We start from the raw sequence: 65,000 nt of genomic DNA, 5'->3' as shown, positions 1-65,000 counted from the left end.
GATAGATAGATAGATAGATAGATAGATAAAGATTAGATTAGATTAGGTAGGTACGTAGGTATAGAGATAGATAGATAGATGATAGATAGATATAGATAGATAGATAGATAGATAGATAGATAGATAGATAGATGATAGAGTAAATAGACACAGCAGATATAGATACAAATAATAGATATAGAAACTAGACAGACAGATGAATAGATTCGATAGATTAGATAGGTCTGCATGTTTCTATGCCACCTAGAATAGCGTCCATGCAGTGTGAGATTGAGCGCAGTTAACGTCCTTGTTGCGTTAGAAATTGGAAGAGATTTGCCGCTTTATTCATCTTCCCCCGTGTTGTGTGTTCATTTCCCACAGCAATTATACCAGACGTTAACGGACTATGACATTCGGTTCTACATGTATGAAATCTTGAAGGTGAGTTGCCTTTGGTGAAGCCTTAGCAGACGTTCTGGAAGCAGCGTTTGAGGAATCAGAGGCCGGCCATTTTGGAGTGGATAATGTCTTTTTCCCCCCCTTTCTTTCGCTGAGGACTTGAGCAAGTTTACTCCCAAGTCGACCCCTGTTCTTTAGCTCTTCCCTTCATCTGGCAACTCTGTGCATGCACACACTGGGAACAGGCTCCAGCTGCTCATCTGACTCACTGATGTCTGACTCCAAAGGCAGCTGATAACTGGCATATGGCTCTGGCCCCCTCTCTGCCTCCGACGCAGAGCCCTCCTCAGAGCCTTCCCCAGACTCCAGGACTGGCCCATCTTCCTCCCCAACCTCCTCACTCTCCGAAACTGCTGCCAGCTCTGCTGGACGGCCACAACACCACACTCTTGCTGGGTGGCCTGTGGTGACTTCTAAAGCAGCCGCCATTTTCTGAGCATCTGCCCTGAATTGTGGCCCTTCCGAAAATGGGCTCCCTATATTGATTTGTTCCGCTTTGGACGTGGCGCAACTTTCATATCCGAAGCCTCCTTTCTGATGTTGGGGCGTCTCTTTTCTCTCTCTCTCTTCTCCAGGCCCTGGATTACTGCCACAGTATGGGGATCATGCACAGAGACGTCAAACCTCACAACGTCATGATTGATCACGAGCATCGAAAGGTGAGGAGGGGTGGGCCATGAGGGTCCCTTCCCTCTCTGTCCTTCAGCGAGCGCCAGCCTTGAGCCATGAGCTTTTTCTTTCCTCTTTCTTTTTCTTTCTCCCCTCCTCTCCTTTCCTTTCCCCTCCCTTTCCCCCCCGCTCTTCCTCTTGGTGGCTTTTGCGTGTGCATAGGCGCCAGGAACCAGTTCCCCAAATGCCCGAAGCACATGTGTAGCCCTGGAAACAAAAAGATCATTTTCCGAGCATGCACACCCATGGCTCTTCTGCTTTCTGGCACACCAATGCATGCGAAGGCCAGCTGGCTGCTGTGCCTGAACCGGGAAGAGGAACTGGTGATGGTGCCATTGGTTCGCCATCACGGGCCTAGACTGTGTTTGTGTGTATGTATGTATGTATGTATGTATGTATGTATGTATGTATATATTTATATGTATGTATGTATAAATATTCATATATACACTATATTCCCAAAAGTATCCGCTCACCCATCCACATAATCAGATTCAGTTGTGAGCAAATACTTTTGGCAATATAGTGTATATAGATACACACTGTATTTTATGGAGTATAAGACGCACCAAGATTTTGAAGAGGTAATTAAAAAAAAAAAAAAGTTGTTGCACTCTGACCCTCTGCACGCCTCATTTTTTGTGAATTTTTTTTTTTTTTTTCGTGAAAAATGGGACATGCAGAGAGTTTGAAAGGTCTGCAAAGTGCTCCTGGGGGCTTGGGGGAAGGCAAAAACGAGCAAAACAATGAACCGTTTTTTGTGAAAACGGGCCCATTTTTGGCCCAAAACATGGCATGCATAGCCTTTAGGAGGCTTGTAGAGTGCTCCTGGGGGCTGAGAGTGTGTGTAAAAACAAGCAAAAAACAGCTCTTTTTTCGCTTGTTTTTGCCCCAGCCCCCAGGAGCACGCTACAAGCCTCCCAAACCCTCTGCACGTCCATTTTTGTTGGGGGGGGGCAGTGCTTCAGGGGGCCAAAAATGCTAAGATGCACCCAGATTTTCAGCCTCTTTTTTTGGGGGGGGGGAGAAAGGTGCTTCTTATACTCCGAAAAATACGGTGTGTGTGTGTGTGTGTGTGTGTGTGTGTGTATGTATGTGTCCTGTATACCTTGTATATAGAAATCTTGTATATAACCCTCTGTTTGTAAGACAAACCTCTGTATCCGGTATTTTGCTCCTGGGTTGTCTCAAAATAGTAGCCACACTGTGCGTACTCTGACAGTTTCTGATTATACCCTTCTGGCAGGGGGGCTGCCAAGTGCCTGAGTGTTGCCAACCAGGGAAAAAAATATATACATACACACACACACACACATACATACACATATACACAGTGTTTTCGTAGATTTTCATGGGTGTAGCAAAACCAGCATATATATATGGGTATGCCCAAATATGGGAGGGAGATAGATAGATAAATACAATACAATAATACAATAGTAGAGTTGGAAGGGACCTTGGAGGTCTTCTAGTCCAACCCCCTGCCTAGGCAGGAAACCCTATACTGTTTCAGACAAATAGCTATCCAACATCTTCTTAAAGACTTCCAGTGTTGGGGCATTCCCGACTTCTGGAGGCAAATTCTGTTCCACTGATTCATTGTTCTAACTGTCAGGAAATTTCTCCCTTAGTTCTAAGTTGCTTCTCTCCTTGATTAGTTTCCACCCATTGCTTCTTGTTCTGTCCACAGGTGCCTTGGAGAATAGCTTGACTCCCTCTTCTTTGGGGCAACCCCTGAGATATTGGAACAATGCTATCATGTCTCCCCTAGTCCTTCTTTCTCTTAAGCTAAACATACCCAGTTCCTGCAACCGTTCTTCATATGTTTTAGACTCCAGTCCCCTAATCATCTTTGTTGCTCTTCTCTGCACTCTTTCTAGAGTCTCCGCATCTTTTTTACATTGTGGCGACCAAAACTGAATGCAGTATTCCAAGTGTGGCCTAATAGATGATAGATAGATAGATAGATAGATAGATAGATAGATAGATAGATAGATAGATAGATAGATAGATAGATGATAGGTAGGTAGGTAGGTAGGTAGGTAGGTAGGTAGGTAGGTAGATAGATAGATAGATAGATAGATAGATAGATAGATAGATGATAGATAGATAGATAGATGATAGATAGATAGATAGATAGATAGATAGATGATAGATAGATAAATAGATGATAGATAGATAGATAGATAGATAGATAGATAGATAGATAGATAGATAGATAGATAGATAGATAGATAGATGATAGATAGATAGATAGAGTTACAACCCCTGGTATGCCCAAATATGGGAGGGAGCATACTGCTTCCCTTTCTGTACAACTGCCTAATATGTAATACATAGCTTGAAATAGATCTATACTAGTCTCCCTTTATTTATTTATCAGCACAAATGCAACGTATGTATGTATGTATGTATGTATGTATGTATGTATGTATGTATGTATGTATGTATGTATGTATTTCACCTTCCACCTTAATCTCTTCTTCTTTTCCAGCTGAGGCTAATAGATTGGGGTTTGGCTGAATTCTACCATCCGGCTCAGGAATATAATGTCCGAGTGGCTTCCAGATACTTCAAAGGGCCGGAACTCCTCGTAGATTATCAGGTATTGGCGCTCTTGAATGTCTTGTGGAATGACCACAAACCTGGGAAAAAGGGATGGACGGAACCAGGAACCAATTGGGCTGCCCCGGTAGAACCTAGGAGCAAAAAGGAAACATAAAGACGATATTTAGAGCCAGTTTGGTCTAGCGGTTAAGGTACCAGGCTGGAAAGCAGAAGACAGTGAGTTCTAGTCCCGCCTTAGGTAGGAAAACCAGCTGGGTGATTTTAGATCAGTCACCAGGAAGCCGTGAATTTAGTCCCACCTTAGGGACAAAGTAGGTGTCTTTGGGAATTGGTCAAACTCACCAGGAGATTAGGAGTTCTAGTTCCACCCTAGGCACAGCAGTTGAGTTGGGTGATAGATATAGATAGAGAAATGGTAACAGATAAAAGTATGTGATAAATAGATAAGATAGAGAGAGAGAGAGAGGGGGGGGGAGAGAGAGAGAGAGAGGGAGAGAGAGGGAAAGAGAGAGAGAGAGAGAGGGAAAGAGAGAGGGAAAGAGAGAAAGAGAAATTGAGATAGAAAGAGATGATGATAGATAAATAGATAGGATGAAGGAAGGAAGGAAAGAAAAATAAAGGAAAGGAAAGAAAGAAAAGGAAAAGACAAAGTAAGAAAGGAAAAGAAAGGGAAAAAAAAGGAAAAGGGAGGAAAGAGAGAACACAGTTGCTGTGTTCACACTGTCATTGTACTGAATTATATTTCTGACTAAGCATAAGAGTCACGGAGGGGCCAACCCTTTCTTTCTGCCCAATGCAGTCTGCTCCTATTCCCCATGGGAACATCACCCCTGCTGGTTGAGCCTTTTCCACGTCGATCTGCGAGCGAGCCCTGCTAATGAGTTTCCTTCCCTTTCTCGTAGATGTACGACTACAGCCTGGACATGTGGAGTTTGGGGTGCATGCTCGCCAGCATGATCTTCCGAAAGGAGCCCTTTTTCCACGGCCACGACAATTACGATCAGGTGAGGAAGAGTGCGGGGAGCAAAACCTCGCAGCCTGCACATTCAGCAGGAGGTCAGCAGGTAGGGGCAGAGAGGGAGATGGCCAGGTAGACCCATGGAAGGTTGTTCCTTGGGTCTACCTCCCAGTAGGTTGTTTCACTCCCCACCACCACCCCCCTTGTCTGTGCAGCCTTTCAATGGGTGTCTACAAGTCACCCCAAAAATGCTCATTTCAGGGTCCCTTCAAATTCACACTTCAGCTCCTGGCAGTTGAAGTGGTGAGATTTGCTATAGCGGCCCGGCTCATTCAGGAAGGAATGTTGTAGTATCCAATCTGGATCGGTTGCCAGGACCATTTTGTCTTCCAAGCTTTCGGACTTGTGCTGGAGCCAAATCTTCTTATGGATGGATGGATAGATGGATGGATGGATAGACAAATAGACAGACAGACAGACAGACAGATGGATATACATACATAGATAGCTGATACAGATGATGGATGGATGGATGGATGGATGGATGGATGAATAGAGATGGATACATTGATAGATGAATTGATAGCTAGATGAATAGAGATGGATGGATGGATGTTAGGTATATAGATAGATAGGTGATTAATAGGATGATAGATAAATAGATAGAGAGACAGGTGATTGATAGATATACATAACTGATAGCTGATATAGATGTTAGATAGATTGATAGATTGGTGAATAGAGATAAATACATAGATAGATGAATAGATAATGAATAGAGATGGATGGTAGATACATAGATATACTTGTGATTGTTAGCTGATAGATATACATAGCTGATAGATAGATGGTTGATAGGTAGAAAGCTAGAGCGATAGATGAATAGATAGATGAATAGAGATAGATAGATGAATAGAGATGGATGGTAGATAGATGAATAGAAATGTGATTGATAGCTGGTAGATTTACCTAGCTGATAGATGGTGGTTAGGTAGGTGGGTGGGTGGGTAGGTAGGTAGGTAGATAGGTAGATAGATAGATAGATAGATAGATAGATAGATAGATAGATAGATGATAGATAGATAGATAGATAGATAGATGATAGATAGATAGATAGATAGATGATAGATAGATAGATAGATGATAGATAGATAGATGATAGATAGATAGATGATAGATAGATGATAGATAGATGGATAGATGGATAGATGGATAGATGGATGGATGGATGGATGGATGGATAGATGGATGAATAGAGATTGATGGATGCATTTACAGTAGCAGGGTCATAGGATCCAATAGCTATAACACACACACACGCTGCTAGAGAAACATTTCCAGAAGATGGGTTCCATGAGTTGCCAAGCATCTGAATTTTGATCACGTGACCCTGGGGATGCTGCAACCGTTGTAAGTGTGAAAAAGAGTCATGTCCCTTTTTTCAGTTCCTCTGGAACCTCAAAACGGACTGTGCATATTGAGTTTCTTTTTAAATCATTGCATCCACTATCTCCCTTCTGTCCGCAGTTGGTGAGAATAGCGAAAGTGTTGGGAACAGAAGACCTATACGACTATATTGACAAATACAACATTGAGCTGGACCCCCGTTTCAACGACATCCTTGGCAGGTAGGATGGAATTGATCGAGAGCCGAAGACGGAGGGCAGCCCCAACTTCCACAAATTGTGTCTCTCTGTGTGGGTGGGTGTGTTTGAGGAAGGGAGGGGAATGGAAAATCCAAGAAAGTCCAGTTGCTGTGTAGGAGATGTCCAGGCTAAGCCCAAGCAGGGGGTGTCAAATGTGTCATACGCCACGGGTCCTTGTGTGTTCACAAGAGATCTAAGACCAGCCTGCCTGGAATGCCTTCTTAGTTCCCTCAATTTCCTTGACCGTTAATAGCTCAGATTCTTGTAGAAAACTTGCAATACGTCCAGCCTGTCTGGAATGCCTTCTTAGTTCCCGCTCAATTTCCTTGACCGTTAGTAGCTCAGATTCTTGTAGAAAACTTGCAATAAGTCCAGCCTGCCTGGAATGCCTTCTTAGTTCTCACCCAATTCCCTTGACCATTAGTAGCTCAGATTCTTGTAGAAAACTTAAGCTTGCAATAAATCTTTATACTCGTTGCTGCCCACAAGAAATCTAAGACCAGCCTGCCTGGAATGCCTTCTTAGTTCCCGCTCAATTTCCTTGACCGTTAGTAGCTCAGATTCTTGTAGAAAACTTGCAATAAGTCCAGCCTGCTTAGAATGCCTTCTTAGTTCTCACCCAATTCCCTTGACCGTCAGTAGCTCAGATTCTTGTAGAAAACTCAAGCTTGAAATAGTTCTTTATACTCACTCCGGCCCACAAGAGATCTAAGACCAGGCTGTCTTGAATGCCTTCTTAGTTCCAGCTCAATTCCCTTGTTAGTAGCTCAGATTCTTATAGAAAACTTAAAGCTTGCAATAATTCTTTATACTCATTGGAACTGCCCAAATATCCTGATTGACAGTTAACTTTTGGAACATTATCTTAGGAGCCCTAGGGCAGCGATGGCGAATCTTTTCTGGCTCGCGTGCCATAAGGGGGGAGAGCGGGGGGGGGGCGTGCCACACCCATAATGCAATGCGCGACACACACACACCCCGTGCGCGTGCGCGCATGAGAGCCCCCCCCCATTTTTTGCATGCTTTTTTCGCCCTCCTCAGGCTCCAGAGGCTTTATAGGACCCTGGGGAGGGCGAAAACAGCCTCCCCTGCCCCCCCGGAGGCCCTCCAGAGGCTTTCCTGAAGCCTCCGGAGAACTAAAAACGACCATACGAGCAAACCAGAAGTCCGTTCCCAAACTTCCGGTTTGCCCATAGAGCCGTTTTTTTTGCACTCCGGAGACTTCAGGGAAGCTCCTGAAGCCTCCAGAAGGCCTCCAGAGTGGGGAGAGAGGCTCTTTTCACCTTCCCCAGGCTCCTATAAAGCCTCTGGAGCCTGGGGAGGGCGAAAAATGGCTTTAAAAAAGGCTGAACTTAGGTGGCCAGCGCGCGCATGCGCTCTGGTCACCTGACAGGGCAACACCTTGCATGCCCTGACAAGTGCCATAGGTTCGCAATCCCGGCCCTAGGAGGATACAGAGGTCATCAAGTGGATGATCTGATTGCCACCGTGTGTGTGTGTGTTTGTGTGTGTGTTGGATTTATTGGGCTTTGTAAAATGTGGGGTTTCATTTTCTTCTCTCTCTCTCTGTCCCTGCCCCTCTGTCTCTCTCTCTATTTCTCTCCCCTCCCTCTCCCTCTTTCTCCGTCTCTCTCCCTCCCTCCCTCCCTCCCTCTCTCTCTCTCTCTCACTCTCACTCTCAGGCACTCACGGAAACGATGGGAGCGTTTTGTCCACAGTGAGAACCAGCACCTGGTCAGCCCCGAAGCCTTAGATTTCTTGGACAAGTTGTTGCGATACGATCACCAGTCCCGACTGACGGCCAGAGAAGCCATGGAGCACCCTTACTTCTGTGAGTCCGGTTCTTGGGAAGCCCAGTCGAGCGTCCTTCGACGGGACAAAGACCGGGCAGGAAATATTACTTGATCTGCTTTCAGAATAACCCTGGAGAGCCAAGATGCTAGTCGCTGCCCCTCACTGGCTTAATTACCGTATTTTTCGGAGTATAAAATGCACTCCCCCCTCCCCCCACAAAAAAAGAGGGTGAGAATTTGGGTGCGTCTTATACACTGAATGTAGCCCCAGCCCCCACCCTTTGGCCTCTGCCTCCTTGCAGCAAATAGCAAACTGCCTGTTTCAGCTTCAGCACAAGCAGCTGATTGTCGATTGGCCTCCCAACCATCAGCTGTTTCAGGCTGCAGGGATTGCCGCCTCCGCGGGCCCCATTTTCGCCCACCACATCTTATTCTTGGCCTCCGCGCGCCCCATTTTCTACCCGTTCCGATACCTGCTGGGCGGAAAATGGGGCGCACGGAGACAGCAATAGGCTATGGCAATCCCTGCAGTCTGAAACAGCTGATCATCTGATTGCCTTGCAGGCAAATTGCTGGGAGGCAGAGGCAGATCCCCCCCCCCCCCCCGTTTTCCTCCCCAAAAGCTAGGTGCGTCTTATACTTCGGAGCGTCTTATACTCTGAAAAATATGGTAGTTCTTACTGTGACCAGGTTGCATGCTTTTTTTAATGACAAGTTGATGTTGGCCAAATATTGCAAAATACAAAACAAAACCTGGAGTTTGATAGCTGAGATATTTGGGGGGGGGGGGGACCCAGCGTTTCTCAAGCTTGACAACTTTAAGAGGGGTGGACTCCAACTCCCAGAATTCCCCAGCCAGCTGGGGAATTGTGGGAATTGAAGTCCTTCCCCTTAAAGTTGCCAAGCTGGCTAGGGAATTCTGGGAGATGAAGTCCACATATTTTAAAAACTGCGAAGGTTGGGCTTTCTAAATGTATTATAGGATCATTTCATGTCAGGATGTTTGTAGTCCCCAATGTTTGGAGGGTCTGGAAGGCTGCACTCATCTTAACAACAGTTCATTCGGCGACCGTTGTGAACCACGGGCTTTCTTAATGACAGCGGCATTTGCTTAACGACCACCAAGGGGAAAAAAAAAGGTCACAACAGCCGTCTTGAGCAGGCACCACGAAGGTCACGTGTTTTGCTTCCTTTGGCCCCGAGAAATTCCCGCAAGGACTCACCGTCTTCCTTTCTCGCCTTTCCAGACCCAATTGTGAAGGACCAGGCTCGGATGAACTCAGCCAGCCTGCCAGGAAGCAGCACACCTGTGAGCAGCGCTGGGATGCTGTCAGGTGAGTCCCCCTGGGATGCTGCCATGAGAAATGGGCTGGGTCTCCCATAAGCCATTTGGTTGGGCTGCTAGCGCTCCTTGACAGGGAAAGGCACCGCACATAAACAAACCCCCTTCTCTTCTAGCACTGATGAGGGTCTCTAGTTGGATGATGAAATGTTTGCAAGGGAACAGACCGAGCTCAGAGTGCATCAAGGACCCCTCAGTCCTCCTCCCCTCCTCCTCTCTGCAAACTCCACTCCCTTCTAGAACTGATGATGGTCCCTAGTTGGGTCATGAAACGTCTGCAAGGAAACAACTAAGCTCAGAGAGCCCCAAGGAGCCCACAATCCTCCTCTTCCTCCTCCCTGTAAGCCCCACTCTCTTCTAGCACTGATGATGTTCCCTAGTTGGGTCATAAAACCTCTACAAGGAAATAACCAAACTCAGAGAGCTCCGAAGACCCCACAGCCCTCCTCTTCCTCCTCCTCCTCCTCTCCTCTTCCCCCTCTTCACCCCCTCCCTTCTAGCACTGATGATGTCCCCTAGTCCTCCTCCTCCTCTCTACAAACCCCACTCCCTTTTAGCATTGATGATGTTCCAAAGTTGGGTCATGAAACGTCTACAAGAAAACCACCAAGCATCAAGGACCCCACAGTTGTCCACCTCCTCCTCTTCCTTCCTCCCTCCTCTTCAAACCCTCCCTTCTTTCTAGCACTGATGATGTTCCCTAGTTGGGTCACGAAACATCTGCAAGAAAATCATCAAGCTCAGAAGCATCAAGGATCCCACAGTCCTCCTCCTCATTTCGTTTCCATAAATCCCACTCCCTTCTAGCACTGATGATGTTACTTAGCTGGGTCACAAAACGTTTGCAAGAAAACCCTCAAGCTCAGAGAGCACCAAGGACCCCCACAGTCCTCCTCCTCTCTGCAAACCCCACTCCCTATTAGCATTGATGATGTTCCCTAGTTGGGTCATGAAACGTCTACAAGAAAACAAACAAGCTCAGAGGGCAGCAAGCACACCAGAGGCCATTCTCATTGAGGAAGGGGGGGGGGGCGACTAAATTGCCCTCTCGGGGTCACTAATTTTATCCTTTTCTCTCCCCTCCCAGGAATTTCTTCAGTGGCGACGTCTTCCCCCCTCGGACCTCTAGCCGGCTCCCCTGTGATTGCCGCTGCCAACCCGCTGGGAATGCCAGTACCTGCTGCCGCAGGGGCTCAGCAATAAAGGACGCCCCTCTCCCCGTCCCCCCACTGTCTCCCAGACGCCGGACTGGAGCCACCCTAGGGCTGAGGGTCCTCCTCCAACTCACCCCCCCCCACAGCCTCTTGTAGCCAACGTGGGGAAGGCGGGGGGAAAGGAAAGAGAGACAGGAGGAGCCACATCGGACCCGTCGCTGGTGGATCGATTCGTTCCTTCTGTCACGTCATCCATATGTATCTCTCTCTTCCCCCCCCCCCCTCAGCCTCCCCCGGATATATATATAAGATATGGATGGATCTTCTCACACCGAATCTCTTCCCCCCCCTTCCCCAGGCCTGCCTTTTTTTTTTTTTTTACTTGAACGTTTTGTAACTCAGAGGAACCCCGTGGCAAAAAAACCCAAAACCCCACCACAAAAAACATCCACCTGCGGGGCGTTTCACAGACCCTTTCTCATCTGTTCCCGCTTGGGCCCTCCCCGGAGACACTGCATCAGTCAGGACGCCGGTTCTTCCTCATCTCGGTTTCTCTCGTCCTTACGACTCGCCGATGCCTCTTCGCCTCCCCCTTTGCAGGGGAATGTCATGCCTCCATCACCAGCCTGCCCGCCCGCACCAGCCCTGTTGAGTTTCCAGCCTTGGAAAGCTAGCCAGCAAGAACGGGAGCCCCATCGTGGGGCATTTCGGGAGCCAGGTAGCCGTGGTCCTGCAGCGGCTCGGAGCCGACTCGGTTTGCAGAGGGGGAAAAAAAGGACAAAACGGTCCATTATCCGATGGGATTGTCTTCTCCTCAACTTCATCCAAAGCCTCCAGGCCTCGCCCGCCGGTCCGTACCTCCTCAAAAGATAGCACCTGCCCTCGCCGCCAAGCTCTTCCCCGTAACGTCCTCTGGAATTCTGGAAAAATCCCGATTTTTTTCACCATCTGTTTTTCCTGGGAAAAAAATCCTATTTTTTCACTTGTTTTTTTCTGGAAAAAATCCTGTTTTTTCACCTTTTTCCTTTCCTTTTCCTTTAAAAAAAAAAAAAACCACCTCAAACTTCTAACAGAACTTGGAAAGAAAGAAAGAAAGAAAGAAAGAAAGAAAGAAAGAAAGAAAGAAAGAAAGAAAGAAAGAAAGAAAGAAAGAAAGAAAGAAAGAAAGAAAGAAAGAAGAAAGAAAAAAAACCTGAAAGGATCCAGGGCTGCTTGCTTGCCCTGCCCTACCCTCCCATATATACAGTATATATATATATATTTCGCCATGTGGTTGAGAGGTGTGTGTGTGTGTGTTACTTAGAGGAAGCTGGCGGAGGGAAAATTGTCGAGGAAAATAAGGTGTGTGAAAAACTGCAAAACGCAAAAAAAAACAACAAAAAAAAAAACAGGCCAGCTTGTAAGAGAGCGTCCTGGGGAAGGACGGGACCCGCTCCCTGTGTGATTGTGTGTCTCTGTACTACACACATGCACACCCTCACCGAAACGCAGAGGCCTCTTGTAAGGTAAATGGGTCTCGCTCTTCCTTCTGCTGAAATTCCCTACGTCAGAAATTCCCGGCTGTAAATATAAAAAACTATTTTCCTTTTTTTAATTTATCAAAGGTTCGGTTTAACGTCACCCGCGCGGAGGCTCTCCTTGGGCCTGTATCAAACGTTTTACAATGACGTGTAGCCTCTCAATCCCCGGAATTGGGGCTTCGGACCAGGAGGCTGGGCTCTCTGTGTGTGTCTCCGTCCGTCCGTCCGTCCTGAAGCTGGGTCTCCCCATTCCCGTTTCGGCACCTCGGCCAGGATCTGGTGGCCACCGCGACCCCGTGCTCGGAAGCCTTACAAGCAGCGTGCTGAAAAAGCCAAAATGTCGCCGGGGTTTGGCGGCCCCTGTGTTTTCCTCTCGCTGTGCTGGGATGTCGAAGGGCAGGATGGGAGCCCTTTCCCCATCTCTTTCCGAACCACCGGGGATCTGTAGCTCGCTGCCGGAGCCTTACAAGCCCCATCAGGTCCTCTGTGAACATGTCCGTTGGGGGGCGGGAGGCGGCTGTCATTGCTATGCGTGGCCTGCTAACGTTCTCGGCGAGGCCTCGAGTTCCACAATAATATGCAACTTTTGGAAATTTGGAATTTGCGGGGCATGTCCGTGTTTCTCGGGGCGGGACCTGGGTGTTTGAGGAGGAAGCAATCGCACGAGACACCTCCCCCCCTTCTCGGCGGTTTCCTCTTCCCTCCATCTCCTTGGCGGATGAGAAAGGACTTCCGGATGCCCGCCGGCAGGAAATTTCCCACAGTGGCGCCTGCGAGAAATTGGGAAAGGCAGCGTAGGTGTGCCTAGATTTTGCACTAGGACTGCTCCCCTCCGGAGGGCTCCGGAGATGTGGATCGGCTCAACGCTTGGCTTTCTTCTTTTGATCTTTGACTTTGGCAAGCAGTCGCGTGCTTCCTAGGAATGAAGGGTGCCGGGTGCGAGGTGATGAGGATTTAAGGAGGGGGAGGGGGGTCACCTGGGGGAGCCGTATCCATCCAAGCTAACCCAAGATGGAACTATTGAGGTTGAGGAGGTGATGTAAAGCAGCCGTGTCTCGATTTTGGCCCCTTTTTAAAGATGTGTGGACTTCAACTCCCAGAATTCCCTGGGAGTTGGAAGTCCATGCCTCTTAAAGGGGCAGGAGTCAAGAAAAAAACCCGCCGGTCTCAACTTTCTTCCCGGTGCTTATTTTGGCCTTGCAGCCCAAAAAAAACCTGCAGATTGTAACAACGTCTGTGTTGTAAATTACCTCATCTGTATACGTCGTATCAGAACACTTTTTTTAAATTACTCAGCACTTCCTGGGGATATGGGTGGAGATATATCGATGATATATATATTTTCTCCTTTTTCTCGGGAAAAAGGGTGGGGGGAAGCTGGCATTGTGCAAGATGGCAGGGGGGGGGGAAGGAAAAGGAACGCCAGTATAAATAGTCCTGTTTGCAAATTTGAATTTTTTTTTAAACGAAAGATCTTGTTTGAAGTGATCTTTTTTATTATTATTTTGTTGAAATTTAGATTCGTTTTTATTTTCTCTCTCTCTCTCTCTCTCTCTCTCTCTCTCTCTGGATTTACCTGAATGGAATTGTAGTGTCACTATTTGAAACTAACCCTTAATTGTGCTGAGAGGTTGTGCCATGGAGGTCTTTAATTTTTTTAAAAATAAAATCATTGAAACGAAAAGGTCTGGTGAGTTCACAGTCTTAAATATAGATCGCCGTGGAATAGATTTTAACTCCTAGGGCTTGAAAAGCTGCTTTTGGGTGTCTTCCCTTACTGGCTGCTGGTACTTTTTGCTTACAACATACAGTTCAACAGTGATGGTCAATTTTTTCACCGACTGCCTAAACCCGGAACGTGAGTGCGTGCCGAAGGGCTGAAAACTCAAAGACCAGCTCGCCGGTGCATACCAGCCTGGTTTTGGGGCATTTTTCGGGCTGTTTTCAGACTCTTTTTCTGGGTTGTTTTCAAACTTTTTTGCATGCCATTTTTGGGTCATTTTGTGGGACAGTTTTTGACCCAAAAAACAGTCCACAAAGCCTGAAAAGGGCACAACAAACAGCCTGGTTTTGGATCATTTTTCAGGCTGTTTTTGCACTGTTTTGGGGGGGCATTTTCAGGACCGAAATCAACTCCAAAAACTGCCCCAAAACCGGCTAGAAAATGGCCCCCAAAGCCTGGGTTTTGGGTGGTTTTTTGGCCATTTTCTGGTGCTCTGGCACCCACGAAGACCAGTTGGTGACAGTGCCCACAGAAAGAGCTCTTGTGTGCCACCTCCGGCAATCGTGACATAGGTTTGCCATCACTGCAGTAGAACATCTGGTCACCATCACCATTCATTCCATAACTTTGGTCACAAACCGAACTTGGTTGTGATCCAAACCTAATTTTTGGAAATTTGGCGCTTAGAAGAAAAATGGCACAAAATTGGCCGCAAAAAAAAAACAAAACACAACTGGATTTTTTGGTCGGAACGTGATTCGGTCGTGTTCAGAACCATATTCGTCTTTGTAATTTTTAAATTTTTATATAAACAATCCATTTTCCATTAAACCAGTGTGTCGTCTGGGCACGCATGTTTTGTGCCAACATTAAAAGTATACAATCTTATTCATAATTTAATCTCAGCTTAATTTCCAATACCTTAAGTATCTAATAACAATCCCATTGTAATGTGTTTAACTCCGTTTGATTACATTGGCTATGAATACATTTTCGATACTTTAGATAACTTCTTTTGCTATTAATTCTTACGTCTGCTCTCTAACCACCGGTAAAAAAGATTCCCAAATGGTATAATAATTTGTTCTTTCTCTTTGATAGCCAGCGTCAATCTGTGCACCTTCTAATATTTTCCTAATCACATTCTCCTCTGTAGAGGAAGTGTTTGTGTATTTAGAAAGAGTCCTTGATTTAACAGCAGTTTTGCTTAATGACCGAAGTTACATGGAGACTTTAAAAAGTGATCTGTGATGGTTTTTTAGTTACATTTTCAGCACTCCCTGTGGTCATGTGTTCAAAAACCAGACGCTTAGCAAATTGTCCCCAATTCGGGTCAGAGCTGGTGCCGATGAAGGACGCCAGACATGCAAGATTTGATGGCCTTTTTATGGGGGTACCCCAAGTAGAAAAGGGCTCCAGGCCAAGAGAGCCAAGAACAAAGGATTAAAAAAAACTTTATACATTTTCACTAAAGGAGAAGGCGAAATAATAAGAAATATCATCTTAATGCACATTTTAGTAATAATTCTACCATTTGTTCTATTGGTCTCTAGCTATCCCTATTCCCAAGCCTTGGCTAGTGAATGCCCCAGAACTTATCTAATATGCATTTCTATTCCTAACTTTTAGTTGAAGTCTGCAAGTTGCCTAACTCCTCTGTTACTTTTATCAGCTTTTAATTTACCCAGAATTGTTACAAGCTTTACACATGCACATTTCCTGTGGATAAGCATTCTTTGTTCTTGCCAGACAGACCCCACAATTACAGGCTTCTTGATTTACCTTCAAGTAAATAGTAGTAACTGTGAGAGGGATCTTGGAGTCCTAGTGGACAACCATTTAAATAGGAGCCAGCCGTGTGCAGCAGCTGCCATAAAAGCCAACACAGTTCTAGGCTGCATCAACAGAGGGAGAGAATCAAGATCACGTGGAGGGTTAATACCACTTTATAATGCCCTGGTAAGGCCACACTTGGAATACGGCATTCAGTTCTGGTCGCCACAATGTAGAAAAGATGTGGAGACTCTAGAAAGAGTGCAGAGAAGAGCAACAAGGAGGATCAATCGGGACTGGAGGCTAAAACATGAAGAACGGTTGCAGGAATTGGGTATGTCTAGTTTAATAGAAAGAAGGACTAGGGGAGACATGATAGCAGCCTTCCAATATCTCAGGGGTTGCCCCAAAGAAGAAGGAGTCAAGCTATTCTCCAAGGCACCTGAGGGCAGAACAAGAAGCAATGGGTGGAAACTAATCAAGGAGAGAAGCAACTTAGAACTGAGGAGAAACTTCCTGACAGTGAGAACAATTAATCAGTGGAACAGAAGTTGCCTCCAGAAGTTGTGAATGCCCCAACACTGGAAGTCTTTAAGAAGATGTTGGATGGCCATTTGTCTGAAACGGTATAGGGTTTCCTGCCTAGGCAGAGGGTTGGACTAGAAGACCTCCAAGGTCCCTTCCAACTCTACTATTGTATTATTGTAAGTATGTGCCACGTAGTGGCTCAGTAGCTAAGTCGCTGAGCTTGTCAATCAGAAAGGTTGGAGATTCAAATCCCTAGCGCCGCATAATGGAGTGAGCTCCCTTGTCCCAGATTCTGCCAACCTAGCAGTTCGAAAGCATGTAAAAAATTCAAGTAGAAAAATAGGAACCACATTTGGTGGGAAGGTAACAGCATTCCGTGTTCCTTTGGCGTTGAGTCATGCCGGCCACATGACCACGGAGACGGCTTTGAAATGGAGATGAGCACTGCCCCCTAGAGTCGGGAACGACTGGCACATATGTGTGAGGGGAACCTTTACCTTTACCTTATGTGCCATGATCTGGCTTTAGAATTGAATTGAATTTTATTCTTTATGGGCCAAGTGTGATTGGACACTCAAGGAATTTATCTTTGGTGCAGATGCTCTCAGTGTACATAAGGAGAATAAAATACATTCATCAAGAATCATAAAAGTACAGCACTTTATGATAGTTATAGGGTACAAATAAGCAATCAGGGAACAATATCAATATAAATTGTAAGGATACAAGCAACAATACAATACAATACAATAGCAGAATTGGAAGGGACCTTGGAGGTCTTCTAGTCCAACTCCCTGCCTAGGCAGGAAAGTTAACAGTCCTGCAGTCATAAGTGGGAGGAGATGCGTGATAGGAACAATGAGAAGACTAATAGTAATATATTTTATTTTAGCAAAGATAATAAAATGGGACACAGCTCACTCAACCAATGTCTCATTTAACAGCAGGAATTTTGGGCTCCAATTGTGGTCGTAAGTTGAGGACTACCTCTACCTTCATGGCATTCTCTGCTTTTTTAAAAAAATGCACTTTTCTCACCCTTCAGAGCCAAGAAAGGCAAATCCAAATATTTCAGATTTTGGCCATGAAAGTTTCATTATTGTGTTGGAAGGAAAGTCCATCTGGGTTCAGCTCCAAGTGGGGAAAAAGACACTGGAAACACGGAGGCTGCTTGGAAAGATGGTTTAATGGTGGACAGGATCACGTGGCTTGAGCTCCTGAACAGAAAAGGGGGATCACCAGATGCTTCCAGATGTTGGGTGAAGAAGAAAAAGAGAGAGAGATGCTGAAAGCCCCTGGTTTTATGACCTCTCTGTCCTTTGATCTTCATCTTGTATTCTGATTGGTTGTCAGACTCCCATGGGGCCATGCAGGGGCACCTCTGTACGCTGTACTTTGAGTCCAAGTTTGGTTGTCTTGCTGGCTGATGTAATTTTCCCAGGTGCCATGTGGTGAGTTTCTGTAGAAGGTTAATTCTACCTTTGTTATGTAGAGTAGACTAGCTCAGGCTTTGATGGCTCATTGACAAAGGTAATGGGAGGGCAGGAAGTTGCAGGGAGTCTTCAAAAAAATTTTTTTCTCCCTTTTCACATCCAGGGAAATACAATATTCTGTCTTCTTAATATTTCCCAAGATATTTCAGTTTTCTAGCAGAGGGGTGGAGAAAAAAGACCATAGAGATACGAAAAGAGAAGAGCGGCGCGTATCCAATTGAATCCTGGCTCAATATTGAGGTTAACGAGCCCCCTTCCAACAGAGCAGAGACACATGCAGGTAAAAAGGTCAGAGAGGAGAGACGAGTCCCACTCACGACTTTTTTTTTCTCTCTCCCGGGCGAACCAGCCGTTCGTCGGGCACTCGGAAACCGACGGCTACATCGTGCCTTCAACAAAGATGGCGCCCGGGGCATTTCCGGCCGCTTCCCTTTCATCGGCCGTGTGGGAAATCGAAGCGATTTCCGTTAGAAGAGGAGGAGGAAATGACGTCACCGCATCTTCCGGCTCTTCTCGGCTCAGAGAGCTCGTGGCCGGAGGAGAAGCAACATGGCGGCCGAGGGAGATGGAGCGCCTGGCGGAGGCTTTGGCGGCGGCGACAGGCAGAGGGAGGCCCAGTAAGCGCGGGGACAAAGCAGGGAGGGTGGTTGGGCCGGGGCCTCCCCTGAGGAAGGGTCTTCACGCGGGGACGGCCTTCATCCAGCAGAGTTCCTCCCCAGGCCTCAGGTTGACTCAGCCTCCTAATCCTACCTCCTATCCTATCCATCCATCTACATCCATCCATCGACCTCTTCCATTTATCATCTATCCTAATTCTATATCACATCATCCTATATCCTATCCTATTCGTCTATCCATCCATTTATATCTATCTTTCCTTTCTGATCTATCCATCCATTTATCTGTCTCCCTTATCTATCCTAGCCTAATCCTATATCCCATCCTAACTTCCTATTTCATACCCTATTCTACATCCTATCCATCTGTCTATATCCATCCATTTATATCTATCCATCCATCCCATTTATCATCTATCTCATCCTATATCATATCCTTCTATTCATCCATCCGTTTATATCTCTTTCCTATCTGATCTATCTATCCATTATCCATCCATTTATCTGTCTCTGTCATCTATCTATCCTATATCCTATCACTAACTTCCTATTTCATATCCTATCCTACATCCTATCCATCTATCTATATCCATCCATCTATCTCTTACCCATTTATCATCTATCCTATCCTCTCCTAATACTATATCATATCCTATCTTTCTATATCCTATCCTATTCATCTATATCATCCATCCATTTATCTATTTATCTATTTTACCCATTTATCCATCTATTTATCTCTATCCTATCGTATTCCTATATCATATCCTATCTTCCCATATCCTATCTTATATCCTAACCTATCCTACATCCTGTCTGTCTGTCTGTCTGTCTATCTATCTATCTATCTATCTATCTATCTATCTATCTATCTATCTATCTATTTATTCTAAATGCAGTATTGGAGACTTACTCTGCTCACTGCCAGCAGTTCGCTCCTGACCAGCTCAACGTTGACTCAACTTCCGAGATAGGTAAAATGAGTACTCAGGTTGTTGGGGGCCATAGGCTGACTCTGTAAACTCCAGAGAGCCCTATGGGGCGCTATATCTAAATCTAAGTACTAGGGGTATTGCTACATTTTGTAATATATTGTTTTGTAAGAATGGAATAAGAGTTCTATTTATTAATATGTGGGCCCTTTATTCAATTAAGCGTAGTATTTGTTAGTTGGAGAAAATCTGCTTTTCTTCCTGTGTAAGTTCTCAAATGGCAGCTATTCACCATGGGTAGGTTAGGCAGGAAGACACATAAATTCAGAAATAGATCTAGGATAAGACTAATATTACAGCTTTCCTGCCATAGAATTGTGGAATGGTGCCCCCCCCTTGAGATATTACCGTATTTTTCGGAGTATAAGACGCACCAAGATTTTGAAGAGGCAAATTTAAAAAAAAAAGTTTTTGCACTCTGCAGCCCTTCCCGCCCCCCCCAAAAACGCCCCTTTTTTTTCTTCCAAAGAAAGGGCATGAATAGCCTTTAGGAGGCTTGTAGAGTGCTCCTGAGGGGTGGGGTGGAGCCAAAAATGAGCAAAAAGTGCCCGTTTTTCGGGCCCATGCATAGCCTTCAGGAGGCATTTCAGACAGATGGCTATCCAACATCTTCTTAAAGACTTCCAGTGTTGGGGCATTCACAACTTCTGGAGGCAACTTCTGTTCCACTGATTAATTGTTCTAAAGGTCAGGAAATTTCTCCTCAGTTCTAAGTTGCTTCTCTCCTTGATTAGTTTCCACCCATTGCTTCTTGTTCTGCCCTCAGGTGCTTTGGAGAATAGCTTGACTTCCTCTTCTTTGGGGCAACCCCTGAGATATTGGAAGACTGCTATCATGTCTCCCCTAGTCTGCGATGACCCGGAGCTGAGCACGGAAACAACACAGCCAGAACGAAGACTTAACTCGACTGACCCCCCCAAAGTCCCACCATTCACTGCAAATCCAGGAGGAAAGCGCTAATAGTTCCTGGCTGCTATTCGTCCAGAGGAGCACCCTGTGTAGTATTTTCCAAGGAGTCCTCGTCACCGAAAGAATTCACTGGTACTGCAACATCGCCCAGAGTATAACTGTGTCACTGCGACCTCACACCTGGCCAGGCCAGCATGGCAGACGAGACAGGCAAGCCCAGCAAAGTATCCAGACGTCGGTAACAGCACGTGAGGCTGGAAAAAGCAGCGTTCGTTCCTGACAAACAGCCTCACTTTAAACCTCATTCCCCAGGTGAGCCTTGTGAAGGGGGGGTGCCCTTCTCCGGCGTAGTCGGGTTGCCCTGCGCTGATCCCGCCTCCTCCATTCTCTGGGATGGGGAGGGAGGTAATTGCTTGTCTGCTCCACTGCCTGCCTGCCCCCTCAGCTGGTCTTCCTCCACCCCCTCTCTCCCTCTCTGGCAACCCACCCCTAGCCTGAGGGACGTGGGACTGCCTTGATCTGCTCCTCCAGTCGTCCTCCATTGGCCCTAGCTCCCTCTCATCCTCGGACTCAGGCTCCAACTGGGCCATGGCATACTGTATTTTTCGGGGTATAAGACGCACCAAGGTTTTGAAGAGGCAAATTTTTTTAAAAAAAGGTTTTGGACTCTGCAAACCTCCCCAAAACCGCCTGTTTTTGTGATTTTTTTTTTTTAAAAAGGCATGAATAGCGTTTAGGGGGCTTGCAGAGTGCTCCTGGGGGGGACCCCCCCCAAAAAACAAGGAAAGAAGGGCCCATTTTTTACAAAAATGGGCCCGTTTTTTTGTAAAAAAAAATGCATGCATAGCCTTTAATAATAATAATAATAATAATAAACTTTAATTTATAGACCGCACCCTTTCCTAAACAGGACTCGGGGCGGTGTACAGACATATTAAAACAATGTAAATACAAAAATATAGGTAGATATACATAAATAGACGGAGGAGGTAGGTTGTATACTGTACAATAGATTAAAATTCGAATATAAATTAAAATTACCCTTAAAAATTACCCCAAAATAAGGTGTTTGCCAGGAGGTTGAAAGTGGGACTATAAATCAACCAGGCTAGCTTATAGGAGGCTTATAGAGGGGTTCGGGGTGGGGTGGGGGCAAAATTGAGCAAAAACTGGGCTGTTTCCCACTCCTGCCTTCCCCAGGAGCTCTCTGAAAGCTTCCTAAAGGTCTACGCACAGCCATTTTTGACAAGGGAGTTTCGGGAGCCAAAAATGCTGCATTCTGTGTATATGACTCACCCAGATTTTCAGCCTCTTTTTTGAGGGAAAAAGGGGCGTCTTATACTCCGAAAAATACGGTAGTCTAGTGGATAACCTTTTTTGGCTCCCGTGCAGGGGGGGCGCAGGGGGGTTGTGCCACACCCGTAGTCCTATGTGTGCCTCCCCATGCTGTGCATGCGTGCGCGTCCAGCAACCCCCCCTGCTTTTGCCGTGGTTTTTTCGCCCTCCCCAGGCTTTCTAGGAGATGGGGAGATCGGAAACAGCCCACTCCCCTGGCTCCCCGGAAAGGCTTCAGGACCTTCCCTGAAGCCTCTAGAGGGCAAAATGTGGCCTCAAAAGAAGACCAAAGCCAGCTGGCCAGCATGCGCATGCATACTGTAACTGACAGGGCAATGCCTCACGTACCCCAGCAAATGGCTCTGCCTGCCACAGGTCCCCCATCACGGACATAGTCCTTCTGTTCTTTTTCTTCTGAAGAAAAGCTGTTCCACTGAGTAATTGTTCTCATTGGCTATCCAACATCTTAAAGACTTCCAGTGTTGGGGCATTCGCAACTTCTGTTCCACTGATTCATTGTTCTAACTGTCAGGAAGTTTCTCCTCAGTTCTAAGTTGCTTCTCTCCTTGATTAGTTTCCACCCATTGCTTCTTGTTCTGCCCTCAGGTGCTTTGGAGAATAGCTTGACTCCCTCTTCTTTGTGGCAACCCCTGAGATATTGGAACACTGCAATCATGTCTCCCCTAGTCCTTCTTTCTATTAAACTAGACATACCCAGTTCTTGCAACCGTTCTTCGTATGTTTTAGCCTCCAGTCCCCTAATCATCTTTGTTGCTCTTCTCTGCACTCTTTCTAGAGTCTCCACATCTTTTTTTACATCGTGGTCACCAGAACTGAAAGCCGTATTCCAAGTGTGGCCTTTCCAAGGCCTTATAAAGTGGTATTTTAATGTTCTCATTACTATGAGGCACGGTGGCACAGTGGTTAGAGTGCAGTACTGCAGGCGCCTTCTGCCGACTGCTAGCTGCAGTTCGGCAGTTCATATCTCACCAGGCTCAAGCCTTCTGTCCTTCCGAGGTTGGTAAAATGAGGATCCTAAGTGTTGGAGGATGAGGCTCACTCTGTAAAGCACTTAAAGAGGGCTGTAAAAGCACTGTAAAGCGGTATATAAGTGCTGTTGCTGTTAACCCTTCATGTGATCTTGATTCTGTCCCTCTGTTAATGCAACCTAGAAATCTGTTGGCCTTTCTTTGGCAGCAGCAGCACACGGCTGGCTCATAACTTTTACATGCTTCTCTTCTAGCATTTCAACCTGAGGCCAGAGCACGTTCTTAAGTAGACTCTTGTCTCTGGAGCTGCTCGGGGCAGAGCCTGAAGATGAGGGGAACACCACGATACAAACCAAGGCAGGGAGGTAAGGCAAATGTAACCAGGGTTTTTCCTGCATCCTTCAAGGGCACTGCTCCCTCAACTATGCTGGCTCCTTCGGCCAGGGAAAGTGTCTGCAGTTGTGTCAAATTCATTGCCTACCTTTCTGTGGTGGGCATTGGTCCAAACAGCTGCTACAGTAAGATCTGTAGTCCATGGGCCTCGGAAATCCTTGTGGGTTCTGAGGATAGTTGTTCTGCAGACACCTGTATCTGCCCGGCTGTTCCTCTGTGCGTAGCATTATGCAGACAAGGAGAAAAGTACCGATAAAGGAGAATATTTGTAGCTAGGGGTTGAAATGAATAAATAGAATAGAAATAAAAATAGTAAAGAGAAAATAGAATAGAATAGAATAGACAGGGTTGGAAGGGACCTTGGAGGTCTTCTAGCCCAACCCCCTGCCTAGGCAGGAAACCCTATACCGTTTCAGACAAATGGCTATCCAACATCTTCTTAAAGACTTCCAGTGTTGAGGCATTCACAACTTCTGGAGGCAACTTCTGTTCCACTGATTAATTGTTCTAACTGCCAGGAAATGTCTCCTCAGTTCTAAGTTGCTTCTCTCCTTGATTAGTTTCCACCCATTGCTTCTTGTTCTACCCTCAGGTGCCTTGGAGAATAGCTTGACTTCCTCTTCTGTGGGGCAACCCCTGAGATATTGGAAGACTGCTATCATGTCTCCCCTAGTCTGCGATGACCCGGAGCTGAGCATGGAAACAACACAGCCAGAACGAAGACTTAACTCAACTGACCCCCCCTAAAGTCCCACCGTTCACTGCAAATCCAGGAGGAAAGCTCTAATAGTTCCTGGCTGCTATTCGTCCTGTGTAGTATTTTCCAAGGAGTCCTCGTCACCCAAAGAATTCACCGGTACTGCAGCATCACCCAGAGTATAACTGTGTCACTGCGACCTCATACCTGGCCAGGCCAGCATGGCAGACGAGACAGGCAAGCCCAGCAAAGGATATTGGAAGACTGCTATCATGTCTCCCCTAGTCCTTCTTTCTCTTAAGCTAGACATACCCAGTTCCTGCAACCGTTCTTCCTATGTTTGAGCCTCCAGTCCCCTAATCCTCTTTGTTGCTCTTCTCTGGACTCTTTCTAGAGTCCTAAACAGAATAAGTCCACCTTGCTTGTTGCTTACTTAACTGGATAGGTTGAATGGATTTTAGAGAATACACTTGGTGTTGATAACAGTAGACCAGGGGTGTCAAACTCTGCTTCATTGAGGGCTGCATTGGGTTTGTGTTTGACCTCGGTGGGACCAGGGTAGGCATGGCCAGCTGGACATCACTCGTGTCAGGGCCAAGTGCTAGGGCAGGATTTCCCTCAGACTCCCTCACTCATAACCATCCTTCCTTTTCTTGTTTTCCCTTCCCTCTTCATTCTCCTTCCTTCTTCCTTCCCCTCTTTCCTTCCTTTTCCTCCCTTTCTTTCTTTCTTTCCTCCTTCCCTTTCTCCTTTCGTCCCTTCTTGCATGCTCAAATGCAAAAGAGGAAACGTTTCTCCTTCGGTTTGGTTCTTTCTTTGTTTTGCTAGCCCTCTGCGCTCCCGAGCTTCATTTTCGGCGGCAGAGGGCTGCAGGAGGCCATCGCAGCTGAAAATGGTCAGATCCGGTCCACGGGCCTTGAGTTTTGCCACCCCTGGAGTAGAAAGTCTTGGTCTGATTTAAACCGGCTTGACAGAAAAAGGTGTGAGATTTCAAACCAGGCCCCTTGGTAGCATCTGGCCATGCGAGTCTTTTAAGACCAGCGGTTAAAAACACAAGGGAACAGCGCAGACCTGATGAAGATTCACCAATAATCCTGGCTTATGAAACTGAATTGACAACAAGGGATGAGCATCAGTTAAGTATAGAATGTTTTCTTACCTTTCCCTAATGTCTTTTTTCCCCTCGAAAGGAAGCTGAATTTCCTCCTCCTGTCGAAGATTTCCGATTAAGGTGGTTAAACGAGTGACTGGATGGCTCCCCTTTAATCTTTGCAGAGGTGAGGAAACAAGGAAAGCTTTGCTTTGGAACTATCTCCTGCGTGATTACAGGTAGTCCTCGACTTGCAACCGTCTAGTGACCGTTTGAAGTCACAACAGCCCTGACAAAAGTGACTTATGACCGGTTTTCACACTTACAACCGTTGCATTCCCCACCCCTCCCCATGATGACGTGATCAAAATCCAGAGGCTTGGCAACTGACTTACGAACGCCACAATTGCATGCAGAATTTTTGTTCTTGAGCGAGAAATTTGTTAAGTGGATTTTTGACTCATTTAACGACTTTTCTTAACAATTTATTAAGTGAATCATTGTCGTTGTTAAATTAGTAACATGGTTGTTAAAGTCAATCTAGCCTCTCCGTTGACTTTGCCGGTCAGAAGATTGCAAAAGAGGATGACATGGGGATGCTGCCAACTGTCATAAATACGAGTCACTTGGCAAGCATCCGGATGCACAGGTACAGTATAGGTGGTGCCTTCCTCAATAGTAGTAACTGTGAGAGGGATCTTGGAGTCCTAGTGGACAACCATTTAAATTGGAGCCAGCCGTGTGCAGCTGCTGCCCAAAAAGCCAACACAGTTCTAGGCTGCATCAACAGAGGGAGAGAATCAAGATCACGTGAAGGGTTAATACAACTTTATAATGCTTTTGTAAGGCCACACTTGGAATACTGCATTCAGTTTTGGTCGCCACGATGTAAAAAAGATGTGGAGACTCTAGAAAGAGTGCAGAGAAGAGCAACAAAGTGGATGAGGGGACTGGAGACTAAAACATGAAGAACTGGGTATGTCTAGTTTAATAGAAAGAAGGACTAGGGGAGACATGATAGCAGTCTTCAAATATCTCAGGGGTTGCCACAAAAAAGAGGGAGTCAAACTATTCTCAAAAGCACCTGAGGGTAGAACAAGAAGCAATGGGTGGAAACTAATCAAGGAGAGAAGCAACTTAGAACTGAGGAGAAATTTCCTGACAGTTAGAACAATTAATCAGTGGAACAGCTTGCCTCCAGAAGTTGTGAATGCCCCAACACTGGAAGTCTTTAAGAAGATGTTGGATAGCCATTTGTCTGAAACGGTATAGGGTTTCCTGCCTAGGCAGGGGGTTGGACTAGAAGACCTCCAAGGTCCCTTCCAACTCTGCTATTGTATTGTATTCACGTGACCAGGGGATTGCTGCAACGGTCATAAGTGTGAAAAACGATAATTTTTTCCTGTGCCGTTGTAACTTGGAACGGTCAATAACCAAACGGTTGTAAGTGGAGGACCGCCTGTCTGCATGCATAAATGTTAATGACTCCGCTTGTGATATATTTCAGCCTTTGGGTCCCGCTCTCTTAAGGGAGCTTCTAGGTTAAAATGGTCACAGGAGCTGCTTCCTTTTCCCTTGGAACGGGGGCCTCCTGGTGCAGCCATGTCAAATTTGGTCCCTGCCTGCTCCATGGTGGGAACCAGCCCAGTGGCTGCCACATCAGAGCTGTAGTTCATGGGCCCCTGGCTCACGTAGTTGGGCCCGGGGATAAAAAATACGCTACAGACAGGTCTAGCGTCTGGGCGGGTACGGTTGGCAGGGTGCAGGTACAAGATGGAACAGTATGGGACGGGTCGGCAACCTGTGGCTCTGGAGCCGCATGTGGCTCTTTCATCCCTCTGATGCGGCTCCCTGTCACCGGTCGGCTCCACAATTGATAGGGCTTTCGGTTAGGACAAGGAGAGGAAAAAGGACGCCACGCTAGGAGGAGACTCTATGGTGGGGGAACTGGATTTCCTGTTGGCAGAGGAAAAAGGATGCCACACTAGGAAGAGACTATGGTGGGGGAACTGGACTTCCTGTTGGCAGAGGAAAAAGGATGCCACACTAGGAAGACACTATGGTGGGGGAACTGGATTTCCTGTTGGCAGAGGAAAAAGGATGCCACACTAGGAAGAGACTCTATGGTGGGGGAACTGGACTTCCGGTTGGCAGAGGAAAAAGGATGCCACACTAGGAAGACACTCTATGGTGGGGGAACTGGATTTCCTGTTGGCAGAGGAAAAAGGATGCCACACTAGGAAGAGACTCTATGGTGGGGGAACTGGACTTCCGGTTGGCAGAGGAAAAAGGATGCCACACTAGGAAGACACTCTATGGTGGGGTAACTGGACTTCCGGTTGGCAGAGGAAAAAGGATGCCACACTAGGAAGACACTATGGTGGGGGAACTGGATTTCCGGTTGGCAGAGGAAAAAGGATGCCACACCAGGAAGAGACACTGGTGGGGGAACTGGACATCCGATTGGCAGAGGAAAAAGGATGCCACACTAGGAAGAGACACTGGTGGGGGAACTGGACGTCCGATTGGCAGAGGAAAAAGGATGCCACACTAGGAAGACACTCTATGGTGGGGTAACTGGACTTCCGGTTGGAAGAGGAAAAAGGATGCCACACTAGGAAGACACTCTATGGTGGGGTAACTGGACTTCCGGTTGGCAGAGGAAAAAGGATGCCACACTAGGAAGAGACACTGGTGGGGGAACTGGACGTCCGATTGGCAGAGGAAAAAGGATGCCACACTAGGAAGACACTCTATGGTGGGGTAACTGGACTTCCGGTTGGCAGAGGAAAAAGGATGCCACACTAGGAAGACACTCTGGTGGGGGAACTGGATTTCCGGTTGGCAGAGGAAAAAGGATGCCACACTAGGAAGAGACACTGGTGGGGGAACTGGACGTCCGATTGGCAGAGGAAAAAGGATGCCACACTAGGAAGAGACTCTGGTGGGGGAACTGGATTTCCGGTTGGCAGAGGAAAAAGGATGCCACTCTAGGAAATCACTCTTATGGTGGGGGAACTGGATTTCCGGTTGGCAGAGGAAAAAGGATGCCACACTAGGAAGAGACACTGGTGGGGGAACTGGACGTCCGATTGGCAGAGGAAAAAGGATGCCACACTAGGAAGAGACTCTGGTGGGGGAACTGGATTTCCGGTTGGCAGAGGAAAAAGGATGCCACTCTAGGAAGACACTCTGTGGTGGGGGAACTGGACTTCCAGTTGGCAGAAGAAAAAGGATGATGCACTAGGAGAAGACTCCATGGTGCAGGGACCCACTTCTGGTCAGCAGAGGAAAAGAACACCGTGCTAGGAATAAACTCTATGGTGGGGGAACTGGACTTCCGGTTGACAGAGGAAAAAAGACGCCGCACTAGGAGGAGATTCTATGGTACAGGAACCGGACTTCCGGTCGATCCGAATTGAATGGAGGCTTCCGGTTAGGACCTTTGTGGCCTAACCGGAAGTGTTTTAAGGTTGCCGACCCCTGGTATAGGATGTCCTGCCTGAGCAGGGGGTTGGACTAGAAGACCTCCAAGATCCCTTCCAACTCAGTTCTTCTGTTCATCTGCATCCTGCTGCCAGGCCCCAAAGCTGGTCCAGGAGGATACCATGATCAAAAGCCACAGAGAAGTTCACGACAGCCAGAAAGCACTCATGGTAGTTTCTGTAACTCCCATCTTTTTTTAAACTAGGCCAAGATTAATAGGACAGGTAGTCCTCGACTTAACAACCACAATTCTGCCCCAAAATTTACAGGCTTTTGTTAAGTGAGTTTTGCCCCATTTTACAACTTTTCTTTGCCACGGTTATTAAGTGAATCACTGCAGTTAAGTTAGTCACAAAGTGGTTAAGTGAATCCTGCTTCCCCATTGACTGCCTGTCCAAAGGTCGCCAAAGGGGGTCGCGGGGACCCCGGCAATCGTCAAAAACACGAGTCGGCTGCCAATTTTCTGAATTTTGATCACATGACCATGGGGATTGCTGCATTCGGTTGTAAGTGTGAAAAACAGTCATAAATCACTTTTTTTCAGTGATGATGTAACTTTGAACGGTCACTAAATGAGCTTTGTAAGCCGACAGGATTCATGTAATTTCGGAATCCCCGATGTGACGGAAGGATAGGAAGTTGATTTTCTCTCTCTGTTTTATTCATTTGTAAACTATACAGATGGTTACAAAACGAAGCATTGTACATTTTTTTTTAAAAAATAACATTCTTATTGATTTCCTGGCAGATCTCCCATCCAGAATTGTGGTCGGGAATAGTTGTGAAATCGGAATTTCAGCCTTCGGAAGACGGGAAGAAATGTCTCACAATACAGCATCTGCGGGCCTTTATTTTGAAAAGACCCATGAAGAAAAGAACCAGCCCTATTTTGTTCAGGAAAATGCCCAAATAGAGACCCATCATGTATTGTTGCAGTGGGCCTGTTGGGGAAAGACAACAGATCACTTTGATTTATTTGTAATAAAGCTGTAAGATTCTCTTAATAGCTTCCTGTCCTGATTGAGAAAAAAATATACAGTATTTTTCACACTATAAGATGCACTTCTCCCCCCCCCCTAAAAGAGGGTAAACATTTGGGTGCATCTTATACACTTGAACATAGCCCTGCCCACCCGCCGGCCCCACCCTTTGGCCTCTGTTTCACAGCAATTTGCCTCCTTGCAGCAAACAGCGAACATCCAGTTTCAGCACAGCCTGATTAATACAAGCAGCTGATTGTCGGTTGTATCAGTCTCCCGACCATCACCTGTTTGAGGCTGCAAGGATTGCCATTGCCGCTTCCACGTGCCACCTTTTTGCCCCCTGCATCCCATTTTTGGCCTCTGCGCACCCCGTTTTCTGCCCATTCCGATCCCCGCTGCCGAGAAGGGGCGGAAATGGGGTGCGCGGAAGGTGGAAAACGAGGTGTGCTGACGCTGAAAACAAAATGTAGAGGCCAAAAACGGGGCAGGTGGGGGCGGCAATAGACTATGGCAATCTCTGCAGCCTGAAACAGCTGATCGTTGGGAGGCCCAACAATCAGCTGCTTGTACTAAGGCTGTGCTGAAATTGAAACTGGCTGTTTGCTGCAAGGAGACAAATTGCTGGGAGGCGGAGGCAGATTTTTTTTTTCTTTTCCTCCCCAAAAGCTAGGCGCGTCTTATTCTTCGGGGAGTGTCTTACACTCCGAAAAACACAGTATTTTGAAACACATTTGCTTGCTCTAATAATCTTTCACCGTTTCCGTGTAGCTTGCCATGTTTCACTTGGTTTTCCCCCGTTGACCCCCAATGCCTTGCTCTTAGATGAATTAACAGAACCACACTCTTAGTTTCATTACACAAGGTATCTTCATACTGGCTTCACGTTGGAGTAATGGGAAAACGACACAACGTCGTTTGTGCACGCGTGGCAAAAATTTGATTTCCACACCTTTTGCCCGCCAGTTCTGCATTTCTATAATGTGGTTACCTCCCACAGCTGCTTGGTCAGAATTCTTCCAAATAATATCCAATATTTATTTACTGGATTGTTATCCCGCCTGTATTACTTTATGAGTTTGATGCAGAACCTGACTTCCACGCCGCCACCTCCTGATTCGCCACAACACACAATTTAGACTCAACCTGGACTGAGATGGGGAAGAAGAAGGCACGAAAAACTCAAGAACCCTCCACACACACACACACACACACACACTTACGTTCTGTCGTAACAACCAGCCTTGTGGTAGCCTTAATTACTGTTGAATTGTGTTTCACCAGACAAGTGAAGAGCGAGGAGTTCCAATTTTTGGTGGCCATGATCTTCAGGGAACTCTGGCGGGAATATGTCCGGTTTGAATTATAAGTTGTCCCACCATTCTTTCCTTTCCCGATGGGACTCTTGCAAAACAGTTCAACTTTGGCCCCATTTGGGTAGTAATATTCCGCTTTGCAAGTGACCGTCACCGAGGCGTTGATCTGGACGGGAGAAGGGGGCTGGGTCTCGAGATGCACCGTGGGAGGAACTGAATGAAGAAAGGTAAAAGAGCTTGGTCAAAAGAGGTTGGGATTCATGTCTCCTGCACGCAGATGGGGCTGGGAGACTAACTGGGTTTGGTCCCTTGATTGCGGTATGGGGGGAAACGGCTCTCGTACGAAAAACCCAGAACCTGGTTTGCAGGAAGCCTAAAGTCAAAACTTAACACCATGAACAAAGAATAAGGAACACGACAAACACAACAAATCCTCTGAAGTGAACTCAAAGATTCCTTTATTAGGAGCTCCAGCAAAATGTTTCTCCCACCCTCCTTCCCTCCCTCTCTCTCTCATCACAGGCTAACAAGTCTGTCCATCCAGAAGGTAAATAATTTCCACACCTATTCATCTCCCCCCACCGCCTTTTATCCCTAGAGCTAGAGTGCTCTCTTCTGTCCCAAGGACTGGCCCATAGATTTCCTCTGCTCTCCTCTCCTCTGCCTTCTGCGCATTTGCACGTCAGGCACTGGACCCAGCTGTTCCTCCTCTTCCTCAATGTCAGGAGTCCAAGTAACACCCCTAATGAAAGAAGATTCCGAGGCTTGAGTTTCCTCAAAGTTATTAGATGTCATATTGGCACATTTGAAAGCGTCCGGGTTTTTCCCAGGGAAGTGAAACTTCAAGTCCCCGCCCAGCACCCACATGTCTGTCACACGGCCCAATCAGGCAGCGTCCTGCAGGGCAAGATGACCTTGACTTTCTGAGAAGTCAAGTATTTTGACTATATATCACCCACACTCTATATAATCCCCCCTCCCGTTTTCCCACAGTAGAAAATGTGGCAGGGCTGAAGGCCCAATGGAAAAGATGGCTTCCAGGTCTGACAGCCACATCTATTCATCTCCGCCCTCTGCCTCTTATCCCCAAAGCTAAGGCTTCGCTAGCAGCGGTGGCTTTTCCTTCCCAAGGACCGGCCCATAGATTTCTACTGCTCTCCTCTCCTCTGCCTTCTGTGCATCCACACGAAAGGCACTGGAACCAGCTGTTCCTCTTCTTCCTCATCTGATTCGGCTGATGGAGGGGCCAGTGGCCAAGAGGCCACAACAGGATCTCAACCAATTATTGGCAATTCGCTGTCCTCAATGTTGACTTTGGGTGTGTTTGGACCCTGTTACCATCATTAATGTGAGTCAGTTGCCAAGTGTTTGAGTGTTGATCATGTGACTATGGGGAAGTCCCAATGCTCATAAGCGTGAAAACTGGTTGTAAGTCCCTTTTTCCCGTGCCCTTGTAACTTCAACCAGTCACTAAACGAACTGTCGTAAATCCAGGACTACCTGTGGGAAGGTTATAAAGCTAAGGATGAAGACAGACGGAGGACAGTTTGAAAGAACTACCTACTTGTCCTCGACTTACAACCATGGATTTAGTGACCATTCTAAGTGGTAATGTCTATGGAGTGTCAGTGTTCCAAATATCATGCAGAATTAAATCAGAGTCCAAGGCAGAGCTATCCTTAAAGTTCCAATTTAATAAGTCAGACATGTTGGCACATCTGTGGAAATCCCAAATCTAAAAGCTTCCTGGGATTCCACCCAGTTGAAAGTTCATGATCTTATCCCCACACCCATAAATCCATCACACGGTCCAATCTTCTTCGGCCACGCTGGCATCTCCACCCAGCTGGTTCCGGTCAGGTGCAGAGGTGTGGAGACAAAAGATGACCTTGGGCTTCTAGAAAGGAATGACAACAACACATTCCACAATTCTACTCCTTTCTATTCCCCCCTCCCAATTTACACTAACGAAACAGCATAGTGAAATAATAGAGAGTGTGGCAGGCCAAAGATCCTAAAAAGGAATAGAACTGCAGGCCTGACATGGAGATTTTCCATCCTCCTGGTCATGCTTGTCCCCTTGGGTTTTTCCCAAGAGGCAGCTGGACTTTCTGGTTTTTCTTTCTCATCCATGAAGCTTCTTAAGCTTTGACTGGATGGTGGGGAATGCAAAGATTTACACTCCTTGCAGACAGCTGGTCATTTGCATCAATGTTCCCTCTAATTTTTTTTTCAGTGTGAGCGGAAAAGTATAGTGTTTGAGCGGCACATTTTCATGCCTGAGCACCTGAATTTTTTTCACAGATGTCACCCAAGACAACAACAAAATCAGTGTTATTTGAAACGCAAAGTTATATTTATTCAAGGTACCCCCGTAATTAAAGGTGTTATATAGCAGTATTATTAAATATTAAATATTAATATTAAAATGCTTGCATATGGTAATGTACACTGTTATTCACTGAAAGTCTGTCTCATCTTACAGTTTCTCACGTCTGTCTTTCTTTAACAACCATTCCGAGTACACTTTGTCAAGATCAATCTGTGCTGCTGAAGTCTGGTAAGATCGGATTCGCATCAGCATATCCAAGTGCTCAGTTTGCAGCCGATTGCGAGCTTTGGTCTTGGTGGCATTCATCGGGCTGAAACCTTGCTCACAATCAGCGCTTGATGCTTGGAATGTTGCGCAGATGTCCAGCAGACGTGACAGCAATCCAAACTGTTGCTCTCTTAGTGCAAACTGAACTACATCATCAAATGAGTGCATTAATCCAGACTTGAATTTCTCCGACACCAGAAATCTGAAGTCACGATATTGTGACTGTACAGCTGATGTGATGCTGACTTCATCCAAATCCTCAAAGAAATGCTGGTATTTTCCAACCAGAGTTGCAATCTCAGTTTCCCCAAAATTAAAAGAATTCACATTCGACAGAGCAGCAGTTTCAAATATATTCAAATCTGTCAGCTCGTTGTCTGGAAAACGACTGTCAAGATGCAAGCACACACGTTCAATGAATCTGAGTATAGGAGCCGTGTCAATGTATGGGTTGCTCTGCATATATTCGCGAGCTTCGTCATTCCAGTAAACCGTTTCACCTAAATACTGCAGGCGAAGCTTGGTTGTTCTGGCCTTCACAAACTGAACGGCTTCGATTGGTGTCAGGTTGCTTCTTTGCAACATCTTGTTCAACTCGGCTAATTCGTGAACAACGTCGTCAAACACGATCAATGCAGCACGAATCTGTGGATCCATCAACTTTCTGTAACAATATTTACAGACTGGGTCACTGTGTGTTTCTGCTTGCTCTTTACAGTACTCAACCAAAACTGTAATGTTTCTCATCAATGCTCGCAGTGCAGAATGTTTGGAAAGCCATCGTACTTCATTCAACGGTCTGAAAGCTACCGATTCACACTCAAGAACTTCTGCTAGTTCTGCAAATGCTGTTTTCTTCACAGAAGAGCAGCAGAACAGAGTGTAGACAGTTTGTAGTAAAGTCTCGATGTCCTTCATCAGTGAAACGTGCTTACACGCATCATCAATCCCTAGGTCTTCTCGATGTGCCACACAGTGCTGTTCAAGCAAATGGGATACATCTCGACGAAGCTGAGCAGCCACACCGTTATTCTTACCCAGCATCACAGATGCACCATCTGACGTAAACATGACCATCTTTTGAATGTTGATGTTGTTTGTAGCATAGAACTCTTTTATGGCTGCTGTGATTGCTGTGCTGTCGCACGTTGACAACTGTAAAATTCCTGCAAACACGGTCTTATAAATTGCGGCATTAGACGGGCGGAATTTCGCATACAAAATCAACATTTTGGTGACTGATACATCGGTGCTTTCATCAGCAATAAGAGTATGAAAACTGGCATTACATAGATCATGCATGACTTCTTTCTGAACAACTGCATTGATGCACTCCACAAACTCAAAGTCATAATTCTTGCTGCGCCAGCTCTCCGGAATGGACACATACTTGCCTATGTGGTCATGTATGGCTGTGACTGATAATATTGACACATTCATGTTTATGGCCAGCAACACATTATCGATCAAAACTTTGACTTCATCGGCACTGGCATTTCTGTGCAGTGAAACTTCTTTTCTGTTTGCTCTCTCTTCTGCACTTTCAGTCAGTAGCCTCGGCAGCCCTCCAGATTTCTGGCATCGTAGCTTAATGACTGAATCCAGGTGACTCTTTTGATTGATATGACGCTTCAAACAATCAATTTTCCAATCATTCCACCGTTTTCCAGTGGTGAATGCGCCGCCTGTACAAGCTTCTTGGCATACCTGGCAAACAATGTCGTCACTATTTTCACGATACATGAAGATGTCACCCAGTTTTGTTAATTGTTTTTTAGATGAAGTTGGCAGTTCAGTCTCTACTAACTCTCCCAACCATTCTTGTTTAAATTTCAAGCTGCACTTTTTCTTCGTAACAAAGTTTACTCCAGCTTTATGTTTCGACATCCACACTGACTGATGTACCTATAGGGTTATTACAATTATCTTTTCAAATTCATTTTGGATTAAATAAAAAACAGCTTTGAAATGAATGTATAAATTGCACTTAATACCAGTAATATTAAAATAGTAAATGTTTGATATATTTCATTTTAATGAATTTCACTTGATATACTTCATTTTAATGAGCACATTCAATTGCAAAAGTTGTCTATATACTGTATGCTTCTGTGAATGTATTATATGCAATTTGCTATTTTAAATGAGTAAAATTATTAAAATCCCCATTCATAAAGTCTCATTCACATCTAAGAGTTTTCTTCCATCATTAATTTGTAAACTCAAGGATTTATTGCCTGCATGTTCAACAATGCTTGCTGATTGTTTAAAAATTTGTGGGAATTTGTTCCTCTCTATACAGGTGGTTTCAGTAACCTACTACTACTGCAAAACTAATTGCAATACATTAAATTTTATTATTTTTAATATGAAAAAATAATTTGACTCATAAAATCTTATTGTTTTTCATGATTGCTCACACAGAAGTTGCTTGCTATTGGAAAAAGTAATGAATAGCTAAACAGAATAGGAAATTGCATTATCCAAAACTCTAAAAAAATGAAGTGAAAAATATTTTAACCACACTTTTTTCAAATCTTACTCCTCCTACAAGCCAGTGAATTGTGTGGATGACTTTAAAGTACTTATATTGTAGTTAAGATTTTAATTCTAAAAAATTTCTAAACTCCATACTACTTGCAAATTAAATAGATTGTTAAAATGGCTCTACCATAACAAATAAGAGGAAAAAAAACACCTTCCTTTTGTTTATAAAGTAGTGATTTTAATTTGCTCCAAATGATTTAACAACGTGGGTGGGACTGGAATTTTTATTAGTCAGAAATGTGGTCACAAAGCATGATGTCATGTCATGTGACCGGGCTCTCTCTCGCCTCTTTCCGGCTCGAGTCAAGGGCGTCAATCATATTAGCCCAGGGATCTGCAAAATTGGCTCTTAAGACTGGTGGACTTCAACTCCCAGAATTCTGAGAGTTGAAGTCCACCAGTCTTAAAACAGCCAACTTTGCAGACCCCTGTGTTAGCCCAAAGCTTGGCGCTGGGCGGGCCTTGCTCCCCCATTGGTGGAGCCCCAAGAAGCGAGGAGGGAGAAAAAGAGATGGAGGCCAAGGAGCTTCTTTCCCCCCCCTGCAAAAATCTTATCAGGGAGCCGGCGGGCAGTAGCAAATTAGCGGAAAGCGAGGTTTGACCGGGTGGGGCAGTGAAACTCCAGGGCTCTCTGACCTAATTCCCCATGAGAACTGTTGCCTCTGAAGCGATATTTTGCTCCAATATTTTGAAACTTTAAGCGCCCCTTTCCCTTTTTTCTTTTCAACCCACAATGATTAGGGAGGATCCTGAAGTCGGGCGGGGCTGAGAAGCGAGGAGGCAGAAAAAGAAACTGAGGCCAAGGAGCTTCCCCTCCGCCCCCTCCCAGCAAAAATCTAACCGGGGAGCCGCGTGGGCAGTAGCAAATTAACCGATTTGCTGGGAGGGGGCGGGGGGGAAGCTCCTTGGCCTCCGTCTCTTTTTCTGCCTCCTCGCTTCTCGTCCCCGCCCGATTTCAGGATCCTCCCTAATCATTGTGGGTCAAAAAGAAAAAAGGGAAAGGGGTGCTTGTTTTGAAGTGCCCCTTTCCCTTTTTTATTTTTGACCTACACTGATTAAGGAGAATCCTGAAGTCACAAGTCAGGCGGCAATGTACTGCGTTTAACTGGAGTTGGCTGGAGAGTGTTTCGATTGTGTGATGTGATTCCCTATCCGCTCTGCTCTAGTCGGTGTGTCCACACCAAATACGCGATGCTGGCGCTGCGCGGCAGTTAGAAATTACTGCGCGGCGTACTCTAGGCACGTGCACGGCCGCGCAGGCGCGCACCTTAGAGGGAACAGTGATTTGCATCCTTTTAGAGAGACGTTGAGGCCCCTTGGAGGTTTGTCTGTGTCCTCAGGGCCACCTGAATGGTGCAAAATGGGTGTGGAGCCTTCTTGAAAATGTTGAGGGGACTATGTTGTATGTCAGGCCTGCAGCGGTTCCTTTAAGAATCTTTGACCTGCCACACTCTCTCTGTCTAGCTTCATCTTTAGTATGCCTTTTCATTAAAGGGGGGGGGGATAGCAAGGGGTAGAATGTGCTGTTTTCAAAATAAAAAATTCCTTCCTAGAAGCTCAAGGTTATTCTTTGTCTCTGCACCTCTGCACCTGACCGGAACCAGCGGGGTGGAGATGACAGCGTGGAATACAATACAATACAATACAATAGAAATAGAAATAATAGAAACAGAAACAGAAATAGAAATAATAGAAATAGAAATAGAAATAATACAAATACAAATAATACTAATACTCATACAAATACAATACAAATACAATACAAATACAATACAAATACAATACAAATACAATACAAATACAATACAAATACAATACAAATACAATACAAATACAATACAAATACAATACAAATACAATACAAATACAATACAAATACAATACAAAGACAATACAAAGACAATACAAAGACAATACAAATACAATACAAATACAATACAAATACAATACAAATACAATACAGTTGGAAAGGACCTTGGAGGTCTTCTAGTCCAACCCCCTGCCTAGGCAGGAAACCCTCTACCGTTTCAGACAAATGGCTATCCAACATCTTCTTAAAGACTTCCAGTGTTGGGGCATTCACAACTTCTGGAGGCAACTTCTGTTCCACTGGTTAATTGTTCTCACTGTCAGGAAAAGAAGAAGATTGGACCATGTGATGGATTTGTGGGTGTGGGGACAAGATCATGAACTTTCAACTGGGTGGGAATCCTAGGTAACTTCCAGAATTGGGATTTCCACAGATGTGCCAACATGTCTGTCTTATTAAATTGGAACTTTAAGGATAGTTTTGCCTTGGACTCTGATTTAACTCTGCATGATATTTGGAACACTGACATTGTAAACAGGAGAGAGACGGTGTCGTATCCCTGCCCCTCTGTTGAGGGAGGGCTGTTCAATTTGGACACGGATGGCCTCTTTGGCCCCTCTTACAAACCTCTCTGTCCAAAATGGGCCGTTTGTTGTCTTCAAAAGAGTGGCCTTTTGTCTTTCAAATGCAGACGGACTGCTGAATCTAGTCCCGATGGGATTCTTCTACGTTGTGCCAGGCGTTTGCAAAGTGGTTGTTTTGTTTCCCCAACGTACAGCTCTGCGCAGGGCTCTCTGCATTGTAGTGCATATAATGGATAATGGAATGAAATCCGCCCATCCTCCACCCTCCAGTCAGAACTGAAGAAGCTTCTTGGATGAGAAGCGAAATGTCTTCTTGGATGAGAAGCGAAATGTTAGAACAATGAATCAGTGGAACAGAAGTTGCCTCCAGAAGTAGTGAATGCACCAACACTGGAAGTCTTTAAGAAGATGTTGGATAGCCATTTGCCTGAAATGGTATAGGGTTTCCTGCCTAGGCAGGGGGTTGGACTAGAAGACCTCCAAGGTCCCTTCCAACTCTGCTATTGTATTGTATTGTAAAGAAGAGGGAGTCAAACTATTCTCCAAGGCACCTGAGGGTAGAACAAGAAGCAATGGGTGGAAACTAACCAAGGAGAGAAGCAACTTAGAACGGAGGAGAAATTTCCTGACAGTTAGAACAATTAATCAGTGGAACAGAAGTTGCCTCCAGAAGTTGTGAATGCCCCAACACTGGAAGTCTTTAAGAAGATGTTGGATAGCCATTTGTCTGAAACGGTATAGGGTTTCCTGCCTAGGCAGGGGGTTGGACTAGAAGACCTCCAAGGTCCCTTCCAACTCTACGATTGTATTGTATTGTATTGTATTGTCTTCAAAGAAAAAAACAAACTGGGAGGGAAGCCGAGTTAGAATTAAGACAGTGGACGAGGCAGAGGCCTTTATTAAAAAAACATCTTTCCCTCCTAGAGGACGAAGATAGCAGAGGTGGGGGGAAAAGCAGCAATGTACAAGATATGGAGAGGGGGGGGCACGGCTCCACCTGGGAGCAGAGAGGAGGAAGCAATATCGAAAAGGCTCAGGTCACAAAAATAAAAATATCTGAAATATTATTGTAATTGTTGATATACTAGAAAGTGACAAAGAAAGAGAGGATAGAACATGTTGTTGACATAAAGTAAGAACTCTGTTTATGCTATCCTTTACGTGTTATTTTTAAAATTGTAAAAGTGTGAGATTGGGGGGGGGATTTCTACTGCCAACATGGAAGCTACTAAACTTTTCTATGTACCCTATTACCTTTTTCCCATAAATGTTTTTAAAACCAATAAAACTTTTTACAAAAAGAAAAAGAAAAAAAAGAAAAAAAGAAGAAAGTCCAGTTGCCTCTTGGGGGTGGGGGGGTGGGGAAGCACCTTTGGGACAACCATGACCGGGAGGATGGAAAATCTCCATAGACGTCTACCACTTAGAACGGTCACTAAATCCATGGTTGTAAGTCGAGGACTTACTTGGAAGGCAAATGCTGATCACGGGATCCTAGATGCGGCAACCACTGTACGTATGTGCCAGTTGACAAACAATTAATTAATTTTTATTTAATTTATTAAATTTCTAGACCGCCCCCTCTCCCTGGAGGGACTCGGGGCAGTGTACAGGCATAAATTTAAAACATATAAACAATCAAACACATAAGTAAAACCAGATTAAACAGCCCCTTGTCAATTTATAAAAATTAAAAAACAGACCTTAAAACCAATCTTAAAAAATTTAGAAATAGGACTGAGGTGGGATAGGTGGAATTAGGCCAGGCCGGCTAGCTGGAATAGGTGGGTTTTAAGTTTCTGACGGAAGGAGCGGAGATCCATAGTCATTCTAATGTCGGGGGGAAGGTCATTCCAGAGGGTCGGGCCCATCACAGAGAAGGCCCTTCCCCTGGGCGTCGCCCGCTGGCACAGCCTAGTGGACGGCACCCGGAGGAGTCCCTCTCTGTGTGAGCGAATCGGCCGGAGGGATGTATGGGGCAGGATATGATAAGTGTCAGGGAACAGCAACCAGACAGAGACACATATGGATAATGAAAGTTACTAACTTTATTGTTTACCACGTCTGTTACAAGAATTTCCCCCAGATTGTTTGCTTTTCCCCTGGGAATGACCTGATAAAGCAGGGGCATCAAACTCAAGACCTGCGGGCTGCATCCAGCCCAAGGGATGTTTAAATCTGGCCTACAAACAGCAAAGGACTGGCTCGCGGTACCCCCCCGCCCAGCTCCGTTTTCACTGGCAGAGGGCTGCAGGAGGCCGTCGCAGTCGAAATCAGAACTCAGGAGCCCGTTTTCACTGGCAAAGCATTTGGGCCACCACAGGCGCCCCCAACACGAGGGACATCGAGCTGGCCACCCCCCAGGAGGTCAAACACAATCCTTATGTGGCCCTCAATGAAATCCAGTTTGACACCCCTGAGATAAAGCTTCATGGATCCTGGGTGTAAGCAGAGGTGCGATTCAGCCGGTTTGGCTGAACCAGATGTTAATTTTATATTCTGGTTTGCCGAACCGGTAGTTGCAAGGACTGGCTGGCCCCAACCATCCATCCCTCCCCTCCCAGGAATGTCAGGTAAGTGCAGGGCCCACATGGAGGCTCTAGCAGGGCGAAAAACAGGCCTATTGGAAGTTCAGAAGTCTGGAAATGGGCCGTTTCCGACTTCTGGAGGGCCTCTGGAGCCTGGGGGGGGGGGAGGCCGTTTTCACCCTCCCGGAGGCTCAGGAAAGCCTCTGGAGCCTGGGGAGAGCAAAAAACAGGCCTACCGGAAGAATCGGGCTTGTTTTCAGCCTCTGGAGGGCCTCCGGAGGCCAGGGGAGGTTGTTTTTGACTTCCGGGAGGCTCGAGGAAAGCCTCTGGGGAGGGTGAAAACTCCCCCCCCGCTTTGATGCAGGAGGCCAAGTAGGCCACGCCCACCATGGCCACGCCCACCCAGCAACCAGAGTACCAGTTGCTAACATTTTTCAATCCCACCCGTGGGTGTAAGTCAAGCTTATACTGCTTGCAACTGCGTTAAGAATGCCAAGCTAGTTCCCTGCTCAACCCCTCCTTCCATTCTGATACTTTCCTGGACAGATTCGCTCCGCAATGCCTCAGCTGACGAGAGCAGCTCTCCCCTCCCTCTCCAAACGGCACCTACCTGTCACGAGGATGGCAACCTGTGTCTTTATATTAGATTCTTCCTCTTGGGGCACTTTATTGGTCATAAAGCAGAAGTAGGTCCCATTGTCCTCAGGGCCCATGATGCTGAGGCTGATGCTGAAGTCGGTTCTCGATTCTGGAACGAGCCTCACCCCGTGAGAAAAGGGGTCACCCTCCTTGTAAATTAACTTCCGGCCATTATTGCTCAAAGCTTTGTACCACTTTGCGCTTGTTGGCAGGTCCATTTGAGTCAGGGTACATTTGAGCGTGACGGTCTGGCCTATTGTGACCTGCATGGTGAAGTCAGGTATCTGGGGTTCGGTGATTATGCCGGGAAGACCATCCTCTGAAATGAAAAATAGCTTCTGTTTATTCTGGAAATCCAAAATGGCCAGAATTCGAGTGAGGCAATGAATGGCAGGTGTCAGGTTTCCGAAAGATGCCCTAATTATTTGAAGCCCACTTCTGGGGTTCCTGCCTCCATCTTACTTTAATACTAGACTTTCTCTTTTGCACACCTAGTACCTTATGCCACCAGACTTGAAATGTTGGGCTTGAACAACCTAGAACTACGCCAGCGAAGGTCTGACCTAAGCGTAGTACACAAAATTGGTCCTACCTGTCAACGACTACCTCACCTTCAACTGCAATAACACACGGGCAAACAATCGATGCGAACTCAAAGGTAAACTGCTCCAAACTCGATTGCAGAAAATAGGACTTCAGGAACAGAGTGGTCAACGCCTGGAATGCTCTACCTGACTCTGTTGTTACATCCTCAAACCCTCAAACAGCTTCAACCTTAAACTGTCTACCGTGGATCTCACCCCATTCCTAAGAGGTCCATAAAGGGGGCATGCATAACCTCACCAGCATGCCAACCATCCCTGTCTTATTGTCCCCACTTATTTGTACCCATTTCCTGTGTTCATGTCCATGTTCATACTTATACATGCTTGTACATGTTTGACTAACTAACTAACTAACTAATTAACTAACTAACTAACTAACTAACTAAAATAAAGTAACAGAGGGATTTGTAATCCCCGACCTCTGGTCCTTCCGACGCGCCTTAAAAAGTTGGCTTTTCCAGCAAGCCGGCCTAGCCTGAACAAAATAAAATAAATGCTTGATTTAATTGTTAATTTTAATCCAATTTTTAAGAATGTTATTGTTCATATTAATTGGGTTTGTTTTTGGATACTCTAATTTCTTTTTAACTTTTGTAATATGTGTGTGTGTTGTTTTTTAATGTTGTACGCCGCCCTGAGTCCTTTGGGAGAAGGGCGGCATATAAATCCAATAAACAAACAAACAAACAAACAAACAAACAAACAAGTGGGAGAAATAGCTTCAACACCAGATGGATTCGTAACTGGCTGGCAAACCATACTCAATGAGTAGTCCTTAATGGGTCTACGTCAACATGGAGGGAAGTAAGCAATGGGGTACCACAAGTTTCCATCCTAGGCCCAGTACTCTTCAATGTCTTTGTAAATGACTTAGAGGAGGGAATAGAAAGGGAACTTACCAAATTTGCTGATGATACTAAGCTGGCAGGAATAGCTAACACTCTAGAAGACAGGCTCAAGATCCAGATGGATCTTTACAGACTTGAACCCTGGGCCCTCTCTAACAAAATGAAATTCAATGTAGAGAAAAGTAAAGTCTTAAACTTAGGCAAGAAAAACCAAAAGTACACATATCGACTGGGTGAAACCAGGCTTAATAGCAGTAAATGTGAGAAGGATCTTGGAGTCTTAGTGGACAACCAGCTAAATAGGAGCCAGAAGTGTGCGGTCGCAGCCAAAAAAGCCAACGCAATCCTCAGTTGCATTAACAGAGGGATACAATCAAGATCAAGGGAGGTACTAATACCACCTTATAAAGCCTTAGTAAGGCCACATCTAGAATCCTGCATCCAGTTTTGGTCACCACACTATGAAAAAGAGGTGGAGACTCTAGAAAGAGTGCAGAGAAGAGCAACCAGGATGATGAGGGGACTGGAGGCTGAAACATATGAGGAACGGTTGCAAGAACTGGACCTGGCTGGTTTAGGGAAGAGAAGGACCAGGGGAGACAGGAGAGCATCTTCCAATATTTGAGGGGCTGCCACAGAGAGGAAGGGGTCAAATTATTTCCCAAAGCACCTGAAGGCAGGACAAGAAGCAACAGGTGGAAACTAATCCAGGAGAGAAGCAACTTAAAACTAAGGAAAAATTTGAAATTTCCTGACACAGAGGAGAATTAACCAGGGGAACAACCTGCCTCCAGAAATTTGGGGTGCTCCATCACTGGAGGTTTTCGAGAAGAGATTGAATAGCCACTTTTCTGGAATGGTATCAGATCTCCTGCTTGTGCAGGGGGTTGGACTAGAAGACCTCCAAGGTCCCTTCCAACTTTGCTATGCTGTTATTCTATTCTCTAAAGCACCTGAGGGCGGACACTTGTTAAAGAGAGATCCAACCTAGAACTAAGGAGAAATGTTCTGTCAGTGTGAACAATTAACCAGTGGAACGACTTTCCTCCAGAAGTTTGGGATGCTTCATCGCTGGAGGTTTACGAAACTACTGGACAACCACTTGACTAGGACGATATAATGGACCCTACCTTGAGCTGGGGACACAAATAGAAGACCTTCACTGTCTCCTAGTGACTGATCCAAAGTCGCCCAGCTGGTTTTCATGCTTAAAGCAGGACTAGAACTCCCACTCCCCTGGTAATCGGCCCTAAGTCACCAAGCTGGTTTTCATGCCTAAGGTGGGACTAGAACTCCAAGTCTCCTGGTAATTGGCCCTAAGTCACTGAGCTGGTTTTCATGCCTAAGGTGGGACTAGAACTCCCTGTCTCCTGGTAATCATCCTGAAGTCACTCAGGTGATTTTCATGCCGAAGGCGGGACTAGAACTCCCACTCCCCTGGTAATCGGCCCTAAGTCACCAAGCTGGTTTTCATGCCTAAGGTGGGACTAGAACTCCAAGTCTCCTGGTAATCGGCCCTAAGTCACCAAGCTGGTTTTCATGCTTAAGGCGGGACTAGAACTCCCTGTCTCCTGGTAATCATCCTGAAGTCACTCAGGTGATTTTCATGCCGAAGGCTGGACTAGAACTCCCACTCCCCTGGTAATCGGCCCTAAGTCACCAAGCTGGTTTTCATGCCTAAGGTGGGACTAGAACTCCAAGTCTCCTGGTAATCGGCCCTAAGTCACCAAGCTGGTTTTCATGCTTAAGGCGGGACTAGAACTCCCTGTCTCCTGGTAATCATCCTGAAGTCACTCAGGTGATTTTCATGCCGAAGGCTGGACTAGAACTCCCACTCCCCTGGTAATCGGCCCTAAGTCACCAAGCTGGTTTTCATGCCTAAGGTGGGACTAGAACTCCAAGTCTCCTGGTAATTGGCCCTAAGTCACTGAGCTGGTTTTCATGCCTAAGGTGGGACTAGAACTCCCAGTCTCCTGGTAATCATCCTGAAGGCACTCAGGTGATTTTCATGCCGAAGGCGGGACTAGAACTCCCACTCCCCTGGTAATCGCCCCTAAGTCACCAAGCTGGTTTTCATGCTTAAGGCGGGACTAGAACTCCCTGTCTCCTGGTAATCATCCTGAAGGCACTCAGGTGATTTTCATGCCGAAGGAGGGACTAGAACTCCCACTCCCCTGGTAATCGGCCCTAAGTCACCAAGCTGGTTTTCATGCCTAAGGTGGGACTAGAACTCCAAGTCTCCTGGTAATCGGCCCTAAGTCACTGAGCTGGTTTTCATGCCTAAGGTGGGACTAGAACTCCCTGTCTCCTGGTAATCATCCTGAAGGCACTCAGGTGATTTTCATGCCGAAGGAGGGACTAGAACTCCCACTCCCCTGGTAATCGGCCCTAAGTCACCAAGCTGGTTTTCATGCCTAAGGTGGGACTAGAACTCCAAGTCTCCTGGTAATCGGCCCTAAGTCACCAAGCTGGTTTTCATGCTTAAGGCGGGACTAGAACTCCCTGTCTCCTGGTAATCATCCTGAAGTCACTCAGGTGATTTTCATGCCGAAGGCTGGACTAGAACTCCCACTCCCCTGGTAATCGGCCCTAAGTCACCAAGCTGGTTTTCATGCCTAAGGTGGGACTAGAACTCCAAGTCTCCTGGTAATTGGCCCTAAGTCACTGAGCTGGTTTTCATGCCTAAGGTGGGACTAGAACTCCCTGTCTCCTGGTAATCATCCTGAAGGCACTCAGGTGATTTTCATGCCGAAGGCGGGACTAGAACTCCCACTCCCCTGGTAATCGCCCCTAAGTCACCAAGCTGGTTTTCATGCTTAAGGCGGGACTAGAACTCCCTGTCTCCTGGTAATCATCCTGAAGGCACTCAGGTGATTTTCATGCCGAAGGCGGGACTAGAACTCCCACTCCCCTGGTAATCGCCCCTAAGTCACCAAGCTGGTTTTCATGCTTAAGGCGGGACTAGAACTCCCTGTCTCCTGGTAATCATCCTGAAGGCACTCAGGTGATTTTCATGCCGAAGGAGGGACTAGAACTCCAAGTCTCCTGGTAATCGGCCCTAAGTCACCAAGCTGGTTTTCATGCTTAAGGCGGGACTAGAACTCCCTGTCTCCTGGTAATCATCCTGAAGTCACTCAGGTGATTTTCATGCCGAAGGCTGGACTAGAACTCCCACTCCCCTGGTAATCGGCCCTAAGTCACCAAGCTGGTTTTCATGCCTAAGGTGGGACTAGAACTCCCTGTCTCCTGGTAATCATCCTGAAGGCACTCAGGTGATTTTCATGCCGAAGGCGGGACTAGAACTCCCACTCCCCTGGTAATCGCCCCTAAGTCACCAAGCTGGTTTTCATGCTTAAGGCGGGACTAGAACTCCCTGTCTCCTGGTAATCATCCTGAAGGCACTCAGGTGATTTTCATGCCGAAGGAGGGACTAGAACTCCCACTCCCCTGGTAATCGGCCCTAAGTCACCAAGCTGGTTTTCATGCCTAAGGTGGGACTAGAATTCCAAGTCTCCTGGTAATCGGCCCTAAGTCACTGAGCTGGTTTTCATGCCGAAGGCAGGACTAGAACTCCCAGTCTCCTGGTAATCGGCCCTAAGTCACCAAGCTGGTTTTCATGCCTAAGGTGGGACTAGAACTCCTAGTCTCCTGGTAATCATCCTGAAGTCACTCAGTTGATTTTCATGCCGAAGGCGGGACTAGAACTCCCAGTCTCCTGGTAATCGGCCCTAAGTCACTAAGCTGGTTTTCATGCCTAAGATGGGACTAGAACTCCAAGTCTCCTGGTAATCATCCTGAAGGCACTCAGTTGATTTTCATGCCGAAGGCGGGACTAGAACTCCCAGTCTCCTGGTAATCGGCCCTAAGTCACTAAGCTGGTTTTCATGCCTAAGGTGGGACTAGAACTCCAAGTCTCCTGGTAATCATCCTGAAGGCACTCAGGTGATTTTCATGCCGAAGGTGGGACTAGAACTCCCAGTCTCCTGGTAATCGCCCCTAAGTCACTAAGCTGGTTTTCATGCCTAAGGTGGGACTAGAACTCTCAGTCTCCTGGTTTTTAGACTACACTTTCACCACTAACCTGAACTGCCTCCTCCTTACGATGATCTCTTTATTGTTTTAGACTCTGGATTCTGCATGAGTTTGAATCCCCACTAAAGAATTGTCTCTGAATACAGAGAAATGACTTATACAGACCAATAGCTAAATGTGAGCTCCGCCCTGGAAAACACAACAGGTGAGAAAGAAACTCAAGATCCCTTCCTTTGACTCTCTTCGGTATAAGAACAGATGGGGAAAAACCACTTTCATGGTTCAGTTATCATAATGGAGATCAGTAAAGTAGAGTTTTGGTGTTTTGATATTCTCAGTTCCTCAATCTAGTTGACCTCAAAGGACTGACTCTGATGCAACAGAGCTAACCACTCCCTGCCCACATTATTGCAACAAAGATGGCCTGTCCATCAGAGGGAAGCAATTCATCCAACTTTGCAGGAGTTAGCTCTAACCCACCATTCGTTTCGAGCGCTTCCCACTCACGAGCTAGCAGAAAACATGGCATAAAATTTAGAATAGAATAGAATTCTCTGTTGGCCAAGTGTGATTGGATACACAAGGAATTTGTCTTTGGTGCATAAGCTCTCAATGCACATAAAGAAAAATAAAATAGAATACATTCCTCACGAATCATAAGATACGACAGTGATAGTCTTCGGATACTAAATAAGCAATCAACATAAAGCATACCAGGAAACAAAACAATATTAAGTCGTAAAAATACAAGCAACAAGGTTTGTCATAAGTAGAAAAGGAGATTGGTAATAGGAAGGAAGAAGAATAGTAATACAGTTTAATAGTTTGACAGTGTTGTGGAAATTAGTTGTTTAGCAGAGTGGTGGCATGGAGGAAAATTATCCTTGTGTCTAGTTGTTCTGGTGTGCAGTGAGTTGTTTTGAGCATAGAAGTTGAAATAATTTATGTCCAGGATGTGAGGGGTCTGTAGATATTTTCATAATCCTCTTTTTGACTCATATTTGAGAGCATTTCACCGAGGTTGCCGTTAGCGGTGCCATCTCGGAATCTTTTATTTATTATGTATTTATTTTACTTATTATCTCCCTTTAGCCAGCTTCTAGCTTAATTCCTTTGCCTCATGTTTTCTGCCCTGGAAACATTCCCACGAAAGGAGTAAGAGGGACAGCAACACACCCAATTTCATTCCCCTAGAGGCTGCCTTACATGGGGACAGGAGGCTCAAACATACGATGGACGGTTGCAGGAACTGGGCATGGCTAGTCCAGTAAAGAGAAGGACCCGGGGAGACAAGATAGAAGTCTTCCAATATTTGAGGGGCTGCTACGGAGAGGAGGGGGGGTCAAGCTATTTTCCAAAGCACCTGAAGGCCAGACAAGAATAATGGATGGAAACTGACCAAGGAGAGATTCAACCTGGAACTAAGGAGGAATTTCCTGACTGTGAGAACAATCAACCCATGGAACAGAAGTTGCCCTCAGAGGTTGTGGGAACTTCATCACTGGAGGCTTTCAAGAAGAGACTGGACTGCCATCTGTCAGAAATGGTGTAGGGTCTCCTGCTTGGGCAGGGGGTTGGTCTAGATGACCTCCAAGGTCCCTTCCAACTCTGTTAATCTGTATCCGATGGTGTTGGAACAAGAGAGGAAATGCTACGTGAAAATCAAGACAGCCCAGGAGGACAAAAGGTTGAAGTTGCCGCATTCCAGAATTGGAGATGAGAGATGAAGGCAACCTCAAAGGAACATGGTGAAGAAGAAGATCGTGCAAGGACGTTTCTTTGGGGCAGTATAAGTATTCTGACTGAGGCTTCCCAAAAGCTTGAAGCAAACTCCTTGTCCCGACAAAAAACCCTTTTATTAATTGACTGTGAATTCTGCTCATTCACATCCAGCAAAGTCTTTCAAGGGAGGATTTACGGTCACAGACCTTCTCTGGCTTGGAGAGCTGACAGGCTGATATCTGCACAACTTGTCAAGGAGTTTCAGAGAGTCACGAACCAATGAAGCAAACTCATGGTCTCCTGCAAACTCCACTCCCCTTTCGCTCCTCTTTTATTCCCTCTGGGAGGGGGGGCATTTATCATCCACCTGTGGCCTTACTCCCAAGTCGACCCCTGTTCTTTAGCTTTTCCCTTCGTCTGGCAGCTCTGCGCAAGCGCACACTGGGAACAGGCTCCAGCTGTTCGTCTAACTGCTGTCTGACTCTGAAGGCAGCTGATAAGTGGCATACAGCCCTGGCCCCCTCTCTGCCTCCGACACAGAGCCCTCATCAGAGCCTTCCCCAGACTCCAGGACTGGCCCAGGTTCCTCCCCAACCTCCTCACTGTCCGAATCTGCTGCCAGCTCCGATGGCCACTGGCGAGCCACAACAATAAGTGTGGGCAGCCTTTAAACAACATCTGAAGTACCTTTAAACAACAATCTACTAATCTCTCCATCTTCCAGCTAGAAATCTGAGCATGAACACTCACCTATTTTCTGAAATGAACACATCCTCAGCTCTTGCACCAGGAGGAGGCACCACAGCTGGAATGGACCCAGGATGGTCAAGGGGGATCTCAAGGAAGCCATGCCGGTAGCAGCAGGAGAAACATCTGGAGCTACTTCGTCTCTTGATATCCTCCCAAAACATTTTCTTTTCGAGGCGGAACAAAAAGGGAACTCGTGTTTCCTGCTTCTAAATTTGAACCAATGGCCTCGTTTGGGATGGTTGCTCTGTAAGAGAGTGACTAAAAAGAGCTTCCAGAGTTGTAAATTTATAATTTCCAGGACGACATGGAATTAAACCACGATTGAATTGGTTTAAAGACTTCAGCAGCGATTTCTGTTGTGTTTCACCTAGTTGGATGGTGAAATGTCTCCTCCTCTACCTCCTCCTCCTCCTCCTCCTCCTCCTCCTCCTCCTCCTCCTCCTCCTCCTCCTCCTCCTCCTCAACTCCTCCTCCTCCTCCTCCTCCTCCTCCTCCTCCTCCATCACCACCACCACCACCACCTCCTCCTCCTCCTCCTCCTCCTCCTCCTCCATCACCACCACCACCACCTCCTCCTCGTCCTCCTCCTCCATCACCACCTCCTCCGCAACAACTCCTCCTCCTCCTCCTCCTCCTCCTCCTCCTCCTCCTCCTCCTCCTCCTCCTCCTCCTCCTCCTCCTCCCCCTCTGGAGCAAATGGCTCCATTCCCAAGCACCCGATAGGTGACCAATCACCTTTTGCCCAGATGGAGAAATGACAGAGCCTCAAAACTCTGTGTGCTTGCAAAGAGAACGATTTGAAATGGAGTGATTAGGTCCATTTCAAAGGGTCTCTTTTGCAAGCACATGAAGCTTCGTCTCCCTCTGGACAAAAAGTGTGCAACAGAGCCAAGCAGAGGTGGAGGCAGAGGCGAGCCCAATGCGCCGCCCACTCTGTCCCACTGTCTCCTGGCTTGCCTGTGGCCACATCGAACAAGCATCCAGAGGGGGCATCGGGATCATGATGAGGAAGAGGAGGAACAACTGGGTCCAGCGCCTGCCATGTGGAAGGCAGAGAAGAGGAGAGCAGTAGAAATCTATGGGCCGGTCCTTGGGAAGGAAAAGCTACCGCTGCTAGTGAAGCCCCACCCTTGCTCTGGGGATAAGAGGCAGAGGGCAGAGATGAATAGATGTGGCTGTCAGACCTGGAAGCCATCTTTTCCATTGGACCTTCAGCCCTGCTGCATTTTCTACTGTGGGAAAACGGGAGGGGGGATTATATAGAGTGTGGGCGATATATAGTCAAAATACTTGACTTCTCAGAAAGTCAAGGTCATCTTGCCCTGCAGGATGGTGCCTGATTGGACCATGTGACGGACATGTGGGTGCTGGGCAGGGACTTCAAGTTTCACTTCCCTGGGAAAAACCCGGAAGCTTTCAAATTCGGGTTTTCCCAGATGTGCCAATATGACATCTAATAACTTTGAGGAAACTCAAGCCTCGGAGTCTTCTTTCATTGGGGGGTGTTACTTGGAATCCTGACATTGAGGAAAAGGAACAACAGCTGGGTCCAGTGCCTGACGTGCAAATGCGCAGAAGGCAGAGGAGAGGAGAGCAGAGGAAATCTATGGGCCAGTCCTTGGGACAGAAGAGCCACTACTGCTAGCGAAGCCCCACTCTAGCTCTACTTCTCTTGGGGGATTTTACTCAGAATCCTGACATTGGCAGACAACTATTCATCTTCCAGCCGGACGGGCTTGTTAGCCTGGTTGAGAGAGAAACATTTTTCTCTCTGGCGCTCCTAATTAAAGGAATCTTGGAGTTAATCTCAGGGGGTTTGCTATGTTTGGGGAGCTGGATCAGAACACTAGGCTCGGAATTAGCAATATTTGCGCTGTGCCAAGGAGGCTGAGGCATACTGAGAGCTTGGCCCATTGCCAGAAGTGGGGTCCTACCAGTTTGAACCAATTCGGCCGAGTAGGTAGTAACTCAGCCTGGCATATCCCTGAACCGGTTCTAGTGCGCATCAAGCGTGTGTGTGTACGAAGCGCATCCCTGAGCGAACCAGCAGTAGAAGAAACCGGATGTCAGCCATCCAGATATCATCCAGAATTAAATCAGAGTCCAAGGCAGAACTTACTTGAAACTTCCAATTTAATAAGAGAGACATGTTGGCACATCTGTGGGAAACCCGAATCTGAAAGCTTCCTGGTTTTCCCCACTCAGTTGAAAGTTCAAGATCTTGCCCCCACACCCACAAGTCCATCCCATGGTCCAATCTCCCATTGCCACGCTGGCAGTTCCGCCCCTCTAATTCCAGTCAGGTTCAGAGACAAAGGATGACCTTGGCTTTCTAGAAAGAATCTTGTTATGGCTTCATATCATCTAACTCCGTACAATTCCCCCTCCCATTTTCCCACAATAGAAAATGCATAAAAGAATAATAGAAAGCGTGGCAGGACAAAGATCCTAAAAGGAATATGACTGCAGGCCTGACACCGGAACTCACCCCAGGCCGTTGTAGACACGGGCAAGCAGACTGTAGGATGGAGAGGACGGGGCCAGTGGTAGCCGTGCCCCCATTTCTGTTGGCCCGCACTCTCGCTTCCACCTACACTTACAAAAAAATAAGACCTCCCCAAAAATAAATCCGAGTGCTTATTTTCAAGCCCAAAAGAAAATAACTCCGCTTCTTATTTTCAGGAAACCACAATATCAACTGCAGCGATTCACTTAATAACGGTGGCAAGAAAGGTCATAAAATGGGACAAGGCTCGCTTAGCAAATGTCTCACTTAACAACATAAATGTTGGGCTCCATTGTGGTCGTAAGTTGAGGGCTACCCGTCGTTTGCAATTGCTTGTGGAAAGATCCTTGGTGTTCTGTTCTCAGTAGTAGTAACTGTGAAAGGGATCTTGGAGTCCTAGTGGACAACCACTTAAATAGGAGCCAGGCGTGTGCAGCAGCTGCCAAAAAAGCCAACACAGTTCTAGGCTGCATCAACAGAGGGAGAGAATCAAGATCACGTGAAGTGTTAATACCACTTTATAATGCCTTGGTAAAGCCACACTTGGAATACTGCATCCAGTTTTGGCCACCACGATGTAAAAAAGATGTGGAGACTCTAGAAAGAGTGCAGAGAAGAGCATCAAAGATTATGAGGGGACTGGAGACTAAAACATATGAAGAACGGTTGCAGGAACTGGGTATGTCTAGTTTAATGAAAAGAAGGACCAAGGGAAACATGATAGCAGAGTTCCAAGATCTCAGTGGCTGCCATAAAGAAGAAGCTATTCTCCAAGGCACCTGAGGGTAGGACAAGAAGCAATGGGTGGAAACTAATCAAGGAGAGAAGCAACTTAGAACTGAGGAGAAATTTCCTGACAGTGAGAAAAATTAATCAGTGGAACAGAAATTGCCTCCAGAAGTAGTGAATGCCCCAACACTGGAAGTCTTTAAGAGGATGTTGGATAGTCATTTGTCTGAAACGGTATAGGGTTTCCTGCCTAGGCAGGGGGTTGGACTAGAAGACCTCCAAGGTCCCTTCCAACTCTGCTATTGTATGGTATTATATTGTAGTTTGCTCGCATTGCAGTTTGGAATTGCAAATTCTCTAGACTTTCCATTCGCTTAACGATGGCAGAGGTCATTTAGTGAACTGAAGCAAGCAGCAAGCCCAATCGTTGTTCATTTAACGACCTGAGTGATTCACCTAGCGCAGTGGTGGGCAATCTTTTTTTTCAACTGAGCCAAATCTCGCCAAAACCACGATTGAGATTTATTTGGAGAGCCGCATTTTTAAAACCAAAAATACATAGGATGGTACACTGTTTTTAGTTTCAATAAGTTTTTATTGAGAATATTCTGCATGCAAGTATCCACATAGGTCGGGAAGATACAAATAACACAACTAATAAAACAAAAACTTTAGAACGATATTATTTATCGATAACGTTAAATTCCGTAAAATTTGCCTTACAATGTAGAGAAAATTACATCCTGACATTGACTGACAAAGTCACAACCACTAATGTGAACATTGGCCTTGCATTTCCTTGGATAGTTTGAGTAAGTCAGGTTTGTATGTTGTTGTTTTTCATTTCATCTCTCTCTCCCACTTTCTTTCTTTTTTTCTTTTTCTTTCTCTCTCTCTGGCTCTTTGACTCTCTCTCCCTCCCTCCCTCTCTGTCTCCCTCTGTCATTTTCTCTGGGTGTCTATCTGTCTGTCTCTCTCTCTGTATCTCTCTCTCTCTCCTCCTTCCCCCATCTGTCACTCTGTGTGTGTGTGTGTGTGTGTGTGTGTGTGTGTGTGTCTGTCTCTCACTCACTCTGTGTGTGAGTGTGTCTGTCTCTGTCTCTCCCTCTGTCTCTCTCCCCTCCCTTCCTCTCTCTCTGTCACTCTGTGTATGTGGGTGTGTCTGTCTCACTCATTCACTTAATCACTCGCTCTGTGTGTGTCTCTCTCTGTCTGTCTATCTTTCTCCCCCTCCCTCCTCCTCTCTATCTCTCTCTCTCTCTCTCTCTCTCTCTCTCCCTCTCTCTCTCTCTCTCTCTCTGTGTCTGTCAGTCTCTCTCTGATTCCCTCCCTTACTCCCTCTCTCTGTTCCTCTTTGTCTGTCTGTCTCATTCACACACACACACACACACACACACACACACACACACTGTGGTCACCTTGTTGAGTGTGTTTCAAATGTGATTGGAACACTCAACAAGGTGACCACAGTGTGTGTGTGTGTGTGAATGAGACAGACAGACAGAGAGAGGGAGTGACGGAGGGAATCAGAGAGAGACTGACAGAGACGAATCAGAGACGTACTTTTAACTACCTGGCAGTGGCGTTTTGCCTTGGGGGGCTCCTCAGAACTTCCCAAGACTTCGGAGGGAAGTTTACAGCCCTCCCTCGGAACGCTTCGGAGGGAAGCTTTTGCAAAAGCCCGGGCGATTGACAACAAGTCTCCCAGGCTGTAATTTTCCAAGCTGTGTGCACGCGCCTGTTTTCCACGGCGTGGAGCAGCGGTGAGATTCTGCGCGGCGAGCGATGATTCCAGGGGCCATCCGGGAAGATGAGGAACGCGAGGGGGGACCCTGCCCCCCCACTGATGGCCCCCGGAATCATCGCTCGCCGCGCAGAATCTCGCCGCTGCTCCACGCCATGGAAAACAAGCGCGCGTGTACAGCTCGGCAAATTACAGCCTGGGAGACTTGTCACTCACCCGGGCTTTTGAAGAAGCTTCCCTCCAAAGCCCGAGAGGAGGGAGGGGTGCGGGCGCCCGGCACACAGAAGAGCCACATTAAAATGTGTAAAGAGCCACATTTGGCTCGCGAGCCGCGGCTTGCCGACCACTGACCTAGCGAACATGGTGAAAAAAGTGATTCATTTTACAAAGTTTTGCTTTACGAGCCTAATGGGAAAGTTCCACGAGGGTCGTATTTCAAGGAACTAGTGGTAAAGACCCAAGTATTGAATGTGGACATTTAACATAATAATAATAATAATAATATATTTATTTCTAAGCCGCACCCTCTCCCGAAGGACTCGGGGCGGCGTACAACAAAACATTCGAAATAAATATGCAAACAAAACAAACATATAACAAGGTACACTAAAACATACCTACATATATATAAGGAGGAGATCGATTAATAAAAACAATTAAAATACTGTATCTAAAACCCCTAGAAATTAAATGTAATTAAAATACCCAGTTAAAAACCCGTCAGGAGCGATATGGCTAAATCAAAGTTGAGCCAGGCCAGCTGCTTGGAATAGGTGGGTCTTAAGCTTAATACGGAAGGAGCGGAGGTCGGAGGTATTCCTAATATCCGGAGGGAGGTCATTCCACAGGGCTGGGCCCGCCACAGAGAAGGCTCTACTCCTAGGCGCCGCCCCACGACATTGTCTAGCGGACGGCACCTGGAGGAGCCCCTCTCTGTGCGAGCGAATTGGTCGCAGGGATGTATGGGGCAGAATACGATCCCGCAAGTAACTAGGTCCTAAGCCATGGAGCGCTTTAAAGATAGTTATCAAAACCTTGAAACGCACCCGATAGGCCACAGGAAGCCAGTGCAGCTCGCGCAGGAGCGGTGTCATGTGGGAGTACCTAGTACTCCCCATAATTACCCGCGCGGCAGCGTTCTGGACCAACTGCAGTCTCCGGGTGCATTTCAAGGGAAGCCCCATGTAGAGAGCGTTACAGTAGTCCAAGCGAGACGTCACCAGCGCATGAGTGACTGTGCGCAAGGCATCCCGGTCCAGTAGGGGGCGCAATTGGCGCACCAGGCGAACCTGGTGGAACGCCCCCCTTGCCACGGCTGTCACATGGTCATCCATGGACAGCCGGGCATCTAGGAGGACGCCCAAATTGCGCGCCCGCTCCACGGGGGCAAGATGGATGCCCCCAATGGCCAATGATGGAATTAATTGGCTGAACCGGGGGGCTGGTACCCACAGCCACTCCGTCTTGGAAGGGTTGAGCTTGAGTCGGTTGTCATCCATCCAGATCTGTACGGCTTCCACACACCGGGACATCACTTCGATGGCCTCGTTGGGGTGGTTCGGGGTGGAAAAGTACAGCTGAGTATCGTCAGCGTACAGATGGTATCCCACCCCGAAACCACGGATGATCTCACCCAGCGGCTTCATATATGTGTTGAACAGGAGTGGCGAGAGGACCGACCCCTGTGGCACCCCACAGGTAAGGGGGCGTAGGGTCGACCTCTCTTCTCCTGTCAACACACGCTGCGTCCGGTCAGAATGGTAGGAGCCGAACCACCGCAAAACGGTGCCCCGGACCCCCAGCCCCTCCAGCCGGCGCAGCAGGATACCATGGTCGATGGTATCAAAAGCCGCCGAGAGGTCTAATAGGACCAGGATAGAGGAACAACCTCTATCTCTGGCCCTCCAGAGATCATCCACCAACGCGACCAAGGCCGTCTCCGTGCTGTGGCCGGGGCGGAAGCCGGACTGGCGCGGGTCTAGATAGTCATTTTCCTCCAGATGTCGTGGAAACTGGTAGGCCACCACACTCTCTACAACCTTCGCCAAGAAGGGAAGGTTGGAGACAGGACGATAATTAGCCAGCTCCAAAGGGTCCAGGGAAGGCTTCTTGAGCAAGGGTCTCACCACCGCCTCTTTCAAGGCGGCCGGGAGAGACCCCTCTCCCAACGAAGCATTCACTAGGCCCAGGAGCCAGTCTCGTGTAACTTCCCAGGATGCCAGTACAAGCCAGGAGGGACACGGGTCCAATAAACATGTGGTGGGTCGCAGTCGTCCACGCAATCTGTCCAAATCCTCGATGGCAACCGAGTCAAACTCCTCCCAGATAGAAACCTCAAGACTCGCCATGGGCGTCTCCACTGGATCACTGACAGGAACCCAGTCTCTCCGGATTTGAGCGATTTTATCCTGCAGATATTTACCAAATTCCTCTGCCCTGCCCTGTAGAGGGGCCTCCCGCGGCCTCTGAAACAAGAGGGAGCGGGACACCCGAAACAGGGCGGCAGGGCGGTTCTCCGCGGATGCAATGAGAGTGGCACAGTATTGACGTTTGGCCATTCTCAATGCCACAAGGTACGTCCTTAAATGGGCTCGTACCTGTGTTCGATCAAATTCGGAGCGAGAGGATCTCCAACGACTCTCTAGACGTCTCTTGCGGCATTTCATCACCCTCAGCTCCTCGGTAAACCAAGGGGCCAGGGTGGATCGTTGCCGCCGGAGAGGCCGCAAAGGCGCCATCCGGTTCAAGGCCCCGGTAGTTGCATTATTCCACGCAACCACCAGGTCCCCTACCCGGGGGCGGGTCAAGGTTACAGGAGGTGGCCCAAGCTCCCTCTGGAACCTATCAGGTTCCATCAGGCGCCTGGGGCGGAACCATCTGGAACTTTCTTGTTCCGCCTCCCCGCGGCGGGGGGTAGCACCAGGGAAGTCAAGACGAAGGAGTGAGTGGTCTGACCATGACAGGGGAGTGATGGTTAAGTCACCTCCTCCCAGATCACTCAGCCACTGGCCAGAGACAAAAACAAGGTCCAGAGTGTGACCTCCCTCGTGTGTTGGGCCCTGAATCATTTGAGTCAGGTCCATGGCTGTCATGGAAGCCATGAACTCCCGAACCCCCTCTGTTGCTTCTCCCACCGACGGCAGGTTGAAATCCCCCATCACTAAAAGTTTGGGGGTCTCAACCGCCACCGATGCGATCAGCTCAAGGAGTTCAGGCAGGGCCGCTGATGTATAGCGAGGAGCCAGGTATACTATCAGCAGGCCCAACTGTCTCCCAGGCCCCCATTTCACAACAAGGGTTTCACATCCGGACGTCTGTGGCACAGTAGACTCCCTCGGCTCTAGATCCTCCCGAATAATTGCTGCCACCCCACCGCCCCTTCCCTGGGCCCGGGGCTGGTGAAATGCTCGGTATCCTGGTGGGCACATTTCCACTAGGGGACGACCTCCCTCGTGGCCCAACCAGGTCTCCGTTATTCCCGCGAGGTCCGGCTCCCCCTCTAAAATTAGATCGTGAATGAGGGGGGCCTTGTTAACAACGGACCTCGCATTGCATAACAACAGCCTTAGGCCTTGGGTCTGTGACTCTTGACCACCTAGAACGCGGGGGTTGGTACAAGCGACCGGGTGTAACCAGCAACCACGGTCTCCCAACCGACTGTAAGTTCTTAAATTGTCCTCGTATCTGCCCCTCCCTGCGACTGTTGGAATTAAAGAGCCCTGTATAGGAATGGTGTCCTCCCCCTCCTCCTCCCTTCCGCCCCTTCTGCTCGCGACCGCACCTGGGGGCCCGGCTCTCACATCGCTCCTGATCTGAGACCCACCCGCCCCACAACCCCTGAAACCCCCCCCTACAAATATTTAAAAAACAACTAACTAAAAACCCCCTGAGTCTCCGCTTCCTCCACCTCTCGGGATTAATAAATCCGTCATCAAGGTGGGCCCTCGAAAGGGCGGAGGGCCACACCTGCGAGTGGGGGGACTCTCGCAGTAGGATAAGGTCAGACCTTGAGTACATAAAACGTTAAAAAGTTCGCCGTCGGGGCTTGGGGTCTGCGCTGAAGATGTCATGATCCAATAAAAATTTGAAGAACACAATCGCAGCAAAACAGAATAGTCCAGTCATTAAGCTTAGATGGGGGGGTAATAGTAATGGATTGGTTAGATGACAATCAAGAGGTGGGGGCGGTGGGTGGTGGGTGGCAAATGGCAAGGGGTAGTTGGACTGTAGTTGGAAATAGGCAGGGAGCAGATGGTCAATCAGCAGTGAATCGTATAGGGTAGGCAGAGGTCTTCTAAGGCTCACGCAGATGGAACCCGAGCCGTTGTTAATAACTAGTTTAATAAATAGTCAGTAGGGGGGGGTAGGTGGGGTGCAGTCAAATGCACGATGACAAGGCCTCCTGGCACTCCACCAACAAAATTCCCCCCTCCTGCCTCTATGCAGCCTCCTAAATCATAGTCGTGGTCCTATTCCTCCCAGGTCCTAGGCTTTCAATCCTGCCTTGGCCTGTAACTGCGAATTTGGCCCCCAAAAAACCACCATTCCAGGCCCCAGCGCCGCTCCCACCGGCCTCTCATCGGCCTCCAGCTTCCTTCTCCAACTTCCTTCCTTCAGCATCCTTCCTTCCTTCCTCCAACTCCTTCTCGGCCTATCCAACCAGTCTTTACCGGCCTCAAAAGTCATGGCCGGTCTCCAATCATCGCAAATTCAGCCAATATGGATTTTAACCTTTTCAAACCTTTTCAGACCTCCCATAACTCCCACAGCTGCCTCTCATAACAAGCTGCAGGCCGAGGGATTTGGCGTCCGGCGCTTCCAGCCTTCGCCCCCTCAATCCACAATCCTTGATGGTCCTAGGTTACCAGCCTCCAACCTGAAATCCAAAATCCAAATTCGGCCTTGCTGGTATCGGCCCGCCTCCTCGCACTCCGTCCGCCATTTCGAGACCGTCTGCCTCTCCTTCCATCAGCTCCGAACGCAGACGGTCTCTCTGCGACTTCCCCGGGCGCCTCCCTCCATCGGCTGCATTTTTCGGCTGCGTTTTCAGTCCTCAAGTTCTTCCCAGGCACCCAGTTACCCTGGAAGACCCATTCGGGTCATAAAAAGACCAGGGTAGCTGTTTACTGGGGGGCCCGACCCCCATGCTGGAAAAGGGGGCCGGCAGCACTCCTAATCCCCCGGAACACGCCCCGCAAAGCACGGAGCTCTATCGGCCGACCGCCATTCCTCCGGAAGCTCCTCCTCCTCCTCATGTTGTCCCTTCTTCATATTTTGCATATCTTCACCCTCAACTTATGCAAACTTTTATATTGGCTCCTTTATAATTTCTGTAAGCGAAAAAAAAATGTTTGTTTGCTTGTTTGTTTGTTTGTTTGGATTTATATGCCGCCCTTCTCCAAAAGGACTCAGGGCGGCGTACAACATTAAAAAAACGCACATCCCAAAAGTTTTAAAAAATTAAATACATATCCAAAAAAACAAACCGAATTTAAAAGACAATACATTTAAAAAATGAGTTAAAATTAACAGGCCAGGCCGGCTTGCTGGAAAAGCCAACTTTTTAAGGTGCGTCGGAAGGACCGGAGGTCAGGGATTATGCGGAGCTCCGGGGGGAGCTCATTCCAGAGGGAAGGTGCTCCCACAGAGAAGGCTCTCCCCCTGGGGGTCACCAGCCGACACTGTCTGGCCGACGGTACCCTGAGGAGGCCAACTCTGTGGGATCGTACTGGACGGTGGGAGGCTACTGGTGGCAGTAGGTGGTCTCGCAGGTACCCTGGGCCTAAGCCATGGAGTGCTTTAAAGGTCATAATTAATACCTTGAATCGCACCTGGAAAACAACCGGCAACCAGTGCAGGCCGCCTAAAAGGGGTGTAACATGGGAGCACCTAGGCACCCCCATGACAACCCGCGCGGCGACATTCTGGACCAGCTGAAGCCTCCGGGTGCTCTTCAAGGGCAGCCCCATGCAGAGAGCATTGCAGTAGTCCAGGCGAGAAAAAACGAGGGCATGAGTGACTGTGCACAGAGCATCCCGATCCAGGAAGGGGCGCAACTGATGTACCAGGCGAACCTGGTAAAAGGCCCCCCTGGTCACGGCCGTCAGGTGTTCTTCTAAACTAAGCCGCGTATCCAGGAGGACTCCCAGATTGCGAGCCTTCTCTGAGGGGGCTAAAATTTCTCCCCCTATCGTCAAAGATGGAACAAGATGCACAAATCAGGATGACGGAAACCACAGCCACTCAGTCTTGGAGGGATTGAGCTTGAGCCTGTTCCTCCCCATCCAGATCCGCACAGCCTCCAGGCATTGGGACATCACATCAAGGGCATCGTTTGGGTGGTTTGGGGTAGGGATGAAAAGTTGGGTATCATCAGCATATTGATGATACTGTACCCCAAAACCACGGATGATCTCGCCCAGCGGTTTCATGTATATGTTGAACAGGAGGGGTGAGAGAACCGACCCCTGGGGCACCCCACAAGTGACGCATCTGGGGTTCGATCTCTGCCCTCCAGTCAACACAAACTGCGACCGATCCGACAGGTAGGAGGAGAACTACCGTAAAATGGTGCCCCCCACTCCCAACCCCCCAAGTCGTCGCAGTAGGATACCATGGTCGATGGTATCGAAAGCCGCCGAGAAGTCTAATAGGACCAGGACAGAGGAACAGCCCCTGTCCCGGGCCCACCAGAGATCATCGATCAACGCGACCAATGCCGTCTCCGTGCTGTACCCGGGCCTGAAACCCGACTGGAACGGATCCAGGTAGACAGCTTCATCCATGTACTGGGGAAGCTAACATGCTACCACACTCTCGACAACCTTTGCTACAAAGCGAAGGTTGTAGACCGGACGATAGTTGGCTAAAGAAGCTGGGTCCAGGGAAGGCTTCTTAAGGAGGGGCCTCACCATCGCCTCCTTCAAGGGGGTGGGAAAGAACCCCTCTCTCAATGAAGCATTGGTAATCGCCTGGAGCCAGCCTCGTGTCACCTCCCGGAAAGCTGAAACTAACCAAGAGGGACACGGGTCCAGCACACAAGTGGCAGCACTGAGTCTCCCCATAATCCTGTCCATGCCTTCGGGGGTCACAGGGTCAAACCCATCCCAGATTGTCTCTTCAAGATTCATCCCTGTCGGTTCACCCGAATCTACCCAGTCAGAGTCCAAGCCTGTCCGGATGTGAGCGATTTTATCCTGCAGATACTGAACAAATTCTTCAGCCCTACCCTGCAAGGGGTCTTCCCCAGTTCCTTGGTTAAGTAAGGAGCGGGTCACCCTAAACAGGGCGGCTTGGCGGTTATCTGCGGACATGATAAGAGCGGAAAAATATTGCCGTTATCGCCACTAAGTAGGACTTAATATGAATTCTTACTAGTGTTCGATCAGATTCGGACTGGCTGGCCCTCCAGCCACTCTCTAGGCATTTTTTCCGGCGGTTCATCTCCTGGAGCTCCTCGGTAAACCAGGGAGCCATCCGGGATCGACACCGGGTCAGAGGCCGCAAAGGCACAATGCAATCCAAGGTCCCAGCGGCAGCCCTATCCCAGGCTTCCACTAGGGCAGTGGTGGGCAACCTTTTTTTTCAACTGAGCCAAATCTCGCCAAAACCACGATTGAAATTTACTTTGAGAGCCACATTTTTAAAACCGAAAATACATAGGATGGTACACTGTTTTTAGTTTCAATAAGTTTTTATTGAGAATATTCTGCATGCAAGTATCCACATAGGTCGGGAGGATACAAATAACACAACTAATAAAACAAAAACTTTAGAATGATATTATTTATCGATAATGTTAAATTCCGTAAAATTTGCCTTACAATGTAGAGAAAATTACATCCTGACATTGACTGACAAAGTCACAACCACTAATGTGAACATTGGCCTTGCATTTCCTTGGATAGTTTGAGTAAGTCAGGTTTGTATGTTGTTGTTTTTCATTTCATCTCTCTCTCCCACTTTCTTTCTTTTTTTCTTTTTCTTTCTCTCTCTCTCTGGCTCTTTGTCTCTCTCTCCCTCCCTCCCCCATCTCTGTCACTGTGTGTGTGTGTGTGTCTGTCTGTCTCTCACTCACTCTGTGTGTGTGTGTGTCTGTCTCTGTCTCTCCCTCTGTCTCTCTCCCCTCCCTTCCTCTCTCTCTGTCACTCTGTGTATGTGGGTGTGTCTGTCTCTCACTCATTCACTTAATCACTCACTCTGTGTGTGTGTCTCTCTCTGTCTGTCTATCTTTCTCCCCCTCCCTCCCCCTCTCTGTCTCTCTCTGTCTGTCTGTGTGTGTGTGTGTCTGTCTGTCAGTCTCTCTCTGATTCCCTCCCTCACTCCCTCTCTCTGTTCCTCTCTCTGTCTGTCTGTCTCACTCACACACACACACACACACACACACACACACACACACACACACACTGTGGTCACCTTGTTGAGTGTTCCAATCACATTTGAAACACTCAACAACTGGCCTGCATTTATGGTATTTTGCAGCATTCTGCAGTCATAGGACCAAAATTGGTTGTCACTCGCCCGGGCTTTTGCAGAAGCTTCCCTCCGAAGCCCGAGAGGAGGGAGGGGAGCGGGCACCCGGCACACAGAAGAGCCGCATTAAAGGGTGTAAAGAGCCACATGTGGCTCCCGAGCCGCGGGTTGCCCACCACTGCACTAGGGCTTCGGTCGAGTTGTGAGCAAGGGATTCAGGAAAAGTCCCAAGCTCCATCAGGAACCTTTCGGGGTCCATCAGGTGCCAGGGGCGGAACCATCTAGTCGGTTCCGCCTCCCTGCGGTGAGGGGTAGTGGTATGGAAGTCAAGCCTGATGAGGAAATGATCAGACCATGACAAGGGTTGAATAGAAATATCCCCTGAATCTAGATCATTCATCCACTGCCCAGAGACAAAAATCAGGTCGCGCATGTGTCCCCCATTATGGGTGGGGTCTTGAATTAACTGAGTTAGGTCCATAGCTGTCATGGAAGCCATGAACTCCCGAGCTGACTCGGATGTCTCGCCAATGGAAGGCAGATTGAAATCCCCCAGGACCATGAGCCTGGGGAAATCAACTGCCAATCCAGCTAATACATGTAGCAGCTCCGGCAGGGCCGATGAAACGTAGCAGGGAGACAGGTACGTAACAAAAAGGCCCACCTGAGCTCCAAGGCCCCACTTCACAAAGAGGGACTCACACCCGCCTATCTGAGGCACAGTGACCTCATGAGTTCTGAGACTTTCCCTAATAACCACTGCCACTCCCCCGCCCCTGCCCTGGGCTCTCGGCTGGTGAAACGCCCGGAAGCCTGGTGGGCATAGTTCGCTAAGGGGCACACACCCCTCATGGCCCAACCAGGTCTCCGTAATGCACGCCAGGTCCGCTCTACCCTCTTGTATGAGGTCGTAAATGAGGGGAGCCTTATGTACCATGGACCTGGTGTTAAGCGACACCAGCCGGGGGCCAGGGTCCTGTAATCCCGAGCACCTGGGGGTGCGAGAAGGGCGATGAGGGTCGGAACATGCGATCGCTCTTAAACAGCAAACCCGCATCCTCCGAACATCATTTGGCCCTCGGCCCCCACCATATCTGCCTCTCCCACAAACAGTAGAGATGGTGAACCCCCCAATGGAATGGCTTAATGTCTCCCCCGGAATCCCAGCCCTTCCTAGCCCTCCCAACCCACGCCCATTAGTTAGCTCTGGCCTGTGCCCTGGCAGACTCCCCCCCCCCCAAGCCTGTCTGAGCCATTGTCAGGAGAGAGTACACCAAGAGAGGTAGGAAAATTTTGAAATTTAAATTGAATGGTGGAAATACAATCAAGGCCATAAATACCTGGGCAATACCAGTTATAAGATACACAGCTGGTATAGTTAACTGGACACAAGCTGATTTGGACATTTTGGACCGAAAAAGCAGGAAACTAATGACAATGCACTACAGTTTACATCCACGCGGTGACACTGATAGACTATACCTGCCCCGAAAATCAGGTGGCAGAGGATTATTACAAGTGAAGCAAATAGTTGAAGAAGAAAAACATGCACTGGCTGATTATTTAAAAGAAAGTCAAGAACATCTATTAATCGAAGTAAAGAACAAAAGTCTACTGAAGGCCCAACAGACGAAACAAGAATACAGAAAAGATGTGATAAAATCAAGAATGGAGAGTTGGCAGAACAAAGCATTGCATGGTCAATTTCTGGAAAAAATAAAAGATAAAGTGGACAGTGAAAAAACTTGGTTATGGTTAACAACAGGTACATTAAAGAAAGAAACAGAGTCACTAATCCTGGCTGCACAAGAACAAGTTATTCGAACAAATGCCATTAAGGCCAAAATCGAAAAATCCTCCAATGATGCCAAATGCAGACTCTGCAAAGAAGTTGATGAAACTGTTGACCACATACTCAGCTGCTGTAAAAAAATCTTGCAGACTGATTATACATTGCGGCACAATTCAGTAGCACAAATGATCCACTGGAATTTGTGCAAAAATTATAATATTAAAACAACAACAAACTGGTGGGAACATAAGCCTGAAAAAGTCGTCGAGGGTCAGATGGTCAAGATCTTGTGGGATTTTCGCGTACAAACGGACAAAATACTGGTGCATAAAACACCAGACATCACACTGGTTGAGAAAAATAAGGTTACAATCATAGACATCGCAATACCAGGTGATGGGAAAGTCGATGAGAAGGAACATGAAAAAATCGCGAAATACCAGGACCTAAAAATTGAAATTCAACGATTATGGCACAAACCCAGCAGTGGTAATTCCAGTGGTAATCGGCACACTGGGAGCTATTCCAAAAGCACTCGAATTACATTTAAAACAGTTAAAAATTGACAAAATCACCTTCAGTCAAATGCAAAAAGCTGCACTGCTTGGATCCGCACACATATTACGAAAATACGTTACGACGTCCTAGGCCCCTGGGTGGGGCCCGACTAGTAATCAATGC

The 65,000-nt window shown here is 47.3% G+C and overlaps 2 protein-coding genes and 1 long non-coding RNA gene across 7 annotated transcripts in view; 2 read left to right on the top strand and 1 right to left on the bottom strand.

The window, feature by feature from the left end:
• CSNK2A1 (casein kinase 2 alpha 1) overlaps positions 1-13,775 on the top strand; it is a 49,761-nt gene extending 35,986 nt beyond the window's left edge. Inside the window, exons 6-13 of the mRNA XM_081949769.1 lie at positions 364-423; positions 1,017-1,100; positions 3,605-3,715; positions 4,581-4,682; positions 6,164-6,264; positions 7,965-8,113; positions 9,323-9,409; positions 10,505-13,775. Of these exons, the coding sequence (XP_081805895.1) occupies positions 364-423; positions 1,017-1,100; positions 3,605-3,715; positions 4,581-4,682; positions 6,164-6,264; positions 7,965-8,113; positions 9,323-9,409; positions 10,505-10,620 (810 nt within the window). The 3' untranslated portion in view covers positions 10,621-13,775. The remainder of the gene's footprint in view (positions 1-363; positions 424-1,016; positions 1,101-3,604; positions 3,716-4,580; positions 4,683-6,163; positions 6,265-7,964; positions 8,114-9,322; positions 9,410-10,504) is intronic.
• A 4,194-nt stretch (positions 13,776-17,969) lies between these two features.
• LOC309390467 lies at positions 17,970-29,120 on the top strand. Of its 4 annotated transcripts, none has more exons than XR_014175127.1 (6): positions 17,970-18,225; positions 19,984-20,438; positions 22,705-22,815; positions 23,436-23,777; positions 24,731-24,817; positions 28,865-29,120. It is a non-coding gene; the product is annotated as an uncharacterized lncRNA (long non-coding RNA). The 4 variants fall into 4 exon arrangements; XR_014175128.1 differs by having other exon boundaries at positions 17,974-18,225; positions 23,436-23,699; XR_014175130.1 differs by lacking the exon at positions 23,436-23,777 and adding an exon at positions 19,125-19,199 and having other exon boundaries at positions 18,211-18,225.
• On the bottom strand, positions 22,826-49,445 carry LOC309390442 (immunoglobulin kappa light chain-like; the record flags this gene model as incomplete). 2 transcript variants are annotated; one of them, XM_081949791.1, is made up of 4 exons in its annotated part: positions 49,077-49,445; positions 41,091-41,438; positions 30,320-30,625; positions 22,826-23,057 (listed from the first exon to the last, which is right to left on the bottom strand). In XM_081949791.1, exons 1-4 carry the CDS (start codon positions 49,174-49,176, stop codon positions 22,921-22,923), a joined length of 891 nt encoding a protein of 296 aa, XP_081805917.1. In that variant the 5' UTR covers positions 49,177-49,445. The 2 variants fall into 2 exon arrangements, with proteins under 2 accessions (XP_081805917.1, XP_081805916.1); XM_081949790.1 differs by lacking the exon at positions 22,826-23,057 and adding an exon at positions 28,912-29,057.
• Positions 49,446-65,000: the final 15,555 nt, after the last annotated feature.

The sequence above is a fragment of the Natrix helvetica genome (assembly GCF_964273705.1).
Source record: "Natrix helvetica genome assembly, chromosome: 3".
NCBI classification, from domain to species: domain Eukaryota; kingdom Metazoa; phylum Chordata; class Lepidosauria; order Squamata; family Natricidae; genus Natrix; species Natrix helvetica.
The sequence above is the reverse complement of the archived record's forward strand: the minus strand, read 5'-3'. Positions and strand labels throughout refer to the sequence as shown.